Here is a 67,888-nt window from a genome sequence, read left to right on the forward strand (position 1 = left end):
GAGGTGAAAAAAGATACTTCGTTACTTTTATCATTGGTTGCACTAGATACCGTTATGTGTATTTGCCACGAAGCAAAGATGAAACCTTAGAAATGTGACACCATATGAATTATAAAAAATTCGAAGACCTTCTTATAAATTCTTAAAAATGTAGGGGTGTCTAACTAAGGTTGTACTTTCTCCTAAGAAAGTTAAAGTGAGACCTATAATGTGGCAACCTTGTCGGTGGGTGTGCCGTGGGCGGGTGCAAGAGGCACTGACATGTTATCACATTGAGCAAGTTACAGGTGCACAGTCCCACACCACCTACGTAAGGGAAAGGTAAAGTGATTTTATGTAGTGGTGTTATCTCCAATTGGTACGAGGCTTTTTGAGATAAAATCCAATAATAAAATCGTGCGGGCTTGATCCCAAAGTGGACAATATCATACTATGTGATGGAGTGGATCGTTACATAAAACCTTTGATAGGTTATAACATCAGTGCATATCATTTTCTTGTAGGCTAGAACGTCTACATCTTTTGGTCCTAATTTTCTAGTATGTTTATTGGAGAATGAGCCACAAATCTTTTTTACTTAAATTAATTATGTGATATAATTAATCATGTGATATAATATGAAACTATATTGTTATGCAAATTCAATATTATTTTTACAAAAGTTTATTATTTGAAATTATAATATTGAGATATGTGGTTGAATTACTTAGTGTGCGTAGTAATTTAATTTTACAATATAGCTTATTTAATGTGTGATATTATTAATTTTGTATGAGTTCATGACTGGTTTGTGTATTTAATACAACAGACAAAAATTGATTAGTCTAAGTATGTCAATTCTTCCAATAGTCAAGGGAGAAAGATCTATACTAGTGTCTAAGACACGTATAGCTGTGAATGGGCTAAATAAGAAAAGATTTTTTGATAACTCTAAAGAGTTTAATGTTATGGATACACTAAGCTAGTACACTGAGACAAGCTAAATCAAACTAGTTAACTCTAATGTACAATTTAGCTTAAAGCTAAAATGTTACTGAGTTGCAAACAAGGTAGCTTAGTTATAAGCTAAAATGATTAATGAGGTGCACAGAACCTAAGAGGAAGATGGAAAATCTGTTAGTTGGTTCTAGCTCTCAACTTGATAGTAAAAAACACGAGGGTGATGAGTAGCTATTTTAGCCATAAGCTATTTGAGCTATTCATCATATCTGCTCATGTATGAGGGAATAATACTACTTATAAAGTAGTAGTTTTTGAAGAATATTCTTTAAAACAAATTACTCTACTACCAAGGTAGACTACTTAGATAAGTATGTACTAAAACTATGAACTACTAGAATTGATAGCTAAACAAACTTAACTTCAAGCTAGCGGTAATAGCTAAAAAGTGGGTGCTCATCATAACCTAGTAGTGAAATATGAGAATAGTGTACTTAATCTAAGCTAGTAATGATAGTTAAGAACTCACTTTTGACTAGTAATGATAGCTAAGAAGTGAGTGCTCACTCTGTGGTGATCCAAAGCTTAAATAATAAGATAATTATTTGCTTAAATGATTGAGTTATGTGATGTGTGACACATGAAAGGTTATAACATGTTAATATGACTGACTTAACATGAACCTAAACATGAATAACTCAATTTACAAATATAAAAGAAGTAAAAGCAAATATTAATTAGAACCCATTGTAATTAATATCTTTAGCATTAATTCACGGTAATGTCGGTGAATTATTATAAGAATATGCTAAAGATAAAGTGAGTACATATGCACTAGAGACTATTATATATGCTTGTTGAGAAGCGAATATGGAACCTTGAAAAGATAGATGAGGTGAAGTATTTAATATATGATACTTTCATAGTTGAAAAATCATAATAAATACATTAGAGATAAAATTTCAGGATTATCCCAAAGTTGTGGGGAGATATTATCCATAGATGAAATTTGTTACGAGTCACTCATCTTAACAGAAATACTTATAAATGTGGGGGGTTCCAAGTCCTAAGAGCTTTAGGATAGAACCAAAAATCATTTATATTATTATAACAATAGTACGTGCATATTATTTTCTACGAGGAAAATATTATGGAACAACTAGAAGAGTTCTTTTTTCAGTTGAAGTGCTGAGTTATTTGTTCCAGTTGAAAAGTCAAGTGTGTAAGCTTATAAGTCCTTGAATGGATTAAAGCTACTACCGAGACAATGACATAAATGTGATGCGTAAGTCATTGTATGCCTTAAAATATAAATGATATACTGATTGGTATATTTGATATGAAAGATTTAACATCTGATAATATAGAATATTCTCAATAGAGTGAGATTGAGATAATACTAGTTATGATAACAAAAGCCTAGCTAACTTTTGTAGATGTAAATCTCAAATATATATACTAACCAAAGTATATCATTGGTTGAGATTGCAAGGCAACTTAATAACTGTGTTTAATTGCACATTTTCAATCCAGGATCGGATCACTAAAAAACAATAAATTGGGTAGTTGAGATACACCTTAAATCCAATATTGCATAGATCGAGGTATCTAACTAAATTGGAGGTGTAACAGTGATGCAATCTGGATATGGGATATTAAAGACTTCAAATCCAATAGTGGATATGTCTTTTATATTAAAGGTGTAGTTCTATGTTCTTAATATAACTCAAAGTTAGAAACTTTGAATAAATCAAATAGGGAAGTCAATAGACTTCACTTAGAGGAAAATTCAAAGTAAGTCTACACCTGTGCCACTAAAGAAAATGATATTGCTAACAATAAGCAATTTTAGGGCACAAAGTATACAGTTGCTCTCACCTGGAGAAATCTCTGCAGAGTGTAATATTTCTAAACACAACCTTGTGGCCACATATAAAATTAAAGGTTGTACTAGAGAGCAATTGTACAGTTCATCGAGGGGAATGGGGTTTAAAGCCGAAAGCTAACGAGTCACCTTAATGGAAACCCAACCTAGCTGATTGGAGATCCCAAGATCTAGGTTCAAAGGGACAACAGAAATTCTGAGTGACTTACCAGAAGCACTGGGAAGATATAAATCTTCTACCCATTTCTATGATGAGACAGTGCTGCCTACAGCGATGATCAGGATAAGCTACGCTTTTAATGACTCTTATACCTTGAAAATTCAAGTGGGGTTTGGTAGGATACTCTTAATAAGAAGTCACCTATATGAGTATGAAGTAAGGCCGCTTCTATGAGAACTATAAAGGCTAAGTTTTCTAGAGCACTCATTGAATACCAGGACTTGTTCAGGGCCAAAATGAACACAACAATGAGAACCAACTTTGTGAGGAAAGCTACTGTGTGTTTGTTATTGTCTTGGTTTACACAAACGGCTGAACAGTTCAAGACATCGCGTTCACTGGTTAGCCAGTAAATCCGATAGCAATACACTAGGGAAGGTTCAAAGCCAAAAGCCACCTATCCTGATGCAGTAACTTTTCGATTATACTCTCTCTAGTGTCTGCATGATCATCTTTTGCATTTTACGCAAATTTCCATTCATGTGGGGGATTGTTGGAAACGGGGGCATTAAAAACATAAACTTTGGATGAGATTTGAAATAGATTCCGCTACTAATTTTTTACGGATCTCTAGACAAGCACGTTTCTCTCCGCAAGGAGATGAACGTGGTATATTTACTTTCTGAAATCCGTTTCTGGATGAATGAGAAATTAGCTCCAAAGTGTAGTGTTTTGATAAGCCTAAATAGGTATGCAAAATGTGGGAAATGTTTGTTCCACATGGAAAAAATGTTGAAACAAATTGAAATTTAAATAAGCTGAGTTTAGGATTTGGGCTTGGGCTTGGGCCTAATTGTAAAGTTCAGATTATTCTTTTTTGGAATTTTAGATTGGGCCTAATTTTGGGCTGGGCTTATTTAAATGGGTTTTACAAATGAGTAGGTTTTTTTTGGGTGGTTGGTTTTTTTAATTAAAAAAACTACTTTTTAGTTTTTCTAAAAGGTTACACCTTTTAAATTAAAAAAACCATATTTTAGTTTTTCTAAAGGGTTACACCTTTTAAATTAAAAAACCACTTTTTAGTTTTTTTCAAAAGGTTACACCTTTTTTCGAACCATCATGACCCATGGTTGCACCCATTCGAAAAGACACATTGCAACCTATTGGAATGGATGTGTCTATTGGTGAACAGACACCATGTGAACCATTGCAACCTATTGGAATGGATGTGTCTATTGGTGAATAGACACCATGTGAACCATTGCAACCTATTGGAATGGATGTGTCTAGTGGTGAATAGACACCATGTGAACCATTGCAACCTATTGTAATGGTTGTATCCAATGATGAAGAGACGCACCCAATCAGAAAAGGCATTTCTGTTTCTATAAATACCCCCATTTGGATCATTTGCAAGTTATTCATTTTCATTTTCTTCTATCTCCCTCTCTAGACTAGAACCCAACGCAAGTGGGTTCAAACCTTAGGTTAAGTGGTTCGAGCCACTTCGATCCTAATCCAATTTTATCGAGTTATATTAAGATTGGTCCGAACCATTTGGTTCGGATTACACCCAATTCAACATTTATATAGTATATAGATGCATTTTTTAGTCAGAGAGAGTATTACACGGAGGAGGTTCGCCGTATCCACGAGTTTGTAGTGCTGCTACTGGTGGATGTAGACCGTTGTATCCTGGGAGATAGACGCCACTGAGTCCGTTAGCACCATAGCGGGGCGAATCTGTCTTAAGGACATAGTATCCAATACTAGCCTCGGTCCAGGTTCATTCCTTGCATATTATTATTATTTTATTGCTTTATTTTGTATATTTAATTAAATATAGAGTTGCATATTTAATTAATGATTTATTAGCATATTGTTAATTGTCTCATGACATATTAGTATAAAGGTTGTTGTATCTTAAAAGTCACATTCAGCATATATTTTACCAACACTTCATATTTCTATAAATATAACAACCACAAATTCTTTCAACATCTGTGTATTATGAATTGCATAGTACATCAACAAACCTTCCTAACATGTGTATTTGTATTGTACTTCTTATTTCAATAAATAAGATTCACTTTATTTTATTTTATTTTATTTTCATATTTCTATAAATATAACAACCACAAATTCTTTCAACATCTGTGTATTATGAATTGCATACCATCCTAACATGTGTATTTACAATTATACAACTAAAATTAAAACAATGTGAATTTCCAGTTCTACAAATAAAATAAATAAAATAATTTAATCAATCAATTTTTTGTAAAACCTAAATACTAAAATTAAAGCAATTGTGGATATAAATTAATTTCAACAACTTAAAGAATATTTACCTATACATGACGAAGACTGAGGCAGGCGCTTTCACCAATTTCTACCCACCACCTGCAATATCTTCTTCGTTCATTGTTTTAGATACCGATTTCTTTTCCAATTTCTTCTTTGCTATAGTTTTTTTCCTTGCCATTATATTTCCCCAAATGTATAAAACCCTCGCAAAATCACACTATAAACCCTCGCAAAATCACAGGATTTCTTCGTTTAAGGAATAAGATGCAACAACAACAACAACAACAACAATTGCTATTAAACAACCTAAACGGAAGACAGACAAACGAAAATACGATACCGGCTCTGAGGAAAAATGAGACGAACCAGAGGAGGGAGGATGAAGGAAGAAGGAGGGAAGAGAAGGTGAAGCAAGAAGAAAATAACAGAAGCTGAAACTAGAAACTGAATGACTAAAGGGAAGCCGACGGCGCACGATTCCGATGGGAAAGTAGAGGACGATTTTAGGAAGATGAACAGTACAGCAGCAGGTCGGCCTCAGAGAAGGAAGAAGAATACAAAGAGAAGAGGAAGTAAAAGTAAAAAGGATAAGTTAGTATGCATTTGGGTCCCACGTATAATTTTTGTATATTGTATTTGTAAATGGTAAATATGTATTTTGCCTGAAGTATTCGTACATGGTAAAAAAATTAAGTCTCAAAACTTACTGCTGACTTGGCGCTTAGTCAACGATGACATGGCAAGTTGAGCTCATTTGGCTTCATCCTAGCCCTTGGATCTATCATGGACACCCTCCAATGAGAGGTGCCATGGAGACGATTCCCCTTGTGTTTGGCTGGCTTTTGTACAGGTGGTATTTGTTTTAGTATAAGGTGGTGTTTGGCGAGTAATGTTGGTTGGTTATTGTCGTAAGGTGGTGACATGTCACAATGCTATTAACTATTCTGATTGCAACTGACACATCAACACAACAGTTATTAACGTAGGGTGTGTTTAGTAACCTAAAACATTTTTTGTTTTCTATTGTCAATCCTTAAAAAAAAGAAATAAATACAAAAATCATGTTTAGTAATTTGTTTTTATTTCCTTTTAATGAAAAACATTTCTCATTTTTATTGTAGCAGAGGAAACGTTTTCACCACTATTTCCCTCGTTTTTTTACGCAACAACTGACATTACTTTTCCATTAATACACAACCACTGACATTACTCCATTAGTACTTTTATATTCTATATATATACATTATACAAAATCTATTTTTATATTCTATATATATACATTATATAAAGCCCTGTTTTCTTTTTTTCCTTTTTCTAAATTTTATACATGGATTGGTTGTGGTTTGTTTTCAGATTTTTTGTTAATATATATGTATATATAAAATCTATTTTCATATTCTATATATATACATCATACAATTATATGCTTATCTTGCCATGTATATATATATAAATATATATTTTTCCTTTTTAGATTATATCTTTTATTAGGATTAAAAGTTAAATTTTGATAGATGGATGAAAAAATAAATTAAAAAAAATTCCAAAAAAAAAAAAAAATTTGTAACAAATATTTTACTAAAAATAGCTTTTTATTTTTTTATTTATTAAAATTATAGCAACAGCAAAAATTATTAAACGTTATTTTTGCTTTTTATTTTTACTTCGAAAAATAAAATTATATTTTTTTTGCGACAGCAAAAATAAAAAAACCAAAACATTACTAAAGGCACCCACAATGAAAGCACTTTGTTTTACTCGTTGGTTTTGAATATTTCCGGTGACCTCCTTAATTAGTTGTACTTTTTAAAAAAGTTTAGGGGCATTACTTAATTCAGGAGGATTTTGTGTTTTTTTGCCAATAGTTCGGGGTTTATTGCACTTTATACACACTCAAATAATTTCGTCTAATCAATGAAATAACAGCGAGTCAATCTCAGAAGGTTCAAAACCCTAGTTCATGCCAGGACTCCATTGAAGACAGTTTTGAACGATCTTCCGATTCAAGGTAGAAGAGTTGATGGAATCGTAAAGGTACAATCTCTTGAAATAAATAGTCAAGGTACAATTTTCGAAAAAAATAGTGAAGGCACGCTAACTATGTATATACGTATATGTGTGTGTATGTGCATATGTGATAATACTTCAGTGTCGCAATTGGAATAAAAAGAATCGCCTTTGTGTTCCTTATTCGAATAATGCGCTTGTTTAAGCCTCCTTGTGGATTGGGGTTGTTTCCCGATGATGTGTTGGTTGAGATACTATGTCGATTGCCCGAAAAGCCTCTGGCTAGGTTAAAATGTGTGTGCAAATCATGGGATTACCTAATCTCTGTGTTTTGCTTGCCCAGAGTGTCTCTTCCTCTCTGTGGCCTTTTCTTCCGTACTTATGCTCTCCCTCCTCATATGCCCCTTATAACCACAGACGCGAGCGACTCATCACGGGATGCGTTTTATAGTAATTTGCAGAGCCCGGACAACGGAGAGCTCATTGATTATGTTTCTGTAGAAGGTAACAGTGGCATTGGTGATGGTGGAGGAGGAGGTGGATGTGTTGACTCCGAATTTTTGGTCAACTTACCATTCCATAGTACTTGTGCACATGACTTTCTTGATAGTTGCAATGGCTTGTTTTTGTTCTTCAATGCCTCTGATTGCCGGTATTATGTGTGCAATCCTGTGATGAGACAATATGTACCGATTCCCAAAGCGCGCTGCCACCAGACTTATTGTTATGCAGCATTGGCTTTTAACCCTTCTGAGTCACTTTGCTACAGAGTTGTACGTTTTGCACAACCTTTAAAGGAAAGAAAGCTACTGCTGGACATATATTCTTCTGATACTGAACTATGGGTTAGACACCTGGTTCAAATTGATTCCTGCTTGAATGAGAGAATCTGGATAACACCTTCTGTTTACTTTGATGGCGCACTCTACCGGTTATCTTTGTCTTGGCACCTTTTGAGGTTTGATCTCAACAAAGTCGGTGTTCGTGCCATTGAGCTCCCATTGACAGAAAGTGGACGTCTAACTGTGATTGGATGTATTGGGGTGTTTATGGGCCGTCTCTGTTATGCGAAGAAAGACTCCTTCTGGTTGTTCATTTGGTCACTTGAGGAAGATTGTAAAGCCATGGAATGGACTTTGAAGTATAACATCTGCATGGTTAATTTAGTAATGGACATGGTGCGTTCTAAAGGCTATGATCTTGATTATTTATTGTGGTTTCTACCCTTTGCTTTTCATCCAATTTCTGATGTTATTTTCTTGAGCGTTCCGCTTGGGATCTTGAGTTATGATCTCAAAAGAACAAGGTTAGAAGAGGTGTACAAACCTAGGGATGGTGTAATAATAGATGGGCACTTTTATCAAGCCTTTACTTGTATTCGTTTCCTAGTCTCACTAAATCATTTGGGGAAGATCCACTCCAGACCAACTCAGCTGTAAGTAGCTTGGATTTACTTGCTTTTAATATAATTAATCCCTTTTACTGCCTTCTTTGATTCGATCTTATGTTAGATGATATGCCTTCCGTTATAATTTGTGTTCTTCACTTTTGTTCTCCTAAAGGAAGTTTTTGGATTCTTTTTACTAGGATTATCTTTTAAATTATTGTTGGCTATATATTACTTATAGATGATGATGATGATGTCGATGTATCAGTACTACCTATAGAAAAGATATGTTTGCCTCTGCATATTCATCATCACCATCTTTGTATATTTATGTGTGTACACACACACACACACACATTCAATAAGAAACTAAATGGAAAATATTGTTTGAAGAAAGAAATCATACCAAGAAGAAGCAGAACTCACTAGGATAAGAAAGAAAATCCTTGAATGATTACGAATGAAAATTGAGAAATAAAAGCAGAACTCACTAGACCTTATAATTATTGTAGGTAGGTTCTTATTATGAAACATATTATGCTTTTGAATAAAAAAGAAAAACACTAAAGTTGGAGCACGAAAAGATTTAAACATGAAACATATAGTACACCCTTTTTCCCTTTCTCAGAATCTTTATTTGAACTTTTAATTTTTAGAACTTTTCAGTTTGCTTTATTTATGGATAACTTTTTTAAGAAACGGTGTTAGGAGTCAATTAAGTTATATTTGCATGGTGTCTCTGTCTTGGTTATTTGTTCAAGTTTTTGATGCTAAGAATGAGAGCAATGTTCTTATTGTGGATATAATGTTATATTGCATTCTGTTTGTTTCTTTATTTAACATATCTAGAAGCCCTTGTGATTCCTATATTGCAGTTTTCACTAAATCTCTTCTGAAGGATAATGAGACATTAGTGAAGCCGTATGACATAAGCATATTTGTTATTGGTCTTTTACTGGTAACTGTGGGCTAGAATGCGACTGTCGGATGTCTCAAGTGTGTAATTTATGGTATGACAAGTCAGAAGATTAAAATAGCTGGGAACAAAGATTATGAAAAATGTATGTGAAGATTATTAAACTTAGGTTGGCAAGTTTGTGATCAAATCTTGGGGTCTGTACTTTTTTGTTTATTTGGGTGTTTAGCAGTTAAGTTGGTTATGGTGCCTTGTCCAAGTGTTGATCTGGAATTTCATATACATTAATGACAAAAGGGTAATCCCAACTCGTATTTTGACACTCCCCAACTAAGGTTCATGCATTCATTGATCTTTTTGATATACATTAAAGTGGTTTTGGAAGGTTATAAAAACCAGAGTCCTATTTCTAAAAGGACAGGAGACTTCAATCAACTATTTAGGTTTGAGCGCTCCTTTTTTTTTTTTTTTTTTTTTTGATAAATAAAAATGTATTAGACATTCTCAGTTACACATTCATAGGTTCTATATACTCCACCACTACCGCTGGACACCGCCGCCGCCGCCGGCCTCCAGGCCGAAAAATCCAACCACTCCCACCACCATGGCTTCAGAACCCTTCTCTGCAAACCATTGCAACCATTAATTATTCTTTATTCTTCTCTGAACTCTCTCTCATCCATTCCCCCACAAACTACAAATTCATATACAACAGGTACTTGGTAAACTATTCTCAAACCAAACACAGCACAACCAAGGGCTAGGTTCTTAATGCCCCCAAAACACAATATCTGTGAATGAATCATGGAATGGCGGTTTGAATTTTGGAATTGACCTGAATGATTCATGGGGGTATTGTCGTTACCCTGCAATGGCATCAACGACCAGAGGATTATGTTATTAAAGTGAAGGGGGGCAACAGTTAGAAGACGATCATATTGCGGTAAAGCAGTATGCTATGCGGGAATTGCTTTAGGTCCATACACACACACCTATTTATATAGCTATTTGTATATTACAATGTGTACTATATACACAACTTTATATATGTACATTTCAATTTGTACTATAACACAAATATATGTATTTTCTTGGTAAGCTAGGTTATCATTAGAAGAAAAAATACCAAAACATGGGGCATGCCCCAAGCATACAGCAAATGGCTGTTACCATAACAATAATATACTATACAAATTCAAATCTCCCTAGAACAGCAAGGCAACTAGCAACTCAACAAGATAAACAAGAAAGAAAGCTACTAAACAAAGGGATAGCAATACAAGAGACATCTATGGCCAAGAGACTCAAGGATGCATCCAAACCAACTGCTGAACTGAAAGAAACTGAGCTGCCATAGAGATACAACTTTCTCTAGTCTGAAATAAACCCCTCGAATCTCCCATTGGTCAACCAGTCATCTGTTTGGTTGATCATCTTTAAGATTTAGCTGTGAAGACTGCATCTGGTGTTGCACGCTGAAGATTATATCTTGTTGTACATGATTTCCTGATCTAGCTCGATTGAATATTCTAGCATTCCTTTCTCTCCGTAAGAAGTAAACAGAGGCTGCTAGACATAATTTTTTTGCTCTCTTCCAGATTTCCAGCAAGCTTTATTAACTGAATCAGTCCTGGAAGTATCTTGCAGATTCAAGCCACATGTCTTCATTATATTCTCCCAAACAGTATGAGAAACTGGATCAAATATATGATTATGAGAGTCCTCAGAAGCCTTGCACTTCCCACATTGGTTTCCAATAGAAGGATTAAATCTTTGAATTCTATCCAAAGTGTTAAGCTCTTGTCTTATTGCCAACCACAATATGTAGCTGTGTCGTGGGATAGGATTCTTAAACGAATGGTACCAGGAAGTGCATTCAAAATGAGTTCTCATAGCTTCTCCAGCAGTTTTGGCTGAATAAATACCTGTGGGTGATGAAGTGCAAACAACAGAATCCTTGCCTTGGTCAGAAGTATAAGCATCCAATGCTATACACCACACTGCCCAAAACCTCCTGATTGAAATTGTCAAAGTTAGACTAGTGCCGTGTTGCCGCCTTGGTCCTCTTATCCATAGCAAATTTATTTCCCCAAAATTTTTGTAGGTGAAGTATCATCAGAAAGCACTCGTTCAAATGGGAACACATCCCACAAAAGGCTATACATAGGCCAAATAGGGCCCCCAAACTCTCAATATGTCCAAAAAAATCCACTGTCTTTGTGTCTTCCCTATAGATTTACAATTTTTCCCAAAAGCCCAACAAAAAAGGGAACTAATAATAGAGTACTTTAGTGTCCCAATAGGAGTCTCTTCTTCTGTCGAAGGATCTCCTATTTTGTTCCCTCCACAAGCCCCACCATACACACAAGGTTGCCACCCTCCAAATGTCTCAGGCTTGGGAACACATTGTACAACCTCTACAAGCCTCTATCATGCCTCTTGAAGACCAAGGCATAACCCAATCCCGAACAAACTCAAAAGTATGACACAGCTGCCCCGGGCCATTGGACAATGCAGGAGAAGATGATCTACTGACTCTCTTGCACATACAACACCAGTTTACAATGGCCTATCTCCTCATGTTATCTAATGTCAGAATCCTCCTAGAACTCCCGTCGAAGAAAAGATGCCCACCTTTAGAGGAGCCTTTATGCGCCAAACAACCATCCATGGGAATGAATCCAGTCGGCACTCTTACCTTGATGCATCCAACTCTTACAGTTGAGGAATCTTGCTCGGAATGAATCTTGGGGATGCCCCATAGCAACTGTAATGCTCCTATAGAAAGAGCGTACATTGAATCTCCCCTGAGATGAGGTTCCCCATACCCAAATGTCAAGCCCCGCCTCATCTACCTCTTGGCAGTATAACAAAGTCAAAAACTTGATGGCATCCTCCAGCTCCCAATCCTGGAAGTGCCTCTTAAATTGCACATCCTGAGTTTTCCTCCCGATTTTGAGCCAATAACAGTTGGTGATTGAGTCATGTCTATCCATAGGTATCCAAAATAATCTTGGGAAGGCGCCCGCCGAGAATTGATCACCACCATACCAAATATTCTCCTAGAAGTCTATGTTCCTGCCTCCCTAGTATTGTACTCTCTCGATCAGGTTATCACAAGAAAATACTTCTAAATCTTTCCGAAGTGAGAGAAGGAGGGAAGACATGCTCAATCAATATAGATTGATACGAAAACTGATTCAAATCCAATATATCTTCTATGGGTACGGAGGGATTGTACTATTCAAGTCTTTTTTTTTTTTTTTTCATGCTTCTACCGTAAGAAAGTGGATTTTTTTATCTATGGGCCTAGCAAAACACTAATTGGGATAGGATCATATTGGATCTCCCCCCTCAAAATCGAGCGTAACCTTAAATCGATTGTGTTTAGAAAATTAATCCCACCCCTTCTTGATGAATTTCCAAACACCCACCCCTACTTGTCCCTCTCCTCAAGAAAGAACCAGCCACACCTCTCTTCCCCAAATCCATAGCAGATCGCCCTCAAGTGGAGGAAGGTCCAGCATGTGGTAGATTTAGTTTAAACATTTTAGTTGTATCTAGACAGCAAAGAATAAAATCACAATGAATAAATCAATCTCATACTGATACTTTATAAAATAATAGATAATGTAAAAAGTTTACATGGAAGTTGTACCACAAATATAGACTAAGATACTCTATTTCATTTTTTTTATTTGATAGTTATATTAATCAAAAAGATGAACTAAATACTTTAAAATTGTAATTTGGATATGACGTTGCCAAGGGATCTAATACTATGTAAGAGTTGCGCAATTGGTAATTTGATTTGGAAATTTTCTTCCCTTGCATCTAGAGTGAGAGGGAATAGATTCCATTCAATTTTTGATGCATATTTTCATCATTTAACACTCAGGAATTTTAAAATGAAATCTCAAAAGAATTAATTTTTTTTTATTTTTATGGGAGACTGGTCCAGAGTTTAATGATTTACAATGATGAAATAGTGCTACTTATCGTCTATTATGGAGTTGGGTCTAACTCTTAGAATCACTAACCAGTTAATTGACCTCTGACAATGTCATAATTACTTTTGCGATCCATCTTGTCCTCACAATGGTGTTGGTTTTCTTTATTTGATAAGTAAATATCATTGAAAGCGCACTTAAAGGGGAGCGTTCTGAAACAATTGGACATAGGCCAAAAGAAAATCTACACCATTTGACTATCCACAAAATCAACTAATTCCCCTAAATAGCTCCACACGAAACATCTCTTGTTTTTCTCTCTCCAAAGACCCCACCAAAGGCATAGGAGAGTGGCCCTCCATGCCTCTCTAGCACGAGTCCCTACTGAGAGTGCTTGCACACTTCAAGAGCGTTCTAAGTAGAATCCGACATTAGGTTCAACAACCCAATTTCTCTCAACCCACTTTGCCTCAACAACCCAATTTCTCTTTGTCGACCTATAATGCCACACACAACAATGCGACACCATAGGCTCACAGGTTGTGACACAAACATTCATTTGTGCCAACAATCTGAAAATCATCTCAATCCTTTAAGGGGTTCCATATGTCAAGAAACGATGGTAACGTCGCGACATGTTAGTCATCTTACTTGTAAAATGGAACCAGAGAACTGCTCGCATGGTTCCTGTCACGGAGAGTACTATCCCGGATTCCGGGCTTTAGCGTAAACAACTATTTTAACAGTACATTTCCAAATCAGTGTATGGGACAGATTTAGTGAGTGCACTTTTGGGTTGTGTCACTACAGCCTCCCGTCACTACATTTGTCTTATATATTCTCATGCGAACTTGGAGACATACTGAGAATCTATCGCAATTCTCCTGTCCTTCGTGGGTGGGAGTTTTCTAGGAAGAATAAGGCATGCCTGCTAAGGAGAACCTTCCCCTTCAGAGATCCTCCCTGAACCCTGTATCCTCGTGAGTCCTTGCCAGTCACGAGTTTGCCTTTTCCTGGGCCTCAGCTACTTGCGAGAGCACAACCTATAGCCCATACCTGTTTCAACCTGATCTTGCAAGCCTTAATTACTCTTGGAAACACCCTCTTTGCACTGTAAAGCACTTGTACCTACACAATAAACTAATCATAGCAGACTTGGACAAATAATATCCAAGTAAAAGCTATGAAAACAATCTCAAGAGAAAAAATATCAAATTTAGACTTGACATTTCACTCGACACAGCACCGTAAAACCTCCTTTATCATGCCAACTTTCTTTCCCTTTTTATCACAATTGACAAGACAAAACATAGAACAAGGTAAGTAAGAGCATAAGAAAAATAATTTAGCTGGAGATACTAGAGATATTGACATTTAAAATACTCCTCTAATCCAATTTCCCGGATGTCATTCAGGCTGTTTTAGCAAGGGTCACTTCTGATCATGTTCCTTTGGTCTTGGATTGTGGGGGTTTGTGTTCTCGAAGATCCCCGTTTCGATTTGAGAAAATGTGGCTGAGAGCGGAGAATTTCCAAGGGAAAGTTTGATCTTGGTGGGAGGGAGCAATTGTTACAGGTTCGCCCAGCTTCACGTTAACAAAGAAGTTAAGTGCTCTCAAATTCGATCTTAAGCAGTGGAATAAGGATGTTTTTTGGAATCTTGAATGGAGGAAGAATAGAGTCCTTGCTGAATTTTCCGAGATTGATTGTCTTGAGGAGGCGGGTGGGGATGCGGAGTTTCTATGTTCTAGAAGAGCTTCCTATCAGGCAGTTCTTGCTGAGATTGCTAGTATGGAGGAGATTTCGTGGCGACAAAAATCCCGAGCTCTTTGGCTAAAAGAGAGACCGTAACACAATTTTTTTTCACAGACTAGCTAATGCTCACAGAAGGAGCAATCACATAGGACGAATTCGGGTGGAAGGTGTGGAGTTGTGGAGGGAGGAAGAGGTGCGTAATGGGATCGTTTCTTTTTATCAGAAGCTTTACACTGAGCTATTAGCTTGGAGACCCAAACTTGACGGTCTCCATTTTGAGGCTATTTATGAGTTGGATAGAGATGGGCTTGAGATTCCTTTTATTGAAGACGAAGTTCTAAAGGCTTTGTCAAGTTGTAATAGGGACAAAGCTCCGGGGCCTGATGGTTTTACTATGCGTTTTCTGATGGAAAGTTGGGCGATAGTGAGAAATGAGGTGATGGATACATTTCAGGAGTTTCATTCTATTGGCGTCTTTGAGAAGTCGCTAAATGCCTCATTCATTGCCCTTATCCCTAAGAAGGGAGGCGCTTCTGACATTAAGGGTTTTCAACCAATTAGCTTAGTGAGTTGTATTTACAAACTCATAGCTAAGGTTTTTGCTCTAAGGATGAGAGAAGTAATGGATGGGATTATTTTGGATTCCCAGAATGCTTTTGTTGGAGGACGGCAAATTCTAAATTTAGTTCTTATTGCAGGCGAATGTGTGGATTCCAGATTGCGAAGTGGTGTTCCTGGAGTTTTATGCAAACTTGATATTGAGAAAGCGTATGATCATGTGAACTGGAATTTCCTACTTTATTTGTTACAAAGAATGGGGTTTGGAAGTAGATGGAGGAATTGGATTGAGACATGTCTTTCGTCTGTCAAGTTCTCAATTTTTGTAAATGGATCTCCCGCTAGTTTTTTTTGGGTGTACTCGGGGTATAAGACAAGGTGATCCTTTGTCGTTTTCCTCTTTCTAATTGTTATGGAGGGCTTAAGCAAACTTATGCGCAGGGCAGAGGATCTTTGTCTTATTAAGGGCTTCAAGGTGGGAAGAGATTTAGTCCATCAGGTGGAGATCTCTCATTTACTTTTTACGGACGATATCATGGTTTTCTGTAATGCTGATGTGTCTCAACTTAGATATTTGAGATGTATCCTGGCTTGTTTTCAGGTGGTTTCCGGGCTAAAGGTAAACGTGGCTAAGAGTGTGCTTGTCCCGGTAGGGAATGTTCAGGATATTTCTTCTTTAGCTATAGTCTTTGGGTGCAAGGTGAGTTCTTTTCCTATTCTATATTTGCGTTTGCCCCTAAGGGTCTCTTTCAGGAGAGTGGGGAGTTGGGATCCTGCGATTGATAGGTATGCGAAGAGATTGGCAGGATGGAAGAAGCAATATTTATCTAAGGGGGGTAAAGTTACTCTTATTAAGAGCACTTTATCGAGCCTCCCCACATATTTTCTATTTATGTTCCAAATTCCATTCTCCGTTGCTGATAGGATTGAAAAAATTCAAAGGGATTTCCTTTGGGGCGGAAGGGGAGAAGAGTTTAAGTATCACCTTGTCAGATGGGAGCAAGTTTGCAAGCCCATGAAGTTGGGTGGTCTTGGTATCAGAAGATTGGTTCCTTTTAATCAAGCTCACCTGGGTAAATGGTTGTGGAGATATGGGAGGGAAAGACATCGTCCTTGGCAAAGGTTAGTCTCATGTCGGTTTGTGGAAGTGATTGGCGTTCGGTTTCTCTTGTGGGAGGAGTCGGGGTGTGGAAATCCATTCGGAAGGGATGTGATGTTTTTTCCTCTCATATCAGATTCAATGTTCGCGACGATAGATGCGTTCGTTTTTAGGAAGATCTTTGGTCTGGTGATCAACCATTATCTCGTACATTTCCCAGATTATACTGTATTGCAGCTGACAAACACGCTTACGTAACTGACTGTTATCGGTTTGATAGTAATGGGATTACGTGGGACATGCATTTTCGGCGTTCATTTCAGGATTGGGAGTTGGACGAGGTATGTGTTTTTTTGGATCAACTGTATCAGCAGGAGGGAGTTGGCAGAGGTTGTAACGATCTGACATGGATTCCCTCTTCCCACAGTCGTTTCGAAGTAAGATCTTTGTTCTTATGTCTGTCTAAATTTGATAGCCTTGACTTTCCGTGGAAGACCATTTGGCGTTCTATGGCTCCAACTAGGGTGACATTCTTTGTATGGACCGCCATATGGGGTAAGATACTGACGATTGATAATTTGAGGGAGAGGGAAAATTGTTTTGTTAATTGGTGTTGCTTATGTATGCTAGATGGTGAGTTAGTTGATCATATCCTTATGCATTGCCCTGTGGCGCACGACTGTTGAAATCATATTCTTGGGTTATTTGGCATGCTTTGGGTAATGCCACGTTCTTCTAAGGAATTGATTCATGCTTGGAGAGGATGTCGTGTGAGAAGGGGTGTACGTGATTATTGGAGAATTGTCTCACATTGCTTTTGGTGGTGCATTTGGAATGAGAGAAATAGTAGAATGTTCAAAGGGAAAGAGTCGTCTACGGCGATGCTAAAGCTTTATATTATTCTTCTCTCTTCAATTATGTGAAGAGGAGTTCTTGCTCCTCTTGAGATGATTTAATTAATTTTCTGGATTCTTTGAGGCTTTAGCCCCCGGTTCCACTATTTTATAAGGGACGCGTTCCCCTTTTGAGCACCTTTTTATTTATTTCTTACTTATCAAAAAAAAAAAAAAAAAAAAACTGACACCACATGCAAACATGACTTTGTTTATCAATTTCTTAAGAAAAGATTTTTTTTTCAAACTTATTCCCTCATACCCTGAAGTAAGATCTTGAAGAATTTCCCGTGGTTATGAAGTGAACTAAATCATTATCAATATGATTTGATCACAGTTCATTAGTGTCTAAAAGATTAGAAGCAATCAAGAATATCTGTGTACACTAACGAGCGATCTTTCATAAACTCCAGTACATAAATTTCAATGCACTCTTTTAGATTTTTTTTTTTTGGTCGATTATCTAACCTAGGCAACTATAGAACTAAATGTGAATCCAGCTTTTCATATAAGTTCTATATCAGCAATTCTTTTTGGTCTTTTCCCATGCAAAGGCTATCTTAATTTCATAATGCTATGAACTTTCCCTAGTGAACTTAAATTAAGACCGAATGGTAGTAGTTGGGGTGCTCAAGTGTTAATCAGCAAAAAAGTTTCCATGAGGTAGTCATTATTGAGTTATAAGTGATTAATTTTTGCATCTTTCTGCAGTAAACCTGTCTTATACATGCTTCTTATTTCAAAATTTGGAATCTTCAATTAGCAAGTATTATGAATGTCCATCCTTGAATGATTGTCATCTATAAGAGAACACGAAAACTCAAGTTCTAAAGAATAATCATTACAATCTCCTAAGAAGAACTTTTTACATAATATTCCTACCTAGATCATAAATGAATAGTATGGATTAATCAAAATAACAAATACACTTCCTAAGGAAGGGACTTGAACTTATTTGAATCTAAACGGTTAGTCAAATATTTGTCAATTGATTTTACGTAAACACTTTTTCATACACATGGATTTTTTTAACAACTAAGTCTTTATTGAAATAATGCTAATGTCTATATGTTTGAGTCTTGAACGCATAACTGGAAGGCTACTTATCTAAGGGTTCCATTCACATGGTGAAGAAATACATTTTACTGCCATTAAATGTGACTATTTAGGTTTTACTTGTTATGTAGCACTCATTCTTAATCTGAAAGCGACTCTACTCCCTCCGTCCCAAAATAAGTCTCTCTTTTTGGGAATCTAACTTTTTAAGAGAATGATTTTTATATTTTTTATTGTATTAGTAGTGAATGAATGGCCAAATATACCCCTAGTGGGTCCACAGTGATGTGATGATTTACTTTGATAGGTTTGATGCAAGAAGGTTAAATTGGTAATATTACAAAAAATAGTACAAATGGGATACTTATTTTGGGACAGATAAAAATGAAAAGGTGGACACTTATTTTGGGACGGAGGGAGTATTAATTAAGTAAAGAAGGCTACTTATCTTAGTTCCATACAAAGAAGAAACTACATTTTGTCCTAAGTTAGCGCTAGTTCTCATTGGAGTACTTGTTTACCTAGATATTGTAAACCAAATTTTCTTCGTAACTTCACTGGCATATTTTGTGTGGTACCTTAATGCTCCGTTAGTTGGTTGGATGAAAAAATGGATGGAAGGGAGAGGGGGAGGAATGGATGAGGCATCCCTAGGGAAGGGAAGGTGTTTCCTTACACTTTTTGTTTGGTTGAATGGAAGGGATAGTAGAAATGATAGATGGGGTGATACCTTTTTTCTGTTTGGTTGGAAGGAAGGGGAATAGAGTTTTTATATTTTTTTACCAAATACCCTCATTATCTCTGAGAGAATTTCAATAGGGTTTAAAAAGTTATTTAGTAAATAACTAAAGGTTAAAATTGGTATTGCCTTTTTTGGGCTGGATTTCTTTCCCTCCTCTCGTCTGCCTAATTTTGGATAGATTGTTGCAACAAATACTGCGAACCAAGAACTCAATCATGAACATATTTGTTAAAAAGGCTCAAGGAGCACTAAGGTCCCCTGAAGCCCGAGGCGCAAGGCGAGGTGTGGCGAGGCGCGGACTTGGCTTAAGTGAGGCGCAAGTTGAGGGGGTGGGGGAAAGGAAGTGCAGAACAGATTTAGTATATTTGAAATTTCAAAATATTGGAGGAAATTAACAATTAGTAAAGGTCTTATCTCGGATAGATGATTGAATTTGCATTTGAACTGAATATATTAACATCATAATATATTGTTTAGTTGGACCACGATTAGGCTAGTTGATTGGATTGGTATTCGTTAGCGTAATATATTGGTTAATTCGTCCGCAATTAGGGTAGTTGATTGGTTGAAGAAATGGTATTCATTAATGTAATATACTATTTAGTTGGACCACAGTTAGGCTAGTTGATTGGTTGAAGGAATGGTATTCATTGACATAATATATTGCTTAGTTGGACCAAATTTAGGATAGTTGTTGGTTGAAGGAATGCTGTTCATTAACGTAATATATTATTTAGTTGGACCACAGTTAGGCTAGTTGATTGGTTGAAGGAATGCTATTCATTAACATAATACATTATTATTTTGTTGGACCACAATTCGGCTAGTTGGATGGTTGAAGGAATGGTATTCATTAACGTAATATATTAGTTTGACGAGGCTAGTTGATGCGTTTAACAAGGTGCTAGATTATTTAGTTCAACCACAATTAGACAAGCTCATTTGTTGAAGGAATGACATTCATTAATTTCGACTACAATTTGGCCCGCGCCTGGCCTTGGGGGCTTTGTTCAACTTCCCTCGCCTGGCCTTGGGCGCCTTGTTCAACTTGCCTCACCTATCCTTGAGGTGCCTTGCACCTCAGGCACGCTTGGAGCGCGCCTTTGACAACTATGATCAAGAGTTACGAAAGTGAACATGCCACACACAAAGAACGCAAAGATTTACATGGTTCAGCGTAAGCCTAGACCCATGGGGAAAATTCGGAAAATATTTCACTATGCAAAATATAGGAAATTACAAGTTTCAGTTCCCAAACCCTAGAATGCCTTCTCTCTATTTATGCGGTTTTTAGTGTTCTCTCATCACACGCCCCAAACCCTACATGGCCTTATATATATATAGTGTTACAAGAGAATTTTAGAACTGGGTCCACAACCCGCAAGAGAAAAACAAGTAAATTTTTTTTGAACTAAAACAAAATTCGGGCCACATCATTTTTCTAGGTTGATGTCTAAGGAAGAAATTCAGCTCATTGATCATGCCCATCCGAAAAGAATTTCTCATGTAAAAATATAAGCAACTGAACTAAATGTGGAAAATATACCATTTTTTGCCACCATCAGATCACACTTAGAGAACATTGTATAATGGAAGGAGAAGGGAACAATTGGATGTGAAACATTAGCACCTTGGCCTTAAAAATGATTGCGCACTATTCCATATGGCATATACATATCTGATTAAAAATCCAACCTAATTGCTTCATACTCCCCAAATTTGTTTCACACAATGTAGCATGTTGAACAAATATAATCAATCCTGTCGTCTTAGCATCTGACTTCTTGTTTTTTCCTGACTTACAGAACATCTATTTCTCAACACACGAAGGTTTTGAGTTTGGAAATGCCACCTGATGAAATACCCAATGGAGGTGCATGACAAATGGAACCCCACATGGCAGGATTTTTATTTGAACTGGCTGGAAATCAAGGCCTTATGTTAAATTATCATAGTTAAGGTAGAACTATGTTATATGATTCAAGTGTGTGTGTTAAATTATGGTACTGGATAGCCTTAAAACATTTAATGTTTATCTTTCATGACTTCGATAGTTATGTCTGGAGTACGGTATTTATTTTTGTTATTTTCTCAAGTTACTCCATTTTAGTTGTACAAGTTTCTCTCTGGAGCTGTGGTTGATTGTCGCTTGCAGTGATTAGATGATTTTTCTATAGGAGATCAAAGATTGTACACGAGTGTCTTTGTCAGTGTGCAATTTGCTGAATTTGCTTGTGTAAGAATGCAATTGCTCTTTAATTCATAACGTTAGATGGTAAGTACACTCTTAATTATTCAATTTTTTTCTCCCTTCCGAATGTATGTAGTGAGTTGAAGCAGCCACACCTGTATCTCTCTAGTTGACTATCTACATCCTTTGTATCTTTCTATATTGCAATGGTTTCTTTGGGTATGGAATTTAGCTCAAGAGCCAGACTTGTCTGTCACTGCTGTGTCTATCAAGATGCATTTGGGCAGCTTAATTAATTTTTGGCAGTTCCATGGATTGGAAAGAAACCAGCATGGAGTATGAAAAAAAAAAAAAAAACACTGAGCCATTATTCAAAAATAGAATCTGGTAGCAGCCAAACCAGTATCCAGAGTTGGCATATGACTGACAGGAGTTACTTAGTGAATAGAAATAGAAGATTGAAGCTTATCTTTTTCCAACTTTATGGTCTGGTAATTTGTTTACATTTGGTACCTAAGAATATCATCACAAATTCATCTCTTTGACCAAGGATAATTTGGAACTTTAAGAGCTTGTGCTTCAATTTAGATAATTAATAGGACAGCAGGTACAATCATATTTGGAAAGCAATGGACTGATCTTCTATTGCATGCACAGGAAGTTCGCATGGCATTACACCAACTAGGGTAAATTTGCCAGTTTCCGACACCTCCTAGAAGGATCGTCTGAAATATTTTCCAGCTGGTCTGTATCACACATGGTAGCAGATCATTGTTTTTCTTTTCAAATTTTATTTTGTTCCCATAAGAACATTCAATTAACTACTTCGGGAGGGGTAGAGGATATTGTTGGGCTACAAGCCTACAATCCTTGCATACAAGTATATTCACTTAATTTTTTCTCCTCAATATGGAGTTATTCTATTTAATATATACACCATTGCATTGTCATATACAGTCAAGGAATAGGAGGATCTTGAGCGAAGAAGTCTCCCTTGCTATTTACACTTGGTATAACACTATAACCTGCATAACAAAAACCAAATATTAACAGTCATACCTTAAATTAAAATTTTAAACTAAGAATATGGTAAATGAACCTAAGCTAAGAAGAAGAAAAAAATAAAATAAATTGAAATTAAACTAAGAAAATTAAAAGGTGAAACTAAGAATATTGTAAATGAAACTAAACTAAGAATATGTTTATAACAGATAGTAAGAACCCTTCTCTATGGATACAGTGAGTGCAGACCTATATTTTGAAAGGAAGGAGCATTGCTTATAAAATAAATAAAAAAAGGAAATAGAAAATTCAAAATCAAGATCAAGAGCGAATATGGTCTTGGTGTTTGAGAAAGATCATAGATTGAGAGACACTGCTAGGAACCACATTAAACATATTGTAGTGGATGGAAGAAATACTTATTTATGGTTTAATACATGCTCTCGATGCTATTGGGAGACCTGTTTCAGATCAGAACAAGGTCTTCTGGCTTTTAAGTGTGCTCGGCCCCAAGTACGAGTCCTTCTCTACTACTATGTTAAAGCCCCCCGTTCCTTCCTATGCTGACTTGATCCCATTCCTAGTCATGAGCTAAGAAGTAAGGGGCATAATGATGAAGCGGCAGATCACACCATGGCCTTTATTTCTTAGAAAACTGGAAATCATAACACAAAGTACTCACCAACGAGAAATTGATGACAAGAGCAAATTCACAAGACAAGACAAAAATACTAGGCAAGGACGTTCAAAAAATTCTACTATCGTGTCAATAGGCCTAAGCAAATCCTAAACTATATAGGAAATTAAATCAATGGAAACTTTCCTAAAACAAACACAAAGCTAATAGGGAAATTAAAACAATGAAAACTTTCCTAAAATAGACACTAAACTATTAGGACATTAAAACAACGAAAACTTTCCTAAAACAGAAAATAGAAACTAGAAAATGCTATTCCCGAGAACTGTCCATGATTCATGTACTACATCAGGCTCCCCTTTCTTTAAAAGAGCTCGCCCTCGAATTCAACACTGGTAGAGGTGCCGGCACATGATATGCAGTTAGTCTTTCACGTTAAAAGTGCTAGATAGGCTTTATCATTGATGCGCTTCAAAATAGCACATGATCCAACGGCATCACAAGCCACTCGTACAGGCCATCCTTCGTTTTGAAGGCCATCTTCCACTCATCTCCCAGTCGAACCCGAATCTGATGGTACCCACTATTTAAGTCTAGTTTGGTAAACACAGAAGAACCTGCCAAACTATCAAGCATATCATCTAATCGAGGAATTGGAAATCGACACTTGATAGTGATTTTATTAATTGTTCAACTGTCCACACACATCCTGCCAACTCCCATCTTTCTTCGGTATTAATAAGTAAGGCAGGCACCACACACAGATTCATGCTTTCCTGAATAAACCCCTTTTTAAGCAAATCATGAACCTGCTCTTGTAAAATAGCATGCTCTCTCGGGCTCATTCTGCAATGGGAAAGGTTAGGTAAGCGAGAACCCGGAACAAAATCGATATGGTGTTGAATATTCTGCAAGGGTGGAAGTTAATTCTGTAAATCTGGAGTCAGAATTGAATTAAATTCAGTAACTAAAGGCTGCAACTTAGTTGGAACATTAGTTGGAGGGACATCTTCCCTTTTTACAACAAAAGCATAAACAGTATACATCTCTGTAGCCTCAGCATCTAAATCTGAAACCACTATGAACGCCTGACCCTCTAAGCTGGGAACCTTAGGTTGCCTATCTCTGTTCATAGGTACCAAGGTCACCTTAACCCCATCTTTTACAAAAGTAAAAGTATTCTGTCGACCACTATGGATAGAATTAACATCATACTACCAAGGCCGACCCAAAAGCATATGGCACGCGATCATGTCTACTACATCACATGTTACCTTATCCTTATATGTCTTACCAATTGAAAAAGGAATTCGGCATCGTTCAATCACTTTGATCTCACCCACATCAGTAATCCAACCTAACCAATGGGCAGTGGCCCAGCGGTATCAAGCCTCTACTTTTCAAAGGAAGGTCAGGAATTCAAGTCTCAGTGGAGGCATATATGGGTGTGTGAGTACTAACTAAGAAAAAAATAAAATAAAATAATCCAACCTATTTTGTACGGGTTCAGGTGCTTTTACGTGAAGCTTCTGAACAGTCTTTTTGGACACTACATTTTCAATACTGCCCCCAACAATAATTAAATCACAAACTCGTTGATTCAAAGTACATCGAGTACGAAAGATATTATGCCGCTAAGACTCAAGCTCCTGTTTGGGGGTATACAGAATACGACACACCACCAAAGATATTCGCTCATCTGCCTCTACTACTTCCTCGCCTTGATATTCTTCTATACCTGTTTAGGCCCCATACCCAACATTCTCATCGACACCAGTTTGCTCTTCATTAGTGGCAAGGCAGCAACACGACGTTTCAGACAGTTATTGGAACTATTGAAAAGCATAAAATGGAAGCGAAGAGAAATTAAACGAGTAGAACACAGATATTACGTGGTTCAGCCACTAGGGCCTACATCCATGGTACAAAGAGCCCAAAGGGCTACATTTTTATTATTTAGATCTATTTTGTTTCAGTACAAAGAGCCTATATATAGGCATGGTAAAGATAAGAATATGGAAGGTGTACAATAGTCAAAGGAGGCACCGTGATTAGTGGAGGATTTTGCTCCATCGTTATATAGAAATATTTATATATTTCAACACTCACCCTCAAGTTGGAGAATGAATATCATGAATGCCCAACTTACTAAAGAAACGCCTTGAAATATGATGAAAAGGTATCCGGAACTAAGCCGAGAAAGAGTTGGAACAACGCCCAGAAATGGCCTGAACGGCACCCGAAAATGGCCGGAACTACGCCGGGAAAGGAATGTGAAGACATAGAGAATAAGCTCCATGATAATAATTTCAATACTCCCCCTCAAATTCTAGATGGGATTACTAGAACAACTTGGCTCTGATACCATGTTGAAAAGCATAAAATGGAAGTAAAGAGAAATTAAACGACTGAAACACACAGATATTACGTGGTTCAGCCACTAGGGCCCACATCCACGGCACAAAGAGCCCAAAGGGCTACATTTTTATTATTCAGATCTATTTTGTTTCAATACAAAGAGCCTATATATAGGCATGGTAAAAATAAGAATATGGAAGGTGTTCAATAGCCAAAGGAGGCACTATGATTGGTGGAGGATTTTGCTCCACCGTTATATAGAAATATTTATATATTTCAACAGGAACGATGCCTAGGCTCGAGGCACCGAAAACACTTTCCTGAAAGTGGTGGAGCATATGAATTTGTAGCGGTGTCCTCTGATTATTACTACTCGTAGTTTGCCGAGGCTGATTACTAGTGCCACCCATTTCCCAAGTCGTGACTGAGTGTTGATTGATGGTCGGAGATGGTAGTGGTTTATTGGAATCAGTTTGCCGTGTACAAGTAGGGTGCCCAAAATTCTGGGTTTCCACTCGAGTGGCCAACTCAACTGCAGCATCAAAAGTGAAAGGCGCTTGCAACGTCACTCTATCTTGAATAGCTAGCCGCAAACCATTATTGAACCGTGCAACTTGTTGTGCTTCAGTCTCTAACAAATCGTTGCGAGATGATAAGCGATAAAATTCTTCAGCATAATCACGAACTGAACGATTTCCCTAGCGACAATTTTGGTATTGTTGAAATAAAATCTAATCATAATTAGCCGGTAAAAATCGATTCTTCATTAATTGTTTCATCCGAGACCATAATTTAATCAGATTTTTCAACTGTCAGGTTCGAGAACATTGTAACTGATCCCACCATGCAGAAGCACCAATCTTAAGACGATAGGAGACCAGTTTTACCTTCTTTTCCTCTGCGATACCCACATATAATAAAAAAATTGTCAACTTCCAAAAGCCAGTCCAGAAACCCTTCGATATCAAGTTCACCATTAAAAGACGAAAGGTCAATTTTCATCCGAAAATCTCGCTGATTTGTTTTGACCCCGTGATCTCCATGCGCTAAAACGATACCTTCAATCTTGTCATCACTTGAATCAGACCAAACCTCTTGCTGAAACTGGCGCTGATTATTAGCACGTTGAAGATGACCACGTTGATTTCCAACCCTTGGTTGTGGCTGATTCACACCATTAGGTTGGTCCTGATCATGCCTATTACTAACTTGGACACAATTCATGGCTTTAGTTAGACGTTCAATTGCCGTCTGAATCTCTTGTTTGAGTTCCTGACGCAATTGTTGGAATTCTTGAATAGTCACCGCACGTTCTCCCAGATCACCGTCCATGGAGAATGGCTTTAATACCAACTTGATGCAGCAAGCAAAATAATTAAGACTAGCAACGTATTCTTTAAATACTCAAATCCACGAGAAGAATTTGAGAAAAGCTTTATTAATAAAAGAGTTTTTTTGTTCCTAAACTACTACCATAGATTGTATTTATAGGCCTAAGCAAATCCTAAACTATATAGGAAATTAAATCAATGAAAACTTTCCTAAAACAAACACAAAGCTAATAGGGAAATTAAAACAATGAAAACTTTCCCAAAACATACACTAAACTATTAGGAAATTAAAACAACAAAAACTTAGAAAATAGAAACTAGAAAACACTATTCCCGAGCACTGTTCATGTCTGCCCATTCATGTACTACATCAGAATTCTATACCTTTAAGGGACATTTTATTGGTCCCTAATACTGCGAAAAATCTGTTATCTGTTTCTCAGTTGACTTCTGATTATCCTTGCACTTTTGAGTTTAACGCTAATGGGTTTGTTATTAAGGACATGACAATGGGAAAGATACTAGCACCCGGAACTAAGAAGGTATGCACTAAATAAATCTCAGAATAAAGCAACTGCTCTTTTCTTAAATCATTTTCAAGCTGCGGATGAAGATGTTTGGCACAACAGATTTGGTCATCCACAAGATCGAGTTTTGAAGTATTTGAAGTCTAGTAATCAGATTTTGATAACTGAGAAGGAATATAGATTATGCACTAGTTGTCAGCTTAGTAAAAGTTCCAAGTTGCCTTTTTGTCCTTCAAATGACAAGCCGTTAGAATCACTTAATAAAATTACTTATGATTTATGGGGTCCATCTCCTTCATTCTCTACACAAGGTTTTTATATTATGTTGTGTTCATTGATGACTTTTCTCGATACTGTTGGTTCTGTCCTTTAAAAATGAAAGTGATTTTTTATGCCTTGAATAAACTTGAACCGTGGTTTTTACCTCGTGTTTTTCCAGGATATAGTGATAAACATAAAGGTTATCAGTACTTACATTCACCATGTGGCAAATTCTACATTTTTCGCCATGAGGTCTTTGATGAAAACTCTTTCCTTTTGCCGCTACTCATAATTTTGGTGAAGAACAGGTACTTGTTGATCCATTTGATCTTAGTCAATGGGAAGATCCTTGTGATGGCAGTCCTGACTTGTGCACGTCAACACCTGATCTTCAAGAACAACGGAGATTTTTTAACATGATGCAGCTGAACCGGATCCAACACTTCTTCATAACGGCAATCCTCATTCTACCACTTCTTCGCTGGACACTTCTTCTATGGAATATGTTGAAATATCTATATTATTATTATTATTATTATTAGCTATTGGGTAAATTACACAGAATTGACCCTTTAATTGGGTAAATATGAGGTTAGGTCATATTTCAGCTAGATGAAGATTTTGGTTTTAACTTTCACTTACACCCCAATCATGCGAATTGACCCTTTTACCAAAATTATGTAATCTTAAATGACAAAAGACGCCCTAGCCTTACCCCACACCACCGCCACCATCTCTGGCTCCCCAACCATAACCACTACCATTCCCAACTCCACATCCACCACTACATACCCGCCTACATCCACCACCACATATCCCAAACTACTGTCGAAATGGACGTCAATGGCAAAGAATCGAAGGCGAAGTCGATTGCGGAAGACTACGCTAAAGACCAAGTTGATGTCAGCGGCGGGTGTCAGTTACAACCTCTACGGTGTCGCAATCAATATATCTCGGTGGCGGGACGCCGGATTACAGGCTTACAGCCTCGACGGCATCGTAATCGGCGGCGAAAATCCGTGTCTTGTGCTTCTACGGGAGGGTCGGACCCAGCCCTTGTAAGCCCAACATTGCACTGTTGATCACCACTGTCGAGGCCAGAATCCTCGATCGTGACTTTCTAGTGTACGTAAGCCTCGATGGCATCGTAATAGGCCGCGAAAATCCGCGTCTTGTGATCCTAGTGAAGCCTTAAGTAGCGAAACCCAATTCATCTCCAGCGACGAACGACAGAACAGAACTGTCCCAGTTCCGACGAGCTCCAAGTGTCAGCAAAACCAAACTCAATTCCAGCGAGCTCCAAGTAGCAAAACCCAGTTCATATTGGCATGTTCCCAAGCGACTACAAAGCAACGGCGAGCTCCTAGTGTCGGCGTCTAGTCAGAGCAATCAGTGATGACGGTGTCAGAGCTCCGTTTTAGGTCTTAGGTTCTCTGTGGTGGAAGCTATGTTGTGGCAAGGACGAAAGTGAAGGCTTGGTGGTGGTTGTGGGTGGTGTCAATTTGTTTTTCGGAAGGTAATTATTTAGCCTGATTTGGTGTCAATTTGGTGGTGGTGGTTGTGTGTGTGGTGTTGGGGGCGGGGGGTTGATGAATGTGGCTGTGGGTGGTGGAGTTTGGTGTAAAAAACAGTGTCGTGGTGGTGGAAAAAAAAAAACCTAAATCGAAGAAGGAAGAGAAAGATTGAGGAGAGAGAGAAAATAAGACAAATTTGACAATTTGAGACACCAAAGATCTTTGCCGCCCTTCTCTGCAATTGCCCTTCTCTCTCTTTAAAACTCTCCTACTGTCTGGGAAAAATTCAACAATCAAGTTCCTCAACCACACTCTCTATCTAGCTCATTGTCTTTGTATTCCTTGTGCGGTCTGTCTTTTGTGTGTAATATATATATATACACACACACACATATATATATTGTATATACCAACATCATCCGAATTCGAAATAGGCATGGGGTAGCAGGGAAGAACAACAATTATCGAGTACTTCTTTTGTTTGCTTGTCTTCAACTCTGACGACGACGACGATGAAAAGGACGCCAGGGGTGGAATTAGGGTTAGGCTTTTTGAGGCGGAGGAAGGTGGCGGAGGAGGATGAGGGAGAAGGGAGAGAGAAAGGTGAAAAAGAAAGGTAGAGAGAGAAAGAGGAAGGTTCATGACATGGAGGCGGGGGGCGGTGGTGATTGTGATAGGGGTAGTTTGGTCACAAAAATAGTCAATATGAGGTAAAAGGGTAGTATAGTCATTTAACACCTCAAAAGTACTCTTGACTCCATCAAAAATTAACCTTTGGGGTATAAGTGAAATGTTAAACTACTAATTCAAATATAAGTGAAATTTAAAACCAAAATGTTAATCTAGGTGAAATATAACCTAACCACAGGGGTCTGAGTGTACCCTTAGCTATTTTTAGCCTTTTATTAGGTGTTTTATGTAAGATTCTTATAATCAAGGGATCACGTAAATAAGATTCCCGTAATCATGGGATCACGTAGATAGGATCCCCATAATCATGGAATCACGTAGATTTTGTCATATTTCCTGTTTTTCTTTGATTTGGTTTCCTTCTTTGTACCTTATTCTTGTATATAAATATAGTTCCTGACTCTCGGTTTGAGTAAGCCAAAACCCAAAAACTCTTCTTTTTGGTATCAGAGCAAAGCAAAAAACCTTCGCCACCTCATCTTCCTTCCCTAATGCCGCCACCTTCTCTCTCCTCCCTCCTCTTTCTCTCACCTTCGGCACACCTCCATCTCCTCCCAGCCCTCGACTCCTTTTTTAGGAGAATTCCCTTAGGTTTTTAATAACCTCAGGGTCCTCCTGGTTTTTTTTTTCCTTTGTGGGCTGCCGGTGTTTGTTCGGCAGCATATTTGGAGGAAAGCGCCAATTTTTCCGGCCTTGTTTTTCTCTTTCCTCCCTCTTTGATGTATGGACCAGCCTTATTTTGGTACTATGAGTGATTCTAGTAGCCAAAATGATACTTTATCTTCGGCATAGCATACTCTAGCGCAGCGGGTTACTAGTGTGCTCTTAAATGGGCGCAACTTTGTATCTTGGTCCCGTTCTCTTCAACTTTATATTGGAGGGAAAGGGAAAACTGGTTGGCTTTTGGGTCTCGTCAAGGAACCAGATAAGACGGATACTAAATATATTGAATGGGATGCATCATTCTGGGTTGGATCTTCAACCCAATGGAGGAGCGTATCTATAATATGTTCATGTTTCACACTTCCGTTTTTTCATCTGTGGCAAGCCCTTAACAAGATGTATGCCCACTCCCGCAATGACGCTTGTATCTTTGGAATTTATGAGGAATTTCTCATGCATCTCAGGAGACACTCAAGTTGTCAGTATGAGAGTATCACTACAAAAAACTGTCCCTAAAGACATTATTTTTTGGCATAATGCATAAGTTACTGTCTCTAAAGCCCAAAAAAAATTCACCCCAAAAATTTTGGGGGCGGGAAATATAGCGCCAAGTGATTTTATGGAAATGTGAATTTTTTTGTAATAAAAATAAAATTTAAAAATGCCTTTGGGGACAGTAAATTTTCCGTCCATGATTCACTAATAGTCATCAAGTAATGCTACCTTCATAAACGACGTAGTTTTTTACTGTTCAAGTATATATAACCCTATCTAGACATCTCTGCTCTCTCTCTCTCAAGTTGAAGATGTACAATGCCCTACCTTTATCTCTCTACTCTCACGATGTCGTTCTTTGTATTCAATATCAGATCGAAGTTCAATTTTGCTTTTTTTTTTCCCAATTGAACCCTCAATATCTCACTCTCACTCAGGTCAATCTTTCACTCAGAAAGTGAGATTGAAACATCGATGGTAGCTTGTTCAATCTTAGAAACATCGATGGCCTCTCGCGACAAGAAACCTTCAAAACCCTCAACCAGCCAAGCCGGTGGAATCCTAACCCTCTCCGATTTGAACTAGCCTTCAGGCCACGACTCCGACGACAGCGACTCAGATGCCCCTCAAGAGTACTACACTGGTGGCAAGAAGAGGTCTAATTCTTTTAACCCTATTTTCTTCACCATTCTTTCTCATTTTCCTTTCATTTCCATTGAGAATCAAATCTCGCGTAACAATTTCGATAATTTATTGATCAATTGCGGTTTAATTTGGTTGCTGATAAATTTGGGGGTAAGAAATGAATAGGTGGATTCTTCTGTAGAATTTTAAGGGTTGAATTAGAAATCGAATTCGTTCTTACTTATTAAACAATTTGATGTAACAATCTTGACATATTTTTTTTTTATTTTTACATTTCAATTATGTGTTTTAGGACTATATTGATTCTACAGTACATTTGGCAAGAAAGTTATAAGCTTCATTTTAGTTCGTTTAAGGACATCCTTAAATTACCCTTTTTTATTATTATGATCTATAGGACTCTATTGATTCTATAAGATGTTTGGCTAGAAAGTTATAAGCTTCATTATGGACATCCTTAGATTTGGGGTATTATTGCTGTTTGAATAAACCCCAAAAGAATGTTTGCAGTACTTGTTTTGGCCTTTTTGGGCTCTATGATCGGTGTTGGTGACAAGACTGTGTTTTTAGGTTTAGATGAGAAATTTTGATCCGGACATACCCTTTTTCTTTACTTAAGTCTTTTAATTTTGCATAATTTACATCACTTTTTGTTTTCGCTCCTTCAGCCATCATACATCATGACAATCATGGCATGTGTCAATACCCCTTTGTTGAGTTGTTAATACCTGTGATATCCATGTTGGTTGTTTTATCATCTTCTTTGTTAAAAATTAATTATCCCATGATCAGTAGTTTTTTTTGGCCTTATTGCTCATAACAAACTTTCATTGGCCAACAGCATATTCAGTACATCAATATAGTAATTGGCAATGCTTTAATTGTCTTCTAGTGAGCTTATTGTAGTTACAATGTTACAGTCATAATCTATATGCTAATTCTCTCATATATGCACATATATGTACTGTATATATAATTATATGTATCCAGGAATCCTAAGAATAAGATGTTTCGGAGCAGGAGGGGTACCTAAGAATACAAACTTTTGTCTTCTCCATTAGAAAGTCAATATTTATTTCATCAGCATGTTTGTTGATTTGCTCTTATCAAATTTGATATTCTTATTTGGTTGTATTGACTGCATTCAAACTGCTTTGAAACAAAATATAGAGTGAAGCAAAGGATGGTCTGATGCTGGGAAAACACAACAAGAGATGCCAGTGCAAGAGATCAGCATGCCTGAAGAGGTATTGTGAATGCTTCCAAGCTAACATCCCCTGCTCTGAAAACTGTAAATGCAAGAATTTTGAAGGATGCAAAGAGCGGTGGGTGTTTTATAATGGGAACAATACCAATTCCACAGCCTGCATCCAGCAGACAAATGCTGCCATAGCTGGTGCTTTAGGGTTCTCTAGTTATAGTTCTCTCAACAATCCAGGAAGAGAAAAGATCAGGGCAACTTTTTCGGTTCAATTAGTGAGGATCCTTGCAGGCTTGCACAATATCAACAGGTACTACATACTTAAGATCCTCATTGAAACTTTAAAAAAACATATTTAGCTGTTTATTTGGTAAAAACATTCATTACCGCAAGTAAAATTTCACATTACACCAGATGGGATAGTTTTTCCTATATCAGTTGTCAATTGAACGGGGTTCATTGCTTGGTCCAATAGTTGATTTGAACTGACAAGCGTGAGGGTGTGGTTTGAGTCCTAGAGCAGCCACTTTGTGATAAATAATGGACAATGTTAGGTCTGTCTCTAATCTCTCTCTCCCAACACCCCGCTTAGGCGGGGTATACACTGGATCATGCAGTTATCAGTTGTCTCTGTATCAGTATAAGTGGCTGCATATTCAAATGCTCTCCAGAATTTTTTTTTTTTTTTTTTGATAAGTAAAAATATATTAGAAAAGCATTCAAAAGAGGAACGCGTCCCTAATACACAAAACGAAAAATGGACCTAAGGACCAATAGAATCCAATAGATCAAATAAGTCATCAATTGAGGAGCAAACACTTCCTCTTACATAACAGAAAAGAGAACAAAGAATATGAATTTTTAAATTTGCTAGACGATTCCTTTCCTTCAAAATTTCTATTATTTCTCTCTCTCCATATGCACCACCAAACACAGTGTGGAACTATCCTCCAATAATCATGGGCATGACCTTTGACTGGGCATCTTCTCCATGCATTGATCAGTTGAATGGCGTGATTAGGCATTACCCAATGAAAGCCAAAAATGCTGAAGATGAGATTCCAACAATCGTACGCCACCGGACGATGCATAAGAATGTGATCCACGGACTCACCGTTAGTTTTACATAGACAACACCAGTTAACAATGATGTTACCTCTCTTTCTCAAATTATCCAACGTCAAAATTTTTCCCCAGGTGGCAGTCCAAACAAAGAATGCGACTCTAAGTGGAGCTTTAGAGCGCCAAATAGACTTCCATGGGAAATCGTGACCAACGAAATTGGACAAGCACAAGAACATGGATCGGACACCATATCTACCATAAGTTGAAGGGACCCACAAAATATCGTCACAGCCTCTGCCTACATTTTTCTGACTGTACAACAGTTCCAAAAAAACGCATACTTCTTCCATCTCCCAATCCTAAAAAGAACGCCTAAAACGTACATCCTACGTAACCCCACTACTATCAAGATGATAATAGTCAACTACATGAGCGTGCTTATTTTAACTGTAGAGTCTAGGAAAGGAATGAGACAACAACTGATCCCCACACCACAAATCTTCCCAAAATCGAACATGCCTACCATCACGAACCTTGAATCTAATGTGAGACGAAAAAACATCCCAACCCTTCCGAATGGATTTCCACGCACCAACACCTCCCGTAACAGTAACTGGACGGGAGGACCAGCCCCCACTCTCCTCCCCAAAATGACACGAGACAACCCTTCTCCATTGGGGATGACGTTCCCTACCGAATCTCCATAACCACTTTCCCAACAAATCTCTATTAAAAGGGACTAGCTTTCGAATGCCTAAACCGCCTACTTTCAAAGGTTTGTGTTCAGATTCATAAGAGAGAGAAAGAGGTAATATGTATTCTATATATCTCTTGTATATATTTCACACACCAACCCTTAAGCCTACAGTGGCTTTTATAAAGGGAAAACAAACAACCCTAATTAAATAAGGTTACCTAATTTATACAATGATCCTAACAACTATGGGTAATAACATAATGACCCAACATAAATATATATATACATAAACATTCTAACACTCCCCCTCAAGCTGGAGAATATATATCAAATAATCCGAGCTTGGAACAGATAGTCCTTAACCGGTTATGACCCAATGCTTTGGTAAACATGTCAGCTAGTTGATCTTCAGACTTCACAAATGGAGTAGAAATGCTCCCACTTAATATTCTTTCCGGAATGAAGTGACAATCAACCTCAATATGTTTGGTCCTCTCATGAAACACAGGATTCGATGCAATATGAATAGCTGCTTGATTATCACAGAATAATGGAGTAGGAGCTTCAACTGTTAACCCAAGTTCTTTCAAAAAATGTTGTATCCATGTCAACTCACTAGTGGTATGGGCCATTGCCCGATACTCAGCTTCAGCACTGGATCGAGCTACCACCGTTTGCTTTTTACTTTTCCATGTAACAAGATTTCCTCCCACAAATGTGCAGTAGCCTGTAGTAGATCTCCTATCTGAAGGAGAACCAGCCCAGTCAGCATCTGTAAAACCTTCCACCCTGAGATAACCATTTGATTTATATAGTAACCCAAAACCTGGAGCTTGCTTGAGATATCGGATAATCCGAAGAAAAAGCAATCCAATGTGGCATTCTAGGAGCTCCCATGAACTGACTTACAACACTAACTGCATATGAAATATTAGGTCAAGTGATAGTGAGATAAATTAATTTCCCAACAAGGCGACGAAATTTGCCCGGGTCAATAAATAGATCACCCTCATCAGACACAAGTTTTGTATTGGAATCCATAGGAGCATCAACCAGACGACCACCTAACATACCCGTGTCTTCTAGTAAGTCCAACACATATTTGCATTGAGATAAACTTATACCCTTCTTGGATCTAGCAACTTCAATACCCAAGAAGTACCTAAGTTTACCCAAGTCTTTAGTGTGGAATCGATTTTGCAGAAACAACTTCAACTTAGCAATGCCTTCAGAATCATCACCTGTAATCACAATATCATCAACATATACCACAAGAAAAATGAAACCAGCTTTAGTGCGAAGGTGAAATACCGAATGATCGGTCTGGCATCTGTTAAGGCCAAATTCCAATGCCGCCTCAGAGAATTTGCCAAACCAAGCCCGTGGAGATTGTTTCAATCCATACAGGGCCTTTTTAAGGCGACAAACAGTGTGACGATACTCCCCCTGAGCAACAAACCCAGGTGGTTGCTCCATATAAACTTCTTCAACCAAGTTACCATGTAAGAAGGCATTTTTGACATCCAATTGAAATAACGGCCAGTTACAATTGGCAGCAATGGAAATAAGTACCTGAATAGAAGAAATCTTAGCAACAGGGGAAAAAGTCTCATCATAATCAACACCATAAGTCTGAGTGTACCCCTTTGCCACTAGACGAGCCTTCAACCGCTCAATAGACCCATCGTGAAGGTATTTAACTATATAGACCCACTTACAACCAACCGTTTTGGAGCCCGGAGGTAAAGGAATAAGATCCCATGTGCGATTACAGTGAAGGGCATCCATTTCATCTACCATGGCTTGTCGCCAACCCGAATTAGAGAGAGCATCCTACAAAGTCTTGGGAACAAAAGTAGCAGACACTCGGGATAAAAAAACAAGATAAAGAGGATGAAATATGACGGTAGGAGAAAAAGTTAGAAATGGGATGTGCAGTAACACATGACCGAATACCTTTACGGAGAGCAATAGGCAAATCATCAGGTAAAGGCGTCAGATCCGAAGACTCTGAAAGAGATAGAGGGAGCGAAGTAGGCGGTTGAGGTTGTCGAGTATAAACCTGCAATGGGACAACAGAGCGAGGAGGTGCGGATGCAGGAAACAGAGAGGGAACCACTGGTATAGGTGGCTCAACAGTAATATCAAGAGGAGTAGTAGAATCAGAAAAATAAGGGAGAGACTCAGAAAATGTGACATCAGCACTAGTGAAATAACGTTGAAAATAAGGACTGTAACAACAATAGCCCTTCTGAGTGCGAGAATACCCAAGAAAAACACACTTAGTGGCACGAGGGTCGAGTTTATCAAGACCGGGTCCAAGGTTATGGACATAAGACACACATCCAAAGACCCGCGGAGTAAGATTAAACGAAGCGGAGTTGGACAATATAACAGAATGAGGAGATTTACCTTTTAACATTTACGAGGGCATCCGATTAATAAGATGACATGCTGTAAGAACAGCATCACTCCAAAACCGTTTGGGAACATGCATATGAAATAAAAGGGCACGACAGACTTCTAGGAGATGACGATTTTTACATTCAGCTACTCCATTTTGTTGCGAAGTATAAGTACAAGATGATTGATGAATGATGCCTTTAGCATGAAAATAAGTCTCAAAAGGATACGAAAAATATTCTTTGGCATTGTCAGAACGTAAAACTTGTATGGAACACCCAAATTGAGTTTTTATTTCTTTGCGAAATATTTGGAAAATAAAGAACAACTCAGAACGATTTTTCATTAAAAACAACCAAGCCATCCGAGAATGATCATCCACAAAAGTCACAAAATAACAAAATCCATTAATAGAAATATGTTTTATTGGTCCCCATACATCTGAATGAACGAACTGAAAAGGACTAGCAACACGATTATTATGTCTCGGTTTGAAAGATACACGACAATGCTTACTAAGCTGACATGTTTCACAAGACATGGACTCAATACGACTAAGACCGGGGACTTGACGCTGCAAAACTGATAATGATGGTTGGCCGAGACGACAGTGCCACTGGAAAGAAGACAAAGATGATTGAAGAGCCGTGGGAGATGATGCACGATCGAAGTAATACAAGCCACCTACTTCATGTCCCGTACCAATCCTCTTTTTCGTCTTAAGATCCTGAAAAAGACAACATGTGGGATAAAATGTAACGGAACAGTTAAGAGATTTAGTAAGCTTACTAATGGACAACAAATTAAAAGGGAATTGAGGAACATATAACACAGAGGAAAGGGACATAGAGGAGGTAAGATGAATAGTTCCCAAACCCAAAACTGTAGTTGATGATCCATTAGCAAGAGTAACACTTTGAGAGAAAGAAACAGACTGAAAATCAGATAAGAGATGAGAACTACCAGTCATGTGATCGGATGCACCAGAGTCAAGAATCCACGGACTTGGACTAGAGGACAAAAGACATGCAGGAGCACTACCTGATTGGGCAAGGGACCCCATGGAAGATGAGGTAGAAGGCCGTTGTTGAGACAAAAACTGATCATACTCATCGCGGGGAATCGTGACCATAGCAGTCTCAACAGCCACATGTGGAGCAGTGGGTGTAACAGAGAAAGAAGAATCCCCATCATTAGAAGTCACTTGATGTGCATAGGAAGAAGGTGGTGGTTTCCCATGAAGATCCCAACAGTAACTGACAGTGTGATTAGTAAGACCGCAGTGAGTGCAAAGTTTTGATTCTCTGCCTCTGCCACGGCCACGGCCACGAGTAAAACGACCACCACCGCCACGAGAAGACTGAAAACCACCCTGGTTCACAACTAAGGCAGAACGTTCACTGCTAGGAGGAGCAGTGACACCACTTGAAGCACCCCCGGAAACACCACTAGATAAAGTAGCACGCTGGAGTCTGGATAACATATCAGGAAGAGAGGGAAGTGCAGGGCTACCCAAAATCTGTGCACGAACAGGTTCATACTCTTGTGACAATCCTGTGAGAAACCGAACAACATTAAAATCCTCACGTTGTTGTTGCATGCTTCTCACATCAAAAGTGATCGGTTGATACAAATTCATTTCTTCATAAAGACCCATTGCCCGTGAGAGGTATTCTTCTAAACTATGAGTCCCTTGCTAAAGGTCAAAAAATTGTCTACACACCTCATAAATTCTGGTGATATTACCAATACCTGAATATAGCTGTTGGAGTCGGGTCCATATCTCCTTGGCAGTGTCCAGATATAACGAGTTGGAGCTAATATGAGGTTCAATACAATTCAGCATTAAGGAGATGATCTGAGCATCCCTTTGTTCCCATAAACTGAAATCAGCATCACTGTCTTTGGGTTTATCCTTAACCAAATGAGTGCCAAAGCCTTTGGCTTTCAGGAAAATGGCTACTGATTTGGCCCATAAAATGTAATTTTTGCCATTAAGCTTGACTGAAGTCATGGGCAGTCGGTTCGGATCTGGGCAGTCGGGCTGGATCTGGGCAATCGGACCGGATCAAAACCGGGTCTCTGCTATTCCGGTTTTAGTTAACCAGGGTTGGAATAGCATAACCGCGTAGCCAAACACCGCTGTTCTTCTTCACCCACTGACAGACGCCGGCAAGCACGCAGCGGCGACGGCAAAAAACAGCGACAAACACTTCTGCAACTTCTGACTAAGAGAAAAGACAAATCGATGAAGCCTCACCTCTGCAAATAACGACAGTGGATGTCGGCGAGCTTGCTGACGACCAACGCGACAACAACATGAGCGACCAAAGGGGCTTCAGATCTGACAGCGATGAAGGAGGCTGCAAATCTGACGACGACGACGACTACGATGTTCTCAACCTACCGGCGACAAGAACTTCCGGCAAAGACACGCAACGCGACAACACACTCGCGATTCCGATCGCGATTCCAATCTCATACAATGGCAACGCAATTGTCGTTTCCCACACCCATGAATCCATATTGCTCTGATACCATGTTCAGATTCATGAGAGAGAGAAAGAGGGAATATATATTATATATATCTCTTGTATATATTTCACACACCAACCCTTAAGCCTACAGTGGCTTTTATAAAGGGAAAACAAACAACCCTAATTAAATAAGGTTACCTAATTTATACAATGATCCTAACAACTATGGGTAATAACATAATGACCCAACATAAATATATATATACATAAACATTCTAACAGTTTGCAAACTTGTTCCCAATTAACAAGATGATACTTAAACTCCTCTCCTTTTCCACCCCATAGAAAGTCCCTCTGAATTTTTTCAATCCTTTCAGCAATAGAGCATAGGATTTGAAACAAAGATAAAAAGTAGGTAGGAAGGGACGAGAGAGTACTCTTAATAAGAGTGACCTTCCCCCCCTTCAAAAGATACTGTTTTTTCCATCCTGCCAATCTCTTCTCATACCTGTCAATCACCGGGTCCCAATTCCCCACTCTCTTAGAGGAAACTCCCAAAGGCAATCCCAAATAAGGAAGAGGAAAAACACCCACTCCACACCCAAGAACTGTAGTTGAGGATGAAATATCAGGAACATCCCCCACAGGGACAAGCACACTCTTTCCAACATTGATCTTAAGCCCATAAACTGCTTGGAAACAAACAAGAATGCACCTCAAATATCTGAGTTGGGAAACATTGGCATCACAAAAAACCAAGGTATCATCCGCAAACAACGAATGAGAAATCTCCATCTGATGTGCAACATCTCTGCCGACTCTGAACCCCCTGATGTAACCCAAATCCTCCGCTCTTTTCATTAATCTGCCCAATCCTTCCATGACAATAAGGAATAAAAAAGACGATAAAGGGTCTCCTTATCTCAATCCTCGCGAGCTCGCAAAGAAACTAGCAGAAGATCCGTTCACTAACGCAGAGAACATAACAGACGAAATACAAGTTTCGGTCCATGTTATCCACCTATCTCCGAACCCCATCCTCCGAATTAAGTAAAGAAGGAACTTCCAATTAACATGATCATAGGCTTTCTCGATATCGAGTTTGCATAAGACACCAGGAACCCACTCTTTTTTCTTTTCTTTTTTATAAGTAAAATTGTATTAGAAAGCGTTCAAAAGGGGAACACATCCCAAGAGCTGTACAAGAACCAAGAACAAAAAAAAGAAGAAAGCCTAAGGATCCAAAGACCCCAAAAAGTCCAAAAACTCCTCAACGGAAGAACAATCTCTCCCCATGCCTCAACTAAAAAGAGAGCAAATAATAGAATACTTAAGAGCCCCAATGAGTAACTCCTCCCCAACAAAGGATCTTCTGTTGCGTTCTTTCCATAGACACCACCAAATGTAGAGGGGAGTCGCCCTCCAGAAGTCGCAAACTTGAGCCCCCACCATTTGTCCACTCCAAATATCGATAAGACCCTGTGAGGTCCGAGGCATAACCCACTAAACGCCAAAAAGACCCAACATAAGGCTCCAACAGTCATGGACTGGGCAGTGCAAGAGAAGGTGGTCCACAGACTCTCCATCGGTCATACACAGACAACACCGATTAACAATGACATGTCTCCTCTTCCTCAAATTGTCCAGAGTCAGGACCTTGCCCCAAGCAGCAGTCCAAGCAAAAAAAGCCACCCTAAGAGGAGCCTTCGAATGCCAAACCGTTTTCCATGGATAAAAGGGGGCCTGAAAACTGGAAAGACAGAAGAAGAAAGACCGGACCTGAAAAGTCCCCTACGAAGAAGGCACCCAAGTCAAAAGGTCCCCCCAGTGCCATCCACCTCCTGTCGATACAAAAGGTCCAAAAAGGCAATGACACCATCCAGCTCCTAATCCTGGAAAGCTAGCCCAAACCGAACATCCCAAGATAACATACCGCTATCAAGGCGTTAGCAGTCAGCAACCAAAGCATGGCAATCCACAGCAATCCTGAACAACCTTGGAAACCGTTGACACAAAGGACATTCCTCGCACCAAGGATCCTCCCAAAACCAGACACTCCAACCTTCCCGAACTCTGAACCTAATATGCTTAGAAAACTCATCCCAACCCTTCCCAATAGACTGCCACACACCCACGCCGATAGCAGATCTAGCCTGTCTAGCAGACTAGTCCCCTCTATCCTCCCCAAACCGGCAAGCAACAATCTTCCTCCAAAGTCTATGTCTTTCATTACCAAACCTCCAAAACCATTTGCCAAGAAGGGCCCTGTTGAATGAGACCAACCTCCGAATCCCAAGGCCTCCTGACTTAAGAAGCTTGCAAATCTGCTCCCACCGAACAAGATGATACTTAAACTCCTCCCCCCTACCACCCCAAAGGAAGTTACGTTGAATCATCTCAAGTCTCCTGACAACAGAAGAGGGAATCTGGAACAGAGAAAGGAAATAGGTTGAGAGGCTGGACAGGACACTCTTCACCAGCGTAACTTTTCCCCCCTTCGAAATATATTGCTTTTTCCATCTAGCCAACCTTCTCTCGAAGCACTCAATAACTGGGTCCCAGCAACCCACCCTTCTTAAGGAGACCCCCAATGGCAAACCCAAATAAGAAATAGGGAAGGAACCTGTCCTACAACCAAGAACAGCTGCCAGGGAATTCACCTCCTGAACCTCCCCCACAGGGACAAGCACACTCTTGCCCACGTTGATTCTCAAACCGGAAACAGCATGAAAACAAACTAGGACACATCTCAAGTATCTCAATTGGGACATCTCTGCCTTACAAAAAACCAATGTATCATCCGTGAACAGCAAGTGAGAAATCTTCAATCGATGAACTGCCTCAGAACCAATCTTGAAGCCCCGAAAAAGCCCCAAGGTAACAACCCTCCTCATCAGCCTGCTAAGAGCCTCCATAACAATAATAAATAAGAAAGGGGAGAGGGGATCCCCTTGCCTCAAACCATGAGAACTGCCAAAAAACCCAGAAAGGGAACCATTAACCAGCACCGAGAATCTGACAAATGAAATGCAAGTAACAATCCATTTCTTCCATCTCTCACCGAAACCCATCCTCTTAAGCAAATAGAACAAGAAGTTCCAGCAAACATGATCATAGGCTTTCTCGATGTCCAGCTTACACAAAACTCCGGGAACACCGCTACAAAGCCTAAAATCCACACATTCACTGGCAATAAGAGCGGAGTCCAGAATCTGTCTGCCCCCAATAAAGGCATTTTGAGACTCTGAAATGACTTCGTCCAAAACCCCCCTTAATCTTGAGGCCAAGACTTTGGCGATGAGCTTATACAAACACCCAATCAAACTGATAGGTCGAAAGTCCTTAATATTAGAAGCTCCCCCCTTCTTAGGAATCAAAGCAATAAAAGAAGCATTCAGCGACTTTTCGAACTTCCCAATGGAATGAAACTCATGAAAAGTGCCCATAATCTCCTGTCTGACCACCTCCCAACTTTCCAGGAGGAAACTCATAGTGAAACCATCCGGGCTTGGAGCTTTATCACCATTACAACTCTTCAAAGCCGTCAGGACCTCCTCCTCCGTAAAAGATCTCTCCAACCCATCCCTATCCTCCACTAAAATAGAGTCAAAATAAAGACCATCAAGCCTTGGCCTCCTACGAAGAGGCTCAGTATATAACCTCTGATGAAAAGAAACAATCCCCGTTCGCACTTCCTCATCAGAAGTCAACAGCGATCCATCCACCCGAATCTGACCAATATGATTACCCCTCCTATGTGCATTGGTCGTTCGGTGAAAAAACTTAGTATTACGGTCACCTTCTTTGAACCACAAAGCCCAAGATTTCAGCCGCCACGAGATCTCCTCCATCACCACAATCTCAGCACATTCAGCCTGATAAGCTGCTCTCCTAGACCGTTGAGACTCCTCAAGGCCTCCCTCTGCATCCAATCTATCAAACTCTGCAATATCAGCAAGAGCCTTATTTTTCCTCCACTCGAGGTTACCGAACACCTCCGTATTCCATACTTTAAGTTTATCCTTCAAAACACAAAGCTTTCCTGCAAGGATAAAACTCGAAGTACCCACCAACATGTCCTCCTCCCACCAAGTCCACACCAAACCCTGAAAATCCGCCGTTCTAAGCCACATATTTTCAAATCTGAACGGAGTGCGAGGATGGCTCAAACCTCCACAATCCAAAACCAAAGGATGTGATCCGACGTCACCTTAGCCAATGCAGCCTGAACTGTATCCGGAAACTACTCATCCCACTCTCCAGAGATCAAGAATCTATCCAGACGTGAAAAAGTAGGCATCTCCCTACCATAAGACCAAGTGAAAGCAACTCCCTCCAAAGGGAGATCAATAAGCTAATGATCATTGATAAACTCTGAGAAAAACCTTATAGCCGGAGTCCATGACCCACCAAGGAAGAGACCACATCTCCTGAACCGCACTAAGCTCCTCCCACAGCTTAGGCCTCTCACAGTCATCCACTGGCCCAAAGACACCTGAAAAAGCACAAGGGAAGTCATCCTCTTCTAACACAAAGGCATAAGACAAAGAGAACAGCCCCCTACACACATCCACCTTATCCATCCATCTCCTATCCCACATCAGAAGAATACCTCCAGAAGTCCCAACTGAATCAAGCGCCTCCCACTCAACGAACCTATTGCCCCAAAGGCTCTTAACAACTCTATCAGTCATAGAATCAATCTTCGTTTCTTGGAGACACACCAAATGAACCCCCCATTTCCTCACAGCCATCTTCACCACCTTTCTCTTGCCCGGGTCATTGAGGCCACGGACATTTCAGGATAAAAGTCGTAGCTTCATGGAAAAATAACAGCACCCTTCACCCCCTACCCCTCCCTCCCTTCTTAACACCCCCCTTCACCTTCTTCCCCGCAAGAACCCCATCAAAATTCACATCATAACAGAGATTACGCAGTTCCCTCCCCCCTTTCCAAGAGGGTTGAGTCTTCTTCCTCCTCCTTCTAGAAAACTGAATCATCTCCCCTTCTTTCCCCTCCACCATAGCTTGAAGAATAGCGAAAGCTTGCTCCTGATTACCTTTGCAAGAAACACCCAACAAATTACTCGTGGGCCCGATGTTGCTCAAAACCCAGTCCTTACCAAGGCCATCACACTCCTTCCTAACAAGGGCACTGGCCATCCCCTCCGGATGAACAACTGCCAGAGGGTCAACCAACCCCAAATCTGAGAAGCTCTCCTCCTCCCACAAAACCATATCCAAGGACCGACATTGTTCCTCCCGATTCCCCTCAGCCTCCCCTTTCTCACCTTCCTCAATCATATCCACACAAGTCTCCCATTCAGCACCACTATCCACCCCACTATTATGAACCTCAGAAAAGGATACTGAATCGCACCAAGGCACATCAGTCAGGCGCCTATGTTTCTGTAGTTTGTTCACCAACAAAGAGGTTGATTCCTCATTAAGAACGATACGGATATCCTTCCCACGCAAACAGTCATCAAGTCTGGCTCACAAACTGACTGAGATGGCACCAATTCATCCCCCCTAGGAAGACACAAATCCAGCTGAGGCTTGACCATCCCACCCATGTCAAACCCAAATGTAACCATCTAATGAGAAGAAAAGGAAAAATCCGAACAAGAATCCTCCGGCCCTTTGCTGACACGGTCCGAACCCCCATCCACAAACAAACCGACCGTCCCATCCTTTTCTAACGGTCCAAAAAAACCCACACCCCAAATCAGCCGTATCCACAGTCTCATTACCCACCTCAAACACTGGTGAGAGCCTCCGTAACAAACCAACAAAACCGTTCCCCACCTCCTTCCTCCTTAATCCACAAGAAAGAGAAGAATGAGAAAAGGAGAAGTTACGAGAACAAGAAGGGGGGGACTTACCCGATTCAGGAGTCACGTTGCGGGCGACCCATTTTTGCTTGTCCTTTCTAGTCCATCTTCTCCCAGACTTATTAGACCAACTCGACACATCCTCCTTGAGGGAGTCATAGTTGCGAGTCTCATCCTCACAAAGGGAGCTTTACTGGAGCAACCCAAAACTGTTACCAGAAAGCAGATTCTGACAACACGCACCATGCCTGAACGTCTTCGATCTCAGTCCAGATCCCTTCATCGTGTTTGAACTCACAGAGACCCAATTCTCCTTTTCCGCCAGAGACCAGTGTCTCGCATCATCCCTTCATCGTGTTCGAACTCACAAGAACCCACTCTTCACCCTGGAGTTAACACATTCCCCTGCAATAAGGACAGAATCCAAAATCTGCCGTCCTCCAACAAAAGCATTTTGTGACTCTGAGATAATTCCATCCAATACATTACTCATCCTAAGAACAAGAACCTTGGCAATGAGCTTGTACATGCATCCCACTAAGCTAATTGGCCGAAAGTCCTCAGAGGCACCACCCTTCTTAGGAATAAAGACAATAGAAGATGCGTTCAATGATTTCTCAAAAGTGCCATGAAAATGAAATTCCTAAAAGGTGCCCATCACCTTATTGCGCACTACCTCCCAACTCTCCTTAAAAAACCGCATAATAAAACCATCAGGTCCCGAAGCTTTATCACCATTACAACTTGATAACGCCTTAAGCACTTCCTCTTCAGTGAATGGAACCTCAAGCCTGTCACTATCCAGTGCAGAAATAGAATTGAATTGAAGACCATTAAGCTTGGGTCTCCATCCCAAAGTCTCAGTGTAAAGCTGCTGATAAAAAGAAGCTATTCCCCCACGCAACTCATCCTCTCTCCACAGCTCGGAGCCATTCACACGGATACGCCTGATGTGATTACATCTTCTGTGAGCTTTAGCAAGCCTATGAAAGAATTTTGTATTGCGGTCTCCTTTTTTCAGCCACAATGCTCTAGATTTCTGAAGCCACGAAATCTCCTTCATAGCAGCAATCTCAGCAAAAATAGCCTGACAAACTCTCCTAGAGCGCAAAGACTCTACATCCTGCCCCAACTCAACAAGACGATCAAGCTCAGCAATATCAGCTAGAACTCTATTCTTCTTCCATTCAAGATTCCCAAACACCTCTTTATTCCACCTCTTAAGCTCAGTTTTGAGAAACTGAAACTTCTTAGCTAGCACAACCTGTGAAAGTCTCCTCCCCCCACCAAGACTGGACTTTCCCTTGGAAATCCTCATATCTCAACCACATATTTTCAAAGTGGAATGGTGTGCGTCTAGATCTCAACCCTCCTCAATCAAAAACTAAGGGCACATAATCAGATGTCACCCTAACCAGAGCTGCCTGAGTAACATCCGGGAATTTCTCTTCCCACTCCCCAGAAATTAGGAATCTATCCAGTCTTGAATAAGTAACCGGATCCCTGCCATTAGACCAAGTAAAGGTTGCCCCTTCCAATGGCAGATCAATTAGGAAGTGACTATCAATAAATTCTGAAAACTGGGTCATCTCCAAGGACCACCTACCCCCTGTGGACCTCTCAAATGAAGACCTGACAGAATTAAAATCCCCGCCTAAGCACCAAGGCAACGACTAAATACCCTTCACGTAGCAAAGCTAATCCCAAAAGGCTGGTCTGTCACTATCTATAACTGGTCCATAAACTCCAAAAAAGACCCAACTGAAATTATCTTCCTCCATCTGAAACACGCATGATAAGGAGTAATTTCCTTTCCAAATGTTTATCCTTGATAACCACCTTCGATCCCACATAATTAGAATCCCGCCCAAGGTGCCGGAGGCGTTTAACGCTTCCCATTCCATGAACCTTCCTCCAAAGGCTCCTGACCACCTCGTCGATAATAGAAGCCATCTTTGTTTCTTGCAAGCATATAACATGGGCACTCCACTTCCTCATAGCTACCTTGACCACCCTTCTTTTGTCCGGATCATTTAGACCACGAACGTTCCACGTAATAATTCGTAACTTCATTAAGAACCAAAAACGATCATCTCCCCTCCCCGTTTCCCATTTCTTGTCCTTCCCCTTTCTTTAGTCACCCTATCCTTCCCCTCATAGTTAACATAGGAAATGAAGTTCTTAACCTCCTTTTCCTCTTTCCGATACGTTAAATGTTTTCTATTTTTAACTTCTTTTGTACCCTGAAAGGTCTCTGTATTGTTATTCCCTGCCACTATTGCATGAAGGATGGACAAAATATGATCATCATTACCCTTTGAAGAGACACCCAAGGCTTCACTGACCATGCCAATATTCTCTATCACCCATCGATTATTAGTCGTCTCCAAACAATCAGGTCTCACAACTGCCAGAGGTTCTACTATGTCCGCATCAGGTTGATCCGTTTCCATCCAAGGATAATAATCAGCAGAACAGACTTGCTGAGAAGAAACCCCAACTCCATTCTCCTCCCCCTCACTCTCTTTGCCGTTCCCGTACGTATTCAACTACAAATCCAACTCTGTTCTAGAATCATCCGAATCAGTCGTCATCGAACTGTGAACGTCTTTCGCCTCAGACTTGAATGGTAAACAGTTTAAACCTTTCAAAGCAACAAAAAGCCTGAGTTCTTTGAGCAAAGCCACAACTGAATTGTCTGTCAACTTGAAGTGAAGATCTCTTCCCACACAAACTGTCACTCCATTAGAGCAATATACACTGTCAGACGTGTCTTTTGAAACATCAGTCCCATTGATCTGTGATACAATAGAGCCTGAAAAATCCCTCTATTGAGCAGAACCATTCTCCACGCCACCACCCCTCCTCAACACCCCGCGCGAAGGAGAAGAAGAAGAAGGAGTGGAAATAGAACTCTGAGGAACAGAGGTCAAACCTGGATTGAAGGCATGAGAGCGTGCGACCCACTTTTGTTTTTCATTACGGGTCCATCGAGAGCCATGGTGACCGGCTGTGCTTGGACGCATCGTCGTCCACTTCGCTTGCTCAGACGAAGTCCAATGTCTGTTAACAGATGACAAATTCCTAGGCGAGTCTCGCTGTGAAGAAGAAAAGACTTGAGCTTGGGCCTGGACTTGGGTTTGTCCTTCAAGACCTAGTTCCAATGAATTTGGACCGGGCTTAATGTTTAAAAAAGAGATAGACAAAGAATTGGGCCCTCTCTGTAACCATCTTTTAGTGTGGGGGTCCGAGGCCCAGGCCCAGACCTAGCCAATGTTCTGTTAGACTTGGGCTTAATGAGGCCATTATTCAAATTAGGCCAATATTGGTTTAAGGCCTCACCCTTGGCCTGCCTAGACACCTTTCGGCCCAACCCACCACCTACCTCAGCCCAATCCGAATTACAACCCCTCCTATTCTTATCACCTACCCCAAAAGCAGATAAGGATAAGGAATAATCTGGAGAATCACCCCTATGACCTCCACATGTATCCTTTCTCTGTTCAGTTTCAACGAGCCTGACCGGCACATGTCGACCACTTCTTCTTCCCCCCACATACTTCACCGCCCTTTGAATTTCTCTTTCTTTCTGCCATTTTTGGAGCTCAAGCACTCCTTTCTCACCTTTACTAAGGATCATCGTCCAATCTTCCTCCGTCATAAGATGTGACCCATTGCTACCTTCTAAACTCTCTGTTGAGGGAACAAGCTCCGGCAAGATTTCTTCCCAAATCACGACCTTGTAGCAGAAGCTGTCGTCGTGAATGAACACGAATTTCGGACAAGCTGAACCATTTCTCACTGTGATCCAAACGCTTTCGGCATCCTTTGTCTCATCTACATCAACTTTCACATATCCACCACATAATTCCCCTACTTCAACAAACAAGGCTTGACACCATAGATGCAGAGGAAGTCCGAACAACCGAATCTGCTTGAGACCTTTGTCTCTGAGAACACAGCAACACCCGACCGTGAAAGACCACACGTCGATTCTCAAAGTTGCAGATCCCCATTGTTGTCGTCCTTCCTTCAACACCCGTTGAGCCTCTGCTTGAGAAGGAAACCTGAAGAGAAGTAGCGAATCAGATAAAGGCGTTACCCCCACCCCACATGACGTATTCCATGCCCGCGCTGCCCAATCTTCCACTCGATCACACCCCCCAACCTCCTTATCGGATCGTCCCACCAGACACGATGATAGTACCGTCTTTCTTCCTTCGACAGATTCTCTGTCAATATACAACGACGGCCCTCAGTGAGGAATCACCGTCTTCACAACCCCTCCGAGCGAGATCCTTGGTAATCTTGCGAATTCTAAAAAAGATTTCATCACTGACCTGAAAATTCCGTTGTCGCCCCAAATCGCCCCTAGCAGGGTGAAATCACCCCTAGTGATGTCATTAATAACAAGATTGCCCTAAAATTGCCCCTAGTCTTGCGTTATTTTCTTAATTGTCATGCTCAACCATAGCTGATTTAAGTATAGGGTACTGTAACTGAAACTCATGGAAGCATTGTAATTGTTGTGCTATCTATGTTTATAAGGTTAACCATGTCAGCACTTCTGGTTCCTCCTCTCCCTCATCTGTCCCCCCGATTTGTCAGACTGTTACTTCTGCAGCATTAGGCACTTCGAAGTTCCCTTACAGGTTTACATCTTTGCTAACTTATACACTAGTTTGACACTTCATAAGAACTATCCATGTCCATTTGTCCAGAATAACTGATTATTCAATTGGTCATTCACAGTGCAGGTTTTGATCAATTTCAGCACCAAAATTACAAGGGATGCATTTTAGGGAAGGAAATGGATGGGTACATGAGAAAGATTAGCAAAGCAGCAGTCAGCAGTCAGAAGTCAGCAGTCAGCACCACCACTGAATGATCAATTTGATTGTCAGGGGCTTATTTGTTATGACTTATATAATATAGTTGGAGCTTATGTGTAACTTCTGAAACTTGTTAGTATAAATAGAATGTGGCGGAAGGATGAAAGTATTCTTTCATTCTTTCTCTCTTTCCCCATCTCTCTCTTTTTCTCTCATCCTCTTTCTTCTCTTTTTCTTCTTCTTCTTATATGGTACTCTTGATTTGATTATCTCTTAAAGTCAACATTAACATCCTAATTTCAATTATATGAACTTGTCGTTCTTATTTCTTTTTTTAATCCCAGCACTCTGCTTTATATAATATAGTTGGCCTAATAACTATTCTACAATTTTTCTCTTCTAACTATTTGTTATTCTTAATTCTTAAAAACCACTAGCCTGTTATGGCCCAAGTGAGTACCTATAATAACAGAGACCCTAAATCTAAACTGTTATCGCCCAGGCTATGTACTAAATGGGTATGAAATCACCAACCAGATCTGAACAATAAACTAGCATCATCCTTAACCCAGTCAATCAATAGAGCCAGATGCTAATGGAAGGCATTAATACCTTATTTGAACTAACTATGGAAAACCAGTAAAAGAACAACTTTGCGCTACTTCTCACTTAATCAACACAGTATGTGCCATCAATTAAAACCATGCATGAATCAACCTATTGAATTTTAGAACAGTAAATGTACATTACCTCATTTTCTTCACATCAGGCTCTTTACCCTCACTGTCACCAAGAGTTTGTACTTCTTGTTTATCCTGTTAAATAGCCAATAAATTATATAGGCAGCAAAATATAATTTTTTTAAGATGGGAAATGGTTAGATCTTACAAGGTCAAGAGAATCTTGCTCGGCTCCTTGCTGCAAAATTTAATGATGACTTTAGAAAAACCTGAAGCAATCAATTTAAAAATTCAATCAACCACAAAACAAGCAACGCACTTACTGAACTAGAAGAAAACTGTTGCGGTTGCTGCTGCATTAATGAGTTCCCAGCAGCAAACTGAGATAATACTTTTTTCTTTAACTGCTCATGTTCGTCATAGATCCAGCTTTCTGGAAAATCTTTTTTCTCCTTCAGATTTCGTAAAAGCTCAGACGCCTCATGCTCTGTGGGCAAATGTTTACGAAGTATAGAAAAAATGAGACCAAGGCCGAACATATCATCCTTGGTGTCAACTTTCGTTTGGCGGTTATATAGTTCAGCTGCATTGTACAAATTGACCGCACTTATTTACTGAAAAAGAAATAAAAAAGATGCATAAATAGAAAGAAAAAAAAAATGGGAAAAGGCTTTGTTGAGTTGAGTTGACATCTACCCAAGCCAAAATCAGATATGCGTATATTATCCTCTGCATCTAATAAAATATTAGCTAAAGATAGATCAGGGTGTGCAACACCAGCCGCATGGACTTTAGCCAGGCCTTCCATGATTTGGCAAAAAAGCTTCCATATTTTCTGTCCATCCAAATTGCCTGAAGTTTTCAGAAACTTCTCTAAGGACCTGCTTTGTACAAAAGAAGAATACAAAAAGGGAATTTTTATTTAATAAAAAAATTTCAGAAAATTTAATGTCTCCAGTTTCATACATAAAGCAATACATTAAAGCTCCAAGAAACACACTCCATGGAAGGGAAGAAAACTATAACAAACCAAAACCTTATCTCCCAAAAATAATCACAGAAAAAATATAATTTTACCCGAAACTCAGCAAGAAGTGCTTTAAATTCAAAAATAGACAGTTCTTCCCTTTTGAATTAATGACAGCTTATACTATTCCCATGAAATCTTCAAGTTCCCATACCATAATTACTACTGACTAAAGTTAGAGTGACACTTTCCAAAACACTATTAGTTATTGCAATCAGATTTTTTTTTTTTTGGCTCCTAATTTGAGAATAGTTTTAATCTCGTTAGATAGTTTACATGCCAGATATTCTTACAAGGACTTCTCATTTATCTTTTTAGTTTCCATTATGTTCCCTATATTACATAGTGTGACTTGTTTGGCACATTTGTCTAATGGTTATCTTTACTCTATAATGTGCAACGAGTCCACACGTCATCACTCAAGTGATCACTGCTTGGCACATAACTACTTGAGTACAGCCCTTCTAACACTAGGTTAACTGCAATCAATCTGATAATACAAGAAAAATTCATGCCTAAACCCCAGATTGCGAAAGGCTTTGACAAAGTTTCTAAAGAATAGAGGTTTCAACCAATCTCATCCTTCTTTTCCTCCTACTCTTCTTTGTTTTCCTCACTTACCATCATCCTTCCTCAGAAGCTTGCATTGGAGGACATTAGCTTGATGCTTTACACCTGTTTTTAACATATTTTATGCTCAAGTAACTTGGAAGTCCACTCTATGCTCTACGTCTTGGTAAGTTCTATTTATTCTTCCCTTTCTTTCTTTCCGATCGTTATCTCAACCCTTCAACTCTTACTTTATAGTTTTCTGGTTTCACCTTCACAAGTCTTGATCTTGCATATTATCCTCCCTGATCGAAAAGAGTTTACGGAAGTTTTTGTTCAATCCAAAGATGCTTGATAGGAGCTCCTTCTTACAATTTATTATGCTAAAACAAATTTAGGTTATGTGCTAATTCTTGAATTGATTATTAAGAATTTGTAGTTCTAATGAGTGTATCACTTGCTAGGATTTTCAGAATTATCTTTAATCCATTTTAGTATTTCTAAAAAATATTATATGTGAATGATCAATTGCAGACTTGCAGTCTAAAAGTTTGCACTCAATTCAATTGTGCAATGGCTGAAGCCTGAAATACATAAAGGAGTTCCTGAGTAAAGTAACATTTCTTAAAGATATGATAAGCGAATGATTACTTGAATGTGTGAGGTATAAAAATACAAAAGAATTTTCCTAACAAATAAAGAAACATGAAACATATACCTAGGACAGAACTCCATTTGAATAAACATGCATGGGGAATCGAAATCGATATACAGAGGTGAATCTTCAGTTAAGCTTTCATCACTTGAACAGTAAGAAACACCAGAAAAATTCTCCTCAAGCCATGCCTGAAACAATGAACATCAACAATGACAATCAAAATAAAATTAATGCATACAATAAACTATGTCAAAAAAAAATCTTGCCCTAAAAGAGTATGTTGGCTGTAACATAATCTAATTGCTTGCTGCTTTGTATAATACATGTATGACATACATGTGCTTACATGCATCATGTAAATGCAGGTCATACTATACATTTGCGAGAATTAAATTTAAAAAACTAAATCAACCAGTATAGATAAATGAAACATCACCATCTTTCCTCTTCTATGTGTGCACGTGCCATTTTTTTATCCTTTATCACTCTTACTTTTAGTTTAAACTTGTACCATGCTTAAGAAAACAGTAGTTTTTTAAAATAAAAAATCACCATGCATTTTATCTCACTCAAATTAGTTTTCGTCTTCATTTTTTAATAATCTTCTTTTTCGTTCAGATCAGAGTATTCTTTTTCTGCATGCAGTAAAAAAGGAAAAAAAAAAAAAAAAAAAACTTATGCAACTCAACTTACATTTTTAAAATCACCATGCATTTTATCTCACTGCCTCCACATTGGGGATTATAGACCTATTGCTTTATGCAACTGAACTTACAAATTCATCTCTAAAATCTTAGCAAACAGGCTATCTGCTGTGTTATCCAGAGTTGTGGACCATGAACAGATTGCATTTAGGATTCACAACAACATCATTCTTGCTCATGACCTTTTGAAGGGCTTCTCCTCAAAGTCCACTAAGCCTTCCATGGCTTTTAAAGTGGACTTAGCCAAAGCTTATGATTCTGTCTCTTGGACTTTTCTTCATCAACTGCTTCTGTGGTATGGCTTTGGGAATAGGTGGAGTGATTGAATCATGCAGTGTGTCACCTGAGTCCACTAGTCAGTGTTGGTTAATGGAGTGCCTGTAGGGTTTCCTGCAGGGAGGGGCTTAAGACAGGGATGCCCTCTCTCCCCTCTCCTTTTCTGTCTCATAACTGATTTTTTCACTTAAATGTTAAACAGAGCTGTTTCTCAAGGCAGCTTGGAGCTGTGTGATTCTCTTTAGTAGCGAAATTTGTCATCCTAGGTCCTATTAACCTAACAAACTCCATTTCAAACAAACAGATATAAAAAAAAAAATCAAAAAAACTTTCAATGAGAGTCACTATCTCCAGTGCCAAACTGATGTGGGATAACATTTATACATTGACAATAGTGCTGACTGTGATTGATTTAATGGTGGGCTTAGGTCAAAGAAGAAGAAAATCGATAAGTCCCACATAGAACTCTTTAGGACACACCGATGATGTTAAGTTACATTACGTATCACACCGTATCAAAATTTCGTCTCAAATAAATCGAATAGAGTTATTATATGGATGCTTATACGCTACTGCATTTTTTGTACTTAAGAAGGATTAGGTCTCCAGTGTAGGAAAGTTTTAAAAATATCCGAAAATGATTAAGAAATATCATGCTTACACGTTGCTGCGTAACAAAATATCCGAACATGATTAAGAAGTGCCCCTTTTTTGTACAAAGATGAATTTAAAAATTCATCTTGAACCTATATCACTTTAAATAAGCAATAGGAAGACAACCTCATAATTGTTGGGTTAGCATTAAAGATCGTACAAATTCAGTGGGGCCCGCCAACTAAAATCTCTAGCTTTGACAATTGCAACTTTCTCCCAAAAACAAAGGTCAAAAAATCAGTTCCAAATTTAAAAGTAGTTTAATAGACTTTGAATAATAAACAGTGAAGATAAACTGAGAAGAAGTAAGAAAGAAATGCTTTGAGAAACCTAAAATAAACTTCAAATCAAGCTTTAAAAATTAGAGATGAAAAACTAGATTTGAAAAACATCATTAAAAAAGAAAAAGTTATAGGAAAAAGGTGTAGGGTGACCCCTTTGAATTATGTTGTAAATGGGAAGAGGAAATAGAGAATAAAGGAATAGAATGATAAGAGTTAGGGGGAGGGGGGAGATGATTGATCTTCTAAAGATGCATTCTAACACAATACAATCTCAATTTGTGTTGTCTTTCAATGAGGCAAGCTGTAGAGACATAAGATTGGAAGTAAATAAACCAAAGTTTCAAAAGACTTATAAAATCTAGTTATGCGTCTAGGATATAACATGGAATCTAATCACGTGTCAGAAGTGTCATTACCCAGCGTGGTCCTGTTAATTGAGGTTGCAGGGAGGGCCAAAATGGTTACAGGCCTAACATTTTCGATCGTTTGCACAAAAGACTAGCAGAACAGTTTTGCTGTATACTCTTTGATTCATTTGAAAAAATAAAAAATAAAATAAAATAAAATAGAAAAGGAAAAGGAAAAGAAAGGAAAATGGAATAGAAAAAATGAGATTTCAGATTTCCTTATTAACCAATTATTAGAATCAATTGTAACATGACAAATTAAAAATGCATCCGAGCAAGGACTGATGATAAACCTGGTGATAGCGCACAACATTTGGATGGCGCAAGCGATGCAGAGCCTTTACCTCCCTGAACAATTTACATAGCAAACACATATAAGTTAATTTAACTACAACATAAATCTGATAATATAAAGCAGGGAAATGAACTCACTATGAATGTGACAGTTATTGCACTCTCAACCAAATCAGCTCAAACATATAAAATTGGATGAACAGAACAAAGAACTCCAACAATTCCATCAAAGATTAGAATAGAACAACTTAAAATCAAATCAATTGTGAAAAAATCTTAAGACATAGAAACAAAATAAAATGACAGAAAATATTCACGAACAAGCACAATCTTACCTCAGGACTTTCTCAAAGGGAATATTTGCAGACTTCAGTGAAACAATCTTCACGGCGTAGATGCAGTCATCAAGGCGGTTTCGGCATTTCTTAACTATGCCGAAACCGAATTTTGCTAAATTTCAATCAAACAAACAATGAATTAAATTTCACGCTGAATTGAGAAAAAATAAAAAAAAATAAAAAAAAAAAAAAACATTATATCACACTGAATTGAAAATCAACAAGAAATGAATTATACCTATGAATCCTAGGTCTTCAAATTCTGTCAAATATTTTGATTCCGATCCTGATTTCGAGAACACAGACTTCCGAATGATATTTCCAGTAACAGGACATTTCATCTCCATCTTTTCTCTACTCTGTCTCGCTCTCGCTCTCGCTTTTCTCTCTACGCGCTCTCACACAACTTCGAAGCGAGTCCGAACACACCCACTCTCTTCGCGCTCTCACACGACTTTGAACGCCCCCACTCTCTTCGCGCTATAAGGCTCTAAACGATGGGATTGGGAACGGTGGGGTGGGAGTGGGCTGGGCTATAAGGTCGTGGGTCAACGAGGGTTGGGCTTTCTTGTTTGGTGGCGTTGGAGTGAAGATCTTTTTCTGATTTTTCAACAGTCTCGATTGGTCTTTTCTGTTTATGGGTAATGGGCAAAACCAAAATACAAGAGCTCATGTTTGGTTGCATAGAAATGAAGTTTTAGAATTAGATTTTGTGAAATTTGAAAAAAATAATTAAAAAAAATTGAATTAAAATTTTCTCAAATTTCATCAATTTCAATTACAATACTCCAATTACATGCAACCAAACACACCCTCGGTTCAATTTTTACGAATTTTTACAATTATTTTTATTATTAAGGTTGAGTTTGGGTTGAAAAATCCTACCCTAACTTAATTAGGGTTTTGGATTAAGCTGAGGTGTTACCAACCAAACCTAACAACCGGAATTCGAATTTTAATTTTATTATATTCTTTTTAAATTTTAAATATATTATATATCTTTCAAATTAAGATCAACCTTTCATTTTCAACTTGATTTTAGTTAAATTTTAATTTATTATATATCAATACTTTGAAGAACTAATCTCCTAAAATATAATTTGTTTGTAATTTTTTAAAAAATTTACATTTAAATTTTTAGAATTTTTATGACTTGAATTTTAATTCAATTTCTCTAACTTAAGCTTAGCTAAAAAATAAATATTTGAACGTAAGTTAGGCTCAGGGGACTATCAAAGATAGAGTGGCAGAGGTTAAAATGAAAAATAAAAAATTACTCATTTGTGATTTTGGATCTAACATACTTCATTTTAACTAGGATTAAATGCGAAAAAACTTCCCTCGACTATTTTCGAATCTATAACAAACTCTATGAATTACAAAAGTTGCAAAAAACTCCCCCAATTATATATTTTTGTTGCAGATGATCACATTCGGTATGCTCAGGTTGAATCCCACCGTCAAAATGATCATTTGACCCACGATATCTAAATTAATGACTATAATACCCTTTAAAAAGCATGAAAGACTCTGTTGCCCTTCTTGTGACCATTACACCCTTAACACCTCTTTAACTTACTTTTACACCAAAACACACCACGAGACATCACTACTCTTGTTTGCCGACGCCCTCACACTTCTCATTAGAACCCTAACTTCGCTAGTGATGCATCCCCTTTCTGTTTTCATCGTCACACCCGAATTTAATTTCAGTTTAAGACCCAATTGCTTGTTTTGGCAAACCCATATTGAGAGTCTAACATTTGTTGAGGCACAATCTCGCGTCGGCAATGTTCAATATATCATCGATGTGCTCCAAAAGCATGGTCAACGTGAATGATCGATGACATTCAACATATATACAGTGGACGACATTCAACAGTTACTCTGTGTGTATATATATGTGACGACGGCCGTTCCAATACGCCAAACTAAATGTAGTGAATGTGTGGTTCAAGAAAAGCCTTTTATGTCAAATTTAAATTTATAAAAACCACTACCAACACCACTACTAACGTAACAAGAGTGAGTAGGGATCGTCCCAAGGGATTATACGTGTTGGAATTTCAACTTCGACTCTAGCGTACCAAATGATTGCAAAAGAGAGTTAGGTTGGTTGATTACTTCTAGAAAAGAATTAATTAAAATGCAATAAAAATAAAACTAAGTAGAGATAGGGATTTAAGAGATGAGAAAAGAGGACTTAGGGTGTTGGAATCACCACTAAGCTCATGTAATTAACCACTTGCTTTCCATTAATGGGGAATACATTGTTGTGAACAAAATTGGTTCGACTAGCAAAGGTGACTCAACAAGTGTATAATGTCTAAACAACATGTGAAAGGGCACAATATATCTATTGGAAGATGAATATATTGTATAGACAACATGTGAAGAGAACAAAATATCAAATCAAGTCATTAAACATTTCATTAAGCTCATAGTCCAAATAATTCAAAAGGATGACTTAGTTAAACATGTATTGTCTAAACATCATGTGAGAGGCCACAATATATCTATTGGGAGAGGAATATATTGTCTAAACACATGTGAAAGATACAACATATCATAACTAGTCATTAATCCTTCATTAAGCTCAAAATTCCATTACACCACAATATTAGAGCATATGCTTCTTGCATTCAAAAGCATGGAATATCAAAGAACAAGCATGAATTGTCTCCCCCATCTAACACTACACTACAACTACACTACTAGCATGAAAATAAACTAAGGGAGAGGTACAATCCATCAAGGAATAAGTATGAACCATCAAGAGACATAACAAGAGCATTCCATTAAGCACTAATGTCTAGCCATCACTAGTTTTTCAATCAATCACACATAAAAATGCAATTAATATAGAAAAACTAGTGTAAAGATCAATTCCCCAAATAATCATACATAAGACAACATGTAATTAAAATAGAGAATCAATGGAAGAATTAACCCATATGAATCATGTGAGACATAATTCATAATTTAATCACACATAGACATGTAAATAAACTAGAGAATTAATAGGAAGAATTAGACCATTGAAATCATAGAAATATACCAAGATTCATGACATTCACAAGGTTAGAACACTAATCACAACAATATATATAAAAATCCCCAAAAATAGAAATACAAGGGTTTAGATTACACAAGACTTAGGGCTCATCCAAGCTCTAAGTGTAGATCTAGTCAATCATGGAGGAGGTGGATGTAGTCATGGAATCAAGCTCCAAACATGGCTCCATCTTCTTCTTCCTCTTCTTCTTCTTCTTCTTTGAAGCTCTAGAGATGAAGAGATAGTGGATTTAGAGATATGTTCTTGAGATGTGCCTCCACTTCTCTCTTTTCTTCTAACCCTAATCTCTAATTTTTCTAGAGAAAAATAAAAATTACAATGTCGAAAAATAAAAATGATAAAAGCTAAAAATCCCCTTTTACAAATGGGTTGCTTCCCTTTATATAGAAGGTCATTTTCTTAGTCACTAAGTCTAGAATATATGCCCAAAAATATCTAATCCCGCAACTTTTTGGTAGGTGAACTTTTGGGCGCGCACGGAAAAAGTGACAGCTTGCTGCCAGCATGTCCAGTTCGATCGATCCAACTTATTTTCGATGGATCCAACTTTTTAGCTTTTCAGTATCAGCTTCTTTTTGCTCCAAATCAGCCTCTTTTTGCTCCGGATCATCGTTAAGACTTAGTTTGACTCCAAAAAGGCATTAAGAACTCATTTTTAGCCCATTTTAACATTATTGACCTGAAATAGACAAAAACACAAATAAGTACTAAAACGGGTAAATAAGATAGATAAAGGTCCTAGAATACTCAAGCTTAAGGGGTTTAAATGTGTACTTTTCAGCGCTCATCAATATGTATATATATCATGGCGTATCTTATGATTCCTATTTGTTTCCCTCTCTCTTCTCTGTGTGTCTATATATGCTCTCATCTCTAAGTGTCTATATATATATATATATATATATATATATACGAGAGATTGGGTTTTGATGGGTGATGTTACAGAGAGAGAAAATGGAAGAATGGTCAATGGGTTAGAGAGAAATTCTAGTCACAAAGGCTAAGAATTTATATATCATGTTTTCTTATTCTTGTTTTGTTTACAAAATTCTACATGATGATTTTGCTCATATCCTAAACCCAATCTCTCATGTGTATGTGCGTGTGTGTGTGTTGAGATATTGGGTTAGTGGTCAACTATTCTTGTAATTATTATTATTGCGCTTTTTTCCTATTTTAGAGATAATATAATTGTACATTAGGCGTGGAGAGATTCATTAGAGATATAGCTTGATTGTAGGACCGATACTAATGATCCATTATTATATCTGTACCTGTAAAGATTATTCAATTGTGAAAAGATGAAAAATATTCTTCTAAAAGTTTAATTTTCAAGTTGGTATCTAAGCAAGGTTACTTGAATCATCACAATTCATTCATTGAACCCACGTCGCCTTCAAACCACGAGCGGACTAGGATCACCTCCAGTCCCACAGTGTCCCATTTTATCCATTTTGGGTCAATGAACAGTGTTAACCATGTTTGGGTAAAAAATATATTTTTGAAATACAGAATTTTGGTGTGTATATATATATATGTATATACTGTTGAAAAATACCCTTTTTGTTCCCTCCCTTTTTTCTTTTTCCTCTTCCCTCCCTCATTTCAGGCGACATTTGAAACTAAAATAAAATCCCGCCCTAGCCTTCGTCTCTCCCAAAATATGAATGAAGCCATTTTAGAAATTTATTTATTTCCAAATAGAATCCAGAAGCAGCAATTGTTGTGTAAATCAACCCAAACTTTGGATGCTACAAATTGTTTCCAAATAGAAGCAACGCTTCTGTCAGTCGCAATGAAATTGCAGATTCTGATTTTCTTCGAAAAAGAAGCAGCAGTATATTTCCAAAGCTAAGTGGGAGTGTATTTCCAAATCGAACCAGGAAATCGCCTTATTTCCAAACCTAAGCAGGTATGATTCATAATTTTGAGATTTGATTTTGAAGGAAATAGCAGATGAATGAGAGACTGTTCCCTACAAGCACGATCAAGCTCTAAGGCTGGAATCGTCCTGTACCTGAAAAGAATAAAAGAGTGGGTCAATCCCATGAATAAGTTCTAATCTAAGTGCAATCCATACAACGACCCAATACGTAGATACACTCTAGACAACTCACAATATCTATCTAGTCCATACATATATATATATATATATATATATATATCTGCACTAAGGGACATTCACGGGACTACAATAGGGGTCTCAACCTGAATAGAAGGCAACATGCTAAAACGCACCCAAAGGTAGGCATGAGTACCTAGACCTAACAAGGTACACCTCAACCTATCATAGCCAGCTACGCATCCACTGCATATACACACCTTAACCAACGAGCCTGAGACTCAAGCTTACCTCGTGGTACCATAACCATATATCTAAAGTTCGTCCAAAACCAGAGTATGTCATCCAATTATTCATTGAGCTGACATACAATATACAATCCAGTTAGTCACTCAACTTATTCAGTTGATATGACTTAACTATAACCAACTTAGTCAGTTGATCTGACTTAAACACAAATAGGATTCAATATTTTACAATCCATTCCTTTAATTCGATAGGTCAGGTATTAGCGTTTTGAGCTAAACTATCCCTAGTATGCCACCGTCCCATACCGTTGCATATAATCTTCCACATCCATGTAAATTATACAACATAAATAATAGTTCAGCAATTTACATTCCAAAACCATGATCCAGATAATTGCAGAATAGTGTTTAAATATTTCAGTAATTAAAATCCTAGCGTTAATCCATGTAATTGCAGAAAAGAATTTAATATTTCAACAATTAACATCCAGAGCATGCATAGATCAAATCTAACAAATAAATGACCATATCATGCATTCAATATAAGATTTATAATCATACTATATCCCATTAAATTGCTAAAATTAAATTAAACAATTAATTTCCTTACTTCCGTTAACAGCGTGCACAGTTGTATAATTTTCTACTGTTTCATCATTTAGCATAGAGACATAAACTATGCAATAAGAGGTTTTAATAACACTTGAAATTGGAATTAAGAACCCCAGTATATTCACAACACAATTCAGAAAATTTTAAAATCATCCAAACGACGCCCAGAAAAGTCCAGAAAACATCATCGTGAGAGAGCCTGCTTTTAAACTTATAGAGCAGGCTCCAAACAACAATGGAGCAAGCTCCAAAACTTCTTGGAGCCGGATCTAGAGGGGTAGAGCCGGCTCTACATCCCCTAGAGCCAGCTCTACTCTTGGGGGGGAGCCGGCTCCCTCTTCCATGGAGCCGGCTCTCTCCCTTTTTGAGAGCCCAAACCTCCTCCGGCCTTCTGCTTCGTCTCCGACCGCTTCCACCCCTTCTGTTCTTGGTAAAAACTGAAAATAAGGGTCTAAATTTCATCTTATATCATCCTACTTATTTATTTAAAACAGTTTGCATTAAAAAGAACCATACAAACTATTACCGATTTAACATGCTTACGAATAAACACTGAGATACAATTTCAACAACAGATTCCAATCAAAACTAAACACATATTGGCTAATATTCTAACATATATTAAACATGCAAAATATATTTAATGTCCAATTAAAAACCTAGAGATCATCTAGGTGTGCACAGAACAAAAGCCAACGGGAGAGAGGAAGAAAAGAACTTGCATGTGATTTCAGTTATGAAATCCCGACGTCGTCTCTAAATTTTCGGCAACCACTGAATACCTTTAAGCCTCTTATGGTTTTGGTTTAATCCACAACAATACTCCATTGGTCCTCTCTGTTTTTCTCCTCGATAACCTTTACGGTGCCTTCGTTCTCTCAACCTTCTGCTTTATGTGAATAGAACTATGCTTATGTTTGTAAAACCCTAAACCACCGTAATATTATATTTATAGGCTTAGAACATTAAAACCCTAATCCACGTATAATTAGAGACAGTGCCCTAATGTAAATCCTACTCGGCCACAATGTGCATTCTAAAAGAAAATAAACCCTATTGTTTAACTATTACTATTACTAATTTAATACATTATAACTGTTACTAATTTAATCTAATTACACAAATTAAATCCAATAAAACATTTAATTAAACTAAGTTACACATTAAAATTAATAACACTAAAGTAATCCAATCAAAGAAAATACAAAAGACACTTAAATCAAACAATTCAATTAAAGAAAACAAGAAATCAATTAATGCAATTTAAATGCATGTTTAAACAACTAAATCAAATAAATAGTTAAAACCATTAAACAATTAAACAAATAAGCAAATAGTCACACAAAAATGCAATAAAACAATAATTAAAATGCCGAGACTATCCTTTTAAAATTAGGGGTATTACATTAGGATTCTCCGTCGGCATTGCTGTGGAAGATGTAGGATTCCCAGACGGTGGTGGTGTGGAATTTACACAATTCCCAGATGGCATTGGTGATTCACTGAAGATCTGAACTTCCAATTCGTTCATCAGTGTAGCGATTTGCAAGTCATTCTCTTCAACAGTCTTTGTAAGGTTCTCAATGGCACGAGCCATAGTTGCTAGTTATTCCTCCATCATGGCAGCTCCAGTCATCATAGCAGTGACCACATCAGAGTACGATAGGCCTTGAGAGTCAACGTTCCTTGAAGTGATTGATTACTCTGAAGTTTGACGTAGTGATTCTGAGGGTGAACCGACACTAGAGTGAGCATCATCGACGGAATGAGGTAAATCTGGTGGCGGAATCTCCTCCGGAACAACGTCAGGGTTCTTGACATGTTGAGTTTTCACATTCACCGGCTTTGTAGGATCGGTTTTCACCGAGTTTTGTTGATGTTTGGAGGACGTGATTGCCTGGGACTTACTACGTGTCATAAGGCCCGCCAAGGTACTTCCATTACTTGATTTGGCTTTCGTGCCACTTTTCATGGTGGCTTTGGCGTCGACCTTTGTAGTAGTGATATTTTTTTGGGCTTTTTTGTCTGTCTGAGTCTTAGGGGGAGCCATAGAATCTGATAGAAAATAAACTTAATGATAGGAGAAAGAGATAAGAGGCAAAGGATGTCCTACCGGACGTGCCAGAAATTTGTACACACAAATTTTGTAATCCTGCAAATAGAAACAAAATATGGGCAAAATAATAATTTTATTAATTTATGATGATGGAGTACAACCCTTTGTAATATTCTTTACAAAAAGAATGGTCCTCTGATTCGATCTCCTTTTTGTTGTTGGTTGGATCCAAGGGCTGCACGAGTTTGTTCTTGGATCGCCGTGGAATTTGGATGAGGAACAGCACGATTTGATGTGCTTGTTGTTGATCATCATGGAATTTGATGAAGACCGGCACGATTTGATGTGCCTGGTGTTCTTCGCCTTTGGATTTGGATGTTAGGGATGAGAGCTTCTGTATTTCTCTGGAATTCTAGATTTCTGAATTCAAAATTTGTGTCCCTTCCTCCTTCCTTCAAGCCTCTATTTATAGGCTTCTTGGATTTATAGGATGATGACACGTATCCTCTCTGATAAGAAAAATATCATAACTGGGCCGGGCCGGTTATATTATGATAATTATCCTTAAAAATAATTATTCCAAATATATTTTATTAGGAATAATGACCTTTATATTTAACCATCTAGGGTGGGCCAATTAAATAATTTAAGTGGGCCAAATTTGGGCCAATTAAATAACTTAATTAAACATTAAGCCCATATTTAATGGATCCATTTGTTAAAATCAAAGCCCACTAAAATTTTAGTGTCTACAGCGCCTAAGAGTGATAATGGAGTAGATATATATGTGGGGTATATTAAAATAGGTACATGGCATTTTTGTCTCAAAAATATATATACAAAAAAAAACTCAATGTCCAAATAGCTCCCTCTTAACTAACTTTTCGTCAGTTAAATCACCCCTTTTGGATAGTTGATGGGTTTTTCTTAACAAAAAAAAGAAAGTATTATGTATATATATATAGTAAATAGTAAATAGGAACACTGGAACAATGATGCAGCTATTGCATATACATACAAAGAGACAATGTTGCAAGTTGCAACCGAGTTGGGACTAGAGGTCCACACTATATATCGATATCGATTTGGGCCAAGGCCCAAGCAATAAAACATAACTATCGTTGAACTGACCCACACTTGAGCTGACCCATTTACAATAAAAATCCTAGGATAGATTCTTCTGCTACAAATAGATTTTAATCATTTTAAATATCATTACTCTATATATTACGCACATATATAATATATAGGGTAAAGGGCAAAAAACCCTCCTGAAAAAATGAAGTTGCCCTTCCAATAAAATGACGCAGTTTTATATAATCAAACCTTGAACCCTTCCGCATCATCTTTCTTTCCCCAAATTATAGACATCGATGGTAAGGAGTCGATGAATTTGGCCATGGACTATCGAGAGAAGTCTCAGGCGTGGATAAACCAACCATCTGCCAATCGTGCAATTCGTCGTCACCACCGACCGTTCCTTCTTGTTGCCCGTCGTTCAGTCTGTCCTCGCCGTTCTCAACCTCTCCACCAATCACCTCTCTGTACACACCAGGCGCTCATTGTCATTGGTGCTTGCTGGTGAAGACCCATTTCTTAAAAAGCTCACCATCGCCGGCTCGTTATCTCACTATCATCACCACCGGAAAATTTGTACACGCTGGTAAGTTCATTTTTGCCGAAAAATTGAACCAAACTCACCGGCGTCTTCCACAATTCATCATCACCGTCGCCTGACACGTTTGCACGCGTCAACCATTGCGTCATCCACAGTAACTCGTTGTTAACCATCACCGCCATATACCCAACGCACTGACCCTGCTCATAGATCCAAGATCCTCCTCACCGTCCTTTGCGGTAGATCTCTGGCGCCCACCGCCGCTGATCCCATTGCCTTCTACAATGCCGTGAAGAGATTGCTCCCGTCGGTTCTTCTCCTCTTCGTAACGGCGGCTTGAAAAGTTTGTCCACGCCTCAGCTCTTAGGGTCAGTTTGGTTGGATGGGTTTGAAGGGAAAGGGAAGGGAAGGGGATGGAGGGTAATAAAAAAATTGTGTTTGGGTAAAGTTAGTGGAGGGAAAGGGAAGGAGAGGGAGGGGTTTGGAGGGTTATTTATAAGCAACGTACAGTAATTTTTTAACCTTCCAAAATTGGGAGGATAAGGAAGGAAAGGGAAGGCAATGGCAGGCAATGGCATACAAAATATATGTTAAGCCAATTTTACCCTCAAATTTGCTCTTCATATTAGGGCCTGTATTATTGGCCTGCATACACCAACTCTCGGGATTTCTCAATTGCCCAAGAGAGCCGGCTCCAGCAATTACTTGAGGCGGCTCCAAAAAAAATGTGGAGCCGGCTCTACAAAAAGGAAGAGCCGGCTCCACTCGGCACCTCTCAAAAACCCATAAGAGCCGGCTCCATGATCATGGTTGAGCCGGCTCCCTTCAAGTGTCCTATTCCCATTATATCTCGGCACTTCCTAATTTGGGGTCATTATTTGCAAGAAATTGGTGGATCTGTATGTTCGATCCACTTCATGCCTTGGGTTGTTAAGTTTTTTTTTTTTTTTTTAAATAAAGTCAGAAAGAACCTAACTTACTGTTTTATGTTGTTGATCATCATTGATTACATTTGTGATCAAACCCCTCTCACCCAAAAAAGTAAGAAGCCAAATTTAAAGATTAAATTAATGATCATTTTTTTACTTTTCTCTGTTGTTACTTGCTTGAAGGAAGATCTAGTAATTAGGTTTTCTATGCGATCTGTTGATTGTTTCAGTACTTACCAATATGATTATTTCATTGACTTTATTATTGTTTTATTGATTTTATCATCTTTTTTGTTGAAGGAAATCAAACTTTTAATAGGAAATTCATTTGTGCTCTTGAGTATGAATGTTATTTCAACTTCATTTTAGGAATAAAAGTGAGTTACATTTTATTTATTTATTTTTTATTTTTGGGTAAATTGCATTTCTTTTTCTTTGTTTTACTTCTGCCACCTAACATGACATAAAATTGGTTACCAGAACAATTTTTCGTGAAAGGAGCCGCCTCCCATTTTGGGAGCCTGCTCTACTCATATTGGAGCCTCCTCTACTTAAAGTAGAGCCTGCTCCATTCATATTGGAGCCTCCTCCACTTTTACTTGAGCCGGCTCCTTTTATAAGATTTAGCTTGCTTTGTGTCCTACAACACAAAGTAAGCAATTAAAGAAGATCTACACTAGTTTTGTTGAAGACTTTTACATTCTCCTCAATATAGTTTAAGCAACCATCATTGGGTACAAATGCAGCGATCTTCTTCCCATTCTTAATCAGCTGCACACGAGTAGATTTTCTCATGGCAGAGTTGGGCTGCTTAGCCTCAATACCACTGCATAAATTAGTTAAGTGCTGTTGAGTTTTGAAATATTGATTTGGAAAGAGAAGATGAATGTGGCATTTGCTACCAAACTGAGCCTTAGAACCGAATCTTGGGGCAAAAATA

General features: G+C 38.5%; 2 protein-coding genes across 3 annotated transcripts; one reads left to right on the forward strand and one right to left on the reverse strand.

The window, feature by feature from the left end:
• Window positions 1-7,058: 7,058 nt before the first annotated feature.
• LOC132271300 (F-box protein At5g07610-like) lies at window positions 7,059-21,963 on the forward strand. Its single transcript, XM_059772640.1, has 2 exons — window positions 7,059-8,733; window positions 21,459-21,963. Exons 1-2 carry the CDS (start codon window positions 7,490-7,492, stop codon window positions 21,532-21,534), a joined length of 1,320 nt encoding a protein of 439 aa, XP_059628623.1. The 5' UTR covers window positions 7,059-7,489; the 3' UTR covers window positions 21,535-21,963.
• A 655-nt stretch (window positions 21,964-22,618) lies between these two features.
• On the reverse strand, window positions 22,619-56,941 carry LOC132271302 (uncharacterized). 2 transcript variants are annotated; one of them, XR_009469693.1, is made up of 9 exons: window positions 56,586-56,941; window positions 56,345-56,459; window positions 56,009-56,063; window positions 53,451-53,578; window positions 51,853-52,037; window positions 51,476-51,739; window positions 51,365-51,394; window positions 51,227-51,291; window positions 22,619-22,869 (listed from the first exon to the last, which is right to left on the reverse strand). XR_009469693.1 is itself a non-coding variant. In XM_059772641.1 (9 exons), exons 1-9 carry the CDS (start codon window positions 56,692-56,694, stop codon window positions 22,863-22,865), a joined length of 954 nt encoding a protein of 317 aa, XP_059628624.1. In that variant the 5' UTR covers window positions 56,695-56,937; the 3' UTR covers window positions 22,619-22,862. The 2 variants fall into 2 exon arrangements, 1 of the variants encoding a protein (XP_059628624.1); XM_059772641.1 differs by having other exon boundaries at window positions 51,480-51,739; window positions 56,586-56,937.
• Window positions 56,942-67,888: the final 10,947 nt, after the last annotated feature.

This window comes from Cornus florida, unplaced genomic scaffold (genome assembly GCF_030987335.1).
Source record: "Cornus florida cultivar Cherokee Brave unplaced genomic scaffold, ASM3098733v1 CherokeeBrave_3.0.0_Hap2_Chr08, whole genome shotgun sequence".
NCBI lineage: Eukaryota > Viridiplantae > Streptophyta > Magnoliopsida > Cornales > Cornaceae > Cornus > Cornus florida.

Excerpts from the sequence above, each read along its gene's own strand:
- LOC132271302 (XM_059772641.1), bottom strand. The coding sequence starts at position 56,694 with ATGGAGATGAAATGTCCTGTTACTGGAAATATCATTCGGAAGTCTGTG. Across the intron at positions 51,395-51,479 it reads AACAGTTTTCTTCTAGTTCA|CAAGGAGCCGAGCAAGATTC; the intron begins GTAAGTGCGTTG and ends TAAATTTTGCAG. Across the intron at positions 51,292-51,364 it reads AGCAAGATTCTCTTGACCTT|GATAAACAAGAAGTACAAAC; the intron begins GTAAGATCTAAC and ends GCTATTTAACAG.
- LOC132271300 (XM_059772640.1), top strand. The coding sequence starts at position 7,490 with ATGCGCTTGTTTAAGCCTCCTTGTGGATTGGGGTTGTTTCCCGATGAT. Across the intron at positions 8,734-21,458 it reads CACTCCAGACCAACTCAGCT|AACATCTATTTCTCAACACA; the intron begins GTAAGTAGCTTG and ends CCTGACTTACAG.